General features: G+C 43.2%; 2 long non-coding RNA genes across 2 annotated transcripts; both read right to left on the minus strand.

The window, feature by feature from the left end:
- Nucleotides 1-10,100: 10,100 nt before the first annotated feature.
- LOC149991986 (uncharacterized) lies at nt 10,101-11,303 on the minus strand. The gene is made up of 3 exons (XR_016508519.1): nt 11,217-11,303; nt 10,951-11,045; nt 10,101-10,495 (listed from the first exon to the last, which is right to left on the minus strand). It is a non-coding gene; the product is annotated as an uncharacterized LOC149991986 (long non-coding RNA).
- Nucleotides 11,304-17,375: 6,072 nt separating this feature from the next.
- Nucleotides 17,376-22,473, minus strand: LOC149991987 (uncharacterized). Its single transcript, XR_016508518.1, has 3 exons — nt 22,414-22,473; nt 21,905-22,026; nt 17,376-17,542 (listed from the first exon to the last, which is right to left on the minus strand). It is a non-coding gene; the product is annotated as an uncharacterized LOC149991987 (long non-coding RNA).
- Nucleotides 22,474-72,089: the final 49,616 nt, after the last annotated feature.

The raw sequence follows: 72,089 nt of genomic DNA on the forward strand, positions 1-72,089 counted from the left end.
GGAAAAAGACCTGTAACGCTCTGGTGAGGGACATTAACTAAAGGTGTTATTTATAATCCTTTCACATAAAAACATAAATGCAATCATATGTTTACTCCTAACATGAATACAATGTCACATGTCCATTATATCTCAATTGAAAATAAAAAAGCAAGAAAAACAATTTTTCTCCAGTCCAGCAGTGAGGGGCACCGGGAAGAGCTTCCTTTCTAGCAAATACAGTTTGCAAGAGGTCTGGGACTCAGAATTATGAATGGAAAAATCTCTCCTCTCCGGGCTGCTGCAGACATTTGCCCGGAGCACGGGATCAGGAGCTGGACTCACCACCAGACCCCGAAAGGAGCGGGAATGGATGAGGCGAAGGTCTCGCGTGGGAGAGGTCTGGGCACCGTGCCTGAGTGTCCTTGGTGGCTCTGGTCCAGGTCCCAGCGTGGGGCCAGATCCCTGTCGGAGAGAAAGCCCAACACCAGCTCAAGGGGTCAGGGCGGATGTTCATCAGAAACGGACTATTGCCAGAAGGGGAGAGAGTCCAGCGAGAACTGAACTCAGCCTGGATTTGCTGCGAGGCGACTGAGCCTTTTAAGGGGAGAATGAGCCAACAGGGAGGGGCGCGAGTGGGGACCCCGTCCTCAGGGGCGTGAAAAGTGACAAGAGGCAAAGAGGGTGGCCCACGTGTAACCCGTCTGGGTCCGTTAAGCTGCCTGCAGTCAGGTCAGGCTCCCGCGTTCCCGCAGAGGGGCGGGCAGGCCCTGCCTGCCTTCAGGGAGCTGGCGGGCCCCGGGGTCGCCCCGGGGTGCAGCTTCCGCTGTTAGCCGCTGTTAGTGCCTGTCCCCGTCCTCACAGGCCAGCGTCCAAGCACGCATGTCCACGGGCAGGGTGACAGGCTCAGAAACGCGGGGGCGCGCTGGGAGGCCGGGAGGAAGAGGAAGAAAGGGAGCTGAACACCCCTCGTGTGCGGACAGGAGCGTGCCTCGGGATAAAACACTAAGCAACGAGCGGCCCTAGCTTTGCGAACGGCGCAGCCCGCCGGACGGCGGGTGCAGACAGCGCGGCAGGAAAGCCCGCCGCGTGGCCGCGGGGCAAACAAAGGGCCGCGGGCGCCCGCCAGGCCGCGTTTGAAAGGCCCGCGGGTCGCCGAACCGCAGCCCCGGGGCGCCCCCTGGCGGCCACGCCTGTCGCGGCCCCTCCGTTCGCAGCTGCGCACACGCCCTCCGGCCGCTTCCGGTTCGGGCTGCGCGGGGCCCGCGGGGCCCGGATGGCGCTGTGCGCGGGCCGCTCAGCGCTTTCTGGTCACGGTGTCCATTTCACCTGCACGCGAGACGTGCCTTGAGGGGCCGGAGGCTGCACGGGGTGGCGGGGGCTGTGGGTGAGAGGGATGGCGATGGGGCGCGCGCAGGAGCACTCAGGTCCCTGCCGCTCGCACACCTGGGAGCCGCTCTGCCCCTGCGCCCTCTCCTCCCCACACCCAGAGCCTCTCGGGGTAACGTCCACGGCCCCCTCCGTGCACAGGGACCCAGACGCCCCGAGTGCCTCTACACCACGTGCACCCGCCCGCCCTGCTCACCTGCGCAGCCCCGCCACGTCCGCCCCGCACGCTCCTGCCCCGTTTCCCCCAAGAGCATCGGCCTCCTCACAGGCCCTTCCCTGGGGCCAGGACACGCTTCTCTCCTCTCCCGTCCGCGGCCTTCCTCCCTCCTGCTCCCGGACGACACGTCCTCACGCAGGTCCTCCCGGGGGTCCCCTGTGCGCCTCACTCCACCTCCGATTCCTGCCTGCACCGAGCCCCAGGTGCAGCTCAGGGTCTGGAACCCACTGGACTGCAGCTCAGCGAGCAGGGGACATGGGTTCAGGTGCATCCTCGTGAGCCCCCTCGGTGCAGTGGGCACGGGGTGACAGAGACGACCCTCCTTCTACTTAAGTTCAAAGGCAATTACAGCGGCTTCTGCCGCTCACGTCTCTCGCCTCTAGTCTTGTTGCTTTTCCTAGAGGCCCTCGATGTGGGCAAATATGAACGGGGCTTGAACCTGAAGAAGCCCCTCAGGGGTCAGTACACAGGATGGGGGTCCTGCCTCCTGGCTGCGCCAGCCCCCGCTCATGAACCACCGCCAGGTGCACGTCCTCGCTCACATCCGAGGTAGCCTTCGTGTGATTCTGGTGGGGAGTCTCACCTGGCTTGTTCCGAGTTAACGACGCATTTGCGGAGAATTCGCCAAGCTCAGTAGTTAGTGCTCCTTTTATAAACCGTTCCAAACCTCGGCTTTGAATTTCATCACTTTCAATATGCACATTGTCTTGCATTTTTCATCCTAGGGAGAAAAGGCTTCTTATAAATAAATAATAGCATTTCTGGAAGCACATGATCGTTGCATATACACACATAAATGTAGTCTTAAAGCTTCCTCTTCGCATTTTCTGGCGAGATAAGCAGCATCATGTTTTGCAGAACTAGTGGCAGCATGTTGGAGGAAAGTCTCAGGGGTCAAGGAATGTTTTTTACTAAGAAATGACACATCACCATCTCCAGTAAAGACACATAGAAAGATATAATATGGAACATTATGGACATCAATGAATCTGAGCCTAAACCTGATTCTGAAGAATTGGGTGCAGACTGTGAAGATACGGGAACCTAACATTTTTATGTCTATAGAAGATATTTCTGTACTATTTGCAAAGGGCTCTTTGAATAAGTACGAAGTAAAAATTATGAGTATTATGTTATATACAATTGAGAAATTTTCATTCATTAAGGAGCAACTTAAATAATGAGCCTTTGACCTGATGGCAGATAAGCTCCCCCCCCACCATTTTCAAAGGAAAACTGTGAAAATGCTAACTTTGACGTTCCTATTTGTAACACAATTGCAAGGTGCTTTTTCTTTCAACTAAACACTATTAGTCAAAAGCCTCAGGCCTGGTGTGCAGAAATCTTTCAGTCAAGGTTTGCAGAAGAAGTGAATCAGAAAATTGTTGGGAACTTAATTTTTAGAAGATGGAACATTCTAAGGAGCTTCCTCCTGAAATAATTAGAATACCCTTTATGAATTTTAGAATCTTTGTATGGAAATAGATTATTCCATTAATACTTCAAATAGCAACCAACTCCTTTTGTGCCACTAATTTGAGGATCAAGGTTATCATAAAGCTTGAATTGACCGATTATTCATTCTGAGCTACCACACCAGCTCTCTTCACATTAAAAAAATATTGTTTTATATCTAATCATTCAGTAATATAATTTGATATCAAAACTGTTATAGGTTTTATAGAAAATAGTGCTAAAGCTGTGCTCAAAAAAGAAGAATCACCTGCACTTTATTCCAGTACATGTCCAGTGTCTATATATCCAGGCTCTTGTGTAGGGCTGTGCAGATCCTCTTCTCCTGGTGTTCACGGTCTCTCAGAGAAGGTATCTGTTCAGGGATAAGTCAGACAGAGAATGACAAACACTGTATGATATCACTTGTAGGCAGAATCTTAAAAAAAGCCAAACTTGTAGAAACAGAGAGGAGGAGGGTGGATTCCAGAAGTGGGGGGCAAGGAAATGAGATGTTGGTTAAAGGGGACAGACACGCAGTAAGAAGATGAACCATTTTCGAGCCTGTCATTCACAGCACAAGGGTTGTAGCTAACAAAACTGTGCTATACACTTGAACTTGCTAAGAAACCAGATTCTCAGTGTTCTCACCACCATAAAGGAACGATGATTAAGTGACAGGATGGAGGTGCTAGCTAACTGTGGCTGTCATCATGCTGCAATATATGCATGTACCAAACCAACACCGCCGTGTGCACCTTAAACTTACACAATGTTATATTTCAATTATATTGCAATAAAAATTAGGATTCGTTTTTAAGCCCCCACAAAAAAACAATGTAGACATAACTTGCAAGAGATGCCCTTGTGCCACCTATGGCCACAGTGAGTTGGCACCAGGCTGCTGCAGGTATGTCCCCCTGCCTCCCAATACCTGCCAGGACTCCAAGCAGACCCCAGGGAGTTTCCGTAATTGCTTGTGTTTGCCCTCTTCCAATTTACCCAAGGAGGCACCAGGGGGCTGTGGCCCACGTCACACACCTGGTATATCCCTCCTTACAATGGAATGAGGCATGGACTTTACTTAGTAGTTACAGCTTCTCCATTCAAGGTCGTGGCCAACAACGCTGCCTTCGCAAACATCTTGAAAAGCCCAGGTCTCATATTTTTTCCTAGAAAATTCTGTCCTCCTACTAAGGAATTCCCCTCCATTTAAAAAAAAGATTTTATTTATTTATTTTTAGAGAGAGGGAAAAGAAGGAAGACAGAAAGGGAGAGAAATAGCACACCTCCAACTGGGGGCCTGGCCCGCAGCCCAAGCATGTGCCCTGACTGGGAATCACACTGGTGACATGTTGGTCCACAGATCAGCACTGAATCCACTGAGCCCCACCAGCCAGGGCTCCCCTCCAATTTGAATGCCTACCCAAGAGCATTCTTCCTATGGTTGAATGCCAGCCCAGACAGGACATGGCACCCAGGGTCAGAGCCAGAGTTAGAGTCAACATAAGACCTCAGGGTGTGCCCATGGGATGCACCATTGTAAAACGGGAAGATCACACAGGGGACAAACGACAAGGGAAGACAGAGAGAAGACCTTAAAGGGCCAGGACTCATGCCATGTTCTGAGATGATAATACTTAATGCTGACCAGCAAGTTTGATGCTCTCTGCTGGTGTCCCTTGACATCTCGGTCCTGCCACGTGGGCAGGGTCTTAAACAACAAATGTGGCCCCATTTAGTCTCAATTTACCTCTCACTTTGGAGATCAATGTGCCCTTGAGGTTTTTTGAGGATGAAAACACCCAAAATGCATGTGGGATCTAATTAAAAGCATTGCTAATATTCACTGAGCTCATGGTAGATGCTGAACCCTGTTCAGAGCTGTTCTGGTAACCTGTGAGGCACAGCTAATGTGCGCCATTGCTCTGTTTGAACGTCAGGGGGTAGATAAGTGCCCTACATGACTACAACACATGTGGGCACCTGATGGGGCTCCCAATTTCCTTCGGAATTGGGGGAAGAAGACGAAAGCTACCCACGGAGGATGCAGAAATGCCAGTCAGGTGGATGCTAGTGCATGAGGACATTCTGAAGCTTCCCAAGGGTCCTGACCCACTCACCCTCTGCTTTTTTCATGCATGTAAATATGTGCATTGCCTCCGTATATACCCATGGTGAGGTATTCTTTCATACCTTGCTATGGAAGACACGCCCACATAACACCTGGACAGCAGTCTAAAAGCAACAGTCCACACAATGCAGCCACGGGTCCTTCCCCCTCTCCCCAGCCTCTGCTGCCTCCTCTGGTTAAACGTACCCTGAGGATTGGCTGAAGGGCTGACCCAATGCCGCTGAGAGGGGAGAGGTGTTCAGGTAAGAAAACCAGAGAGTAGTGAAAGAGCTAATAAAGAAAAATGGTTAAATTATTCAAAATTTATATATGAGATGATATAATTACAAGTATGAAAATGAACCTGGGTCTGTCCAGAAAAATGAGTGAAGACAGTCATGCCACCATATGACACTGAGAAGTGGTGAACAGCAGTTGGACAGAATCTAACAATATTTTAAAGGAACAGTTTCTGACCCTGTGAATCTCTCTAACAATAATGTACATGTGACTTTAGTCATATGTCTAGCGATGTCTATCCCAGCACTTTTTCTCAAACGATAACGAAAACCAAACAAAAACTAAATATTGAAATATCAAGGAAAATAGTAGACCGGAAAACCACTGTCGTCATAGATACAGTGAAATACTATGAAAACTTTTAAGAGATCAAAATTTTAAGAAGTCCAAAATACGTCCAAAACAAAGAACCAGGGGCCACAGAACCTCGTGGGGAGTGCATCCCAGTATAATGGTGAGAAATATACATACAGGTCTCTGCAGAGGAAGTACGGGCTCAGTATCATGACCTTAGCACTTCTTGCTTCTGTGACTTGGCAGGAAATTCCTCCTTTCTTCTCTGTACACTTAGCATCCTATACAATGCATACACTCGTCACAAGTATTTATTAAATGACAGAAGATATTTAAAATCAGTACCTGTGATATGAAACATTCTTGGTAAGTGCTAGCAGTCATCAATATGATTCTAATTCTATAACACATAGCTACCGGTGAATGAATACACACACATACAGTGAAATACTGTTTAGCCATGAGAAAGACGGGAACCCTGCCATTTGCAAAAACGACAGCATTATGCTAAGTGAAATGAGTTGGACAGAGAAGGACAAATACTGTAATGGATCTTACTTGTATATGTCATCTAAGAAAAAGTTGAACTCAGGAACACAGAATGAAGTGGTAGTACTAGGGACTAGTGGTTGGGGCTGGAGAAATAGGGAGATAATCAAGGGGTACAAACTTCTACTCGTAAGATGAAAATGTTTTGGGGATCTAATACACAGCATGGTGATTCTAGATAATGATTCTGTACTATATGCTTGAGAGCTGCTAAGTGAGTAGACCTTAAATATTCCCACCACAAAAAGAAATTGGCAATTAGATGACATAATTGAGGTGTTAGCTAACACTAAGGTGGTATTCATTTTGAAATATGTAAGGGCATTAAATCAACATAAGGTACACCTTTAAGTTACATAATGCTATATGTCAATTACATCTCAATAAGATGGAAAAAATTGAATCATTAAAAAACACATTTGCAGATGTGGGATCAACTTGCTGGCTCCCTGGGGGGAGGGTTCAGGAAAGATACCATGGCCTTGCTCCCATTGATGCGAGACACTTCAGTACCTCTTTTTATACCATTGGTGCCTTTCAAACTGCTGCCCTGGTGCTGGAGCTCAGAGGGACTGAGTCTGAGTAGGTGAGTCCCTGTGTGGGTGCTTTAAGAGGAAGAAACTGGTTGGGGCTCTAGCAATTTCTTCCACTAACTTAATCCCCACTTGTTCTGCAGTCAGAAGTCATGGGGACTTATCTTTCTGGTGCTGGAACTTTGGGCTAGGGGGCCTGGTGTGTGGCTGGGACTCCTTGCTTCCCAGATATCCCTCCTGCATTTTTATCTACCACTCGTGGGTGAGGGGCCAGCCTGTTTCCTGTCTGTACCCATCCTGCCAGTCTGTAGGATGTGGTTTCTTTAATTCTGTAGTTGTCAGACTTCCATTCAACTTGATTTCTAATGGTTCTGAGTGATGGTTCTATATATTTTGGTTGTAATTTGGATGTGGTTGTGTGAAGGGGTGAGCCATGTCTGCCTTAGCTGCCATCTTGACCAAAAGTCCAATGTCCCTTTTTTTAATAAAGAAATTTTCACTGAAGCTAAAATGCAAACTACAAATTCACATAAAAATGTTCAGCTCTGTGCTCCATGATCGCTATATTATTTCTATGTTTACTTTGCAACTTTATGCCAAAATAGGAAAAAGAATGGCTGGATCTTTAAAGACTGTCCATGCAACCAAGCAAAGTTGGAGATTAGTCATGTCAGTCACTGTTGGCATAAACAACTTTTCTTTATGCCCTAGGACCAGTGGTAGAATCTGCAACCCTTCGGCTACAGGACAATGGTTCAACCAGCTGAGCCACACTGACCAGGGCCCTTTCTCTTCAGAGGAGAGGTGACCTTGCAAGTTAAACTTCTCTTATCCGGAGTAATGTGCTTCTTCTCCTCACTTCCTCAGGCAGGCAGTGGTGAAAGCTGAGTGATGGAAGGGGAGATGAAGAGGCTCAGGGCTGACCACCGGGGTGAGGGGGCCACAGGGCAGCAGGTGCCATCATCTAACCCTGCATGGGCCCACTGGGGGCTTTCTGGATTGTTCACCCATCTCTTTACCTGGCAAGCTTATTTCTTTCGTTCTGTGATTATTTGGGAGCAGGGGGTTACATTTCTAGAGCATTATTATTGGGTGTACTTGATATAAGAAAAATGTACACAATAAATGTAAGAACTGTCTTAAACAAATCCATAACTGAGTCTATATAAAGATGAGGTTCATCTTCTGAGTCATTAGTCATTGAATAATCTGGGTGTATTTTTTTAAGATTGCATGTTATAACCCACTCTGCCATAACTTGGTATGTAGCAGCTTTTTACTCACTGACTCTACTTTTCTTCGACCATAATGTGGCAGGAATCGTCACTTGAGTCAGGGAGTCAGGCAGAGATAAATAACACTTGGTTCCTGTCTTCACGTACCTCACAGCTAAGACAGGCGTGTAAGAAATAAAGCTCTACACTACAATGTGAGAGGTACTGAGGGTGCAGAAATGAACTATCACGTCAGGTCAGAGGAAGGAGAGAGGATCTCTGGACACGAGGAGTTCACAGGTGGAACGGAAGTGGGGAGACAGAGATACAAGTGACTCAAAACACTGCTGGCCTTGGGGGCTGAGGGTATGACTGAGGGAGGGAGGGCATCCCAGGTGGCCCCACAAGCCTTCCTTTTTCTCACCCACAGCATCTAATTAGATGCTGAGTCCTGTTGTTCTTACTTCGGCGATATCTCTTGTATATGTCATCTTCCCTCTTTATTTATTCCATTTTCTCCCTGTTATAATGACCTAACAGACCTGTTAGCCACCAACAGAATTATCTTCCTTTAAAACAAAACAAAACAGGTCACTGATCACACAATCTCCCTTTCCCACTTTTGGCTCTCCATTGACGAGGCCGCTGTAAGCCCCCACACTCTGGATGGCACCTTGTCTTTCTAACCCATTTCCCAACACTCCCACTGCCACCCCTCAGCCCCCGAACAGGCTGTGGCCCTTCAGAGCACGCTGTACTTGTGATGCATCTGCACACACAGACGCGGCCTGTTTGCTGGCCCCTTGCCCACCAGCCCCTTTCCCTGTTTCTCACCCTGGCCAGTTCGTTTCTGCCTCAGAGCTGTCTCGGTCTGTGTTCTCTCTCCTAAAGACCCGCCCGCTGCACCTCAGTGCCAAGACCTTCCCTGACCACCTTATCTAAACTGTCTCTGCATCACTCGATTTTACTTTGTAAGCTTCAGGGCCGCTGTGAGGGTGTTTGGTGTCCTTTTGGGGACTAGAAGGAGGTGCTCTGCCTAGCTGGCGCAGACCCTGTCCACCCCATGGGCTGCACTTCTGTGCAAGGGACACACTGCTAACTTGTTCACAGCGGCCTGGAGGCTTTTGTCCCTAACTGGAATTATCTTGTTTATTTGCCTGCTTGTTCTTTGCTAACATCCCCAGTTAGCTGTGTAAGAGCAAAAATTGTCTATGCTTTTCAAAACCATGTCTTCAGTACTTGATGTGTGGCTTTAACCCCAGGACTTAGAATATTTATAAGAACTCAATAAATATTGGTTGCATGAAAAAGAAAAAAAAACACATTTGCTAAAATATTACAAGTAGAGAGCCATGCAAATTTCAGGTAGGAATTTTTCTTCCCTTTTAGTCAAATTTTATGTAATATGTTTATCTTTAAAATAAGTTTTAGTTAAAATGTTAATCTAGTGTGAGTTAACTTAAAAAATACTTTTTCAGAAAAATAATTAGAAATGATGGTTCTTAAAGAAATAAACTTCTGTATTTAATACTCAACCATAGAACAACATAAAAATTCAAGTTCAATTACTGAACACCAACAGCTGCAGAAACAAACATGCAAAGGATTCAAAGAGGCGGCTAGAGTGTGAACCTTAAACTACATCCCGGTCTAACTCTGAGGGCTGCCCAGGGATGCTTAAGTGGCCAAGGAGGTTGTCAACTGAAAACCTGCGGCCACGCAGGTGGGAAGGACATCTTGGCTTTGCTCCCAATTATCCTTTGCTTGCACAGAACGTGCCCTGAAAGTCCACGCTTTGCTTCAGCACCTTCTGAGGCCCACAGCTTGACAGTCATACACCCAGCGTGCCTAAGACTGACACCCCCAATAAAGTTGGTGAATAGTTAAGAAACTCAGAACCCATGAAAGTGGCCTACGATTTCTAAACCTAGTATACTTTATGTAATAGTTAATATTTCCACAGTGCTTCAAGTTTTTATGCCAAGACTCAGCTACAGCACTGTGACTTTTGTCATTATTATTATTTTTTTTGCCTCCTACTAGACATGTTTCTTACCAGGTGTGGGTTAATATAACAGAACACACAGACTGAGTGACTTAAAAAACTGGCTGTTTTTTCTCACGGTTTTTGAAGCTGGTAAGTCCAAGGTCAAGGTGCCAGCAGAGCTGGTTGCTGGTGAGGGTCCTCTCCCTGGCGTGTAGACGTCTGCCTTCTTCCCCTGTGCTCACACGGCCTTTCTTCATTGAGCTTTCTTAGCGATCCCCAACCTTTTTGGCAGCAGGGACCATTTTTGTGGAAGACAATTTTTCCAAGGTCCAGGGTTGGGGGACGGTTTCGGGATCACTCAAGTACATTACATTCAAGTTCATCTCCTGCTGTGCAGTCTGGTTCTTAACAGGTCCAGACCAGTGCCGATCCATGGCCCAGAGGCTGGAGATCCCTGCTGGAAGATACCTGGTTTTACAGAGACATAACCTCATCATAAATTCAGAAGCATGTGTGGGTTCAGCAATAAATATTTTTTATGAAGAACAAAGAAAGGATGCTGTCCTCTTTGTGTGTGGCTTTTTTTGTTCTTTCTCAGCCCACTCATCACTCTAGATAGGAAAACACCAGATCAGGGGGAAAAAATCAACAATTAATATTTATGGAGCCTATAGTTCGCTCCAGTCATGATTAATTCTTTAGAGCTTAGCAGGGCCTCCTTGTTATTGGACTTAACATGAAGAAGACATGAAATACCATCTCTCCAACTGCATTTCCCTGTTGACCATCTCATTGCCATGAGATCTGTGAGGTTCAGAAGTTTCGTGTGTTTTGTTTTGTTTTAACTTGAGACTAAAACAAAGCATGACTTGGACTGAGGACAGATTTGTGCAATCTTCAGAGTCCATGTGAAAGATACATACCAGGTCAATACGAGGAAATCCAGCTCTTCCCTGGCAGCAAGTCCTGTGGTTGCAGTTGTGGTTGTGAAGATCCTGTGTCTAAAACTGAATGTAAACTGTAATTGAAAAAAAAGAAATTAATGGGTAGAGAGACTTTAGAAATTTGTTGTGTTTTAATCTATTCAGTTAAAGTACTGGTATTAGCTGTGGCTGGTGCGGCTCAGTAGATTGAGCACCAGTCTGTGAACCAAAGGGTCACTGGTCTGATTCCCAGTCAGGGCACATACCTGGGTTGCAGACCAGGTCCCCAGTTGGGCGCACATGACAGGCAACCATACACTGATGTTTCTCTCCCTCTTTTTCTTCCGCCCTTCTCCTCTCTAAAAATAAATTTTAAAAATCCTTTTAAAAACTGGTATTAATAAATTTTGCTCTGGAAGTGCTAAAAAAGAAGACTCTGTGTCTAAGTCCTGATCTCTGTATCATGTTTGATAATCATGAGGTACACTAGGACAAAACTCTCAAACAAAAGCAAACAAGAGACCTGAAGTCCTTCCCTGTCCCATAGCTCACGGGGCCTCACGTACATGGAGCTGTGTTCAGAATATCGCAGATCTGCTTCCAAGCCATTCCATGAGAAAGAGGAAGTGAGACAGAAGAGGAGCTCTGTGAACCTCAACAAATATCCACACGTCTGCAAAAACTCATGTAAGGAGTTTATCCATCAACATGCTGAAGAGGGTAGTCTCTCTATTTAAAAACATAGGTTTCAGCGTTTGACTGTGTCTGTTAAGGCCTTTACAGACCTGCACCAGTTATTTCAAGGAGTATATACTTAATGTCCTCACCCATTTAATGGGTAACATAATAGTATATTATGCAAATTTTTTGTGATATAAAATCCCCCAAAGTACAGTTCTGGCACATACTGTACCATCAGAGGTCTATGTATAGTCATTGTTCCTACTATTATTATGGTCACATGTGTAGTCACAGAAAACAAACACATATCCATATATACACAGACTCATAAAAACACAGTAAAAAATAATTCTGCTTATTTTATAAGCAGAGAACGTGTTTAGAAAAGAAACACACCAAGATTGTGAGAGTGGTTACCACTGAAAGGTGAAATCAAAAGAGGTTTAGGATATATGCAGATTTTCCTGGTCTGCACTTGAGACTTCTCCATTCATAAAATGAAGTGAAAATCAATGAAGTCAAAGTGTGTTTATGTATTTATGAGGAAGTTCTTAAACTTTTAAGCAATATATAAGCAAATCAGAAAACATTTCTAAATATGATTCCTGTTAGTCTCTACTTCTCTGCTTATATTATCCTGCATGCTCCTTCTACACATTTTCTGCAACTTTCCAAAAATTCAAATAATTACAACTTTCAAAAAATGAAAGCAAACACACATTACATTTTTGTGTGGCCTGGAGAACTGATCAGAGAGAAGAAAAATAGAAAATGTGAAACCATATAGTAATTATAGTCATGATAATAGCCATGTTTACAGGGTATCAACGCAGAGCCTTCAGGAATGCCTTAGTCAGGAGACTATTAGCCTAAAAATGACAACAATGCCGGGATCCTGCAGTAGGGACAACATCAAAGGCACACGGAGAACATAGAGCTGCCACTGTCAATCTGGGGAAGGAGAAGGAATGAACAGCAAGGAGCACACATAAGGGTCTACCATGAGAAGATGTCCCTCTCTGCCAACCGACTGAATAGTGGGGACGCGGCCCATCCTGGCACAAATATATGTTTAGCAAGTCTTGAATTTTAAATTTAGCTCCATGAGAACTTAAGTGCAAAGTGTCTGTTTTGCAGTAGGTATAAATGCATCCATTATATTTATTTCAAAGTTTTGCTAGATAAAACAACACTATTAAAACTAAAGAAAGCCATGCTATGTAAAATTCATGAAAATATATAACATAAGACTCAGAGCAAAGTCTCCTGACTATTTTGATACCCACTAGATTTATTACAGTGGAAAAATATAGAAATGCTAAAGGGGAAAGAAACACTTGTTAAAATTTGTATTTCATATGACAGTGGCATTCTTATCCAAATAATAAAAATGTGGTACTGAACATCATTATAACTCATAAATGTTTGAAAATTTACATGCAAACAGATTAACACTGAATTGAAATTAAGTCCTAAATATTAAATGAAGAACTTGGGCTTCACATGATGTTTTATGAGTATAAATGTGAATTTGTGAACACATGTTAAATATAACTTTGGCCAAAGTTAAAAAGGTGGAACATCCTGCCTTCAGGGTTCCTCTCCCAGGTAAGGTGGGGTAAGCACACCACACCCCCGGCTTTCCCACTGATTGTAGCTAAAGGAAATGAAGGCTCTGAAAGGAAATAGTAAGGAGGGAACGATGAAGAACACTGGATTTTGAAGTACTGCTGAATTAATGGGTACTCAGTTTTCTTTTCTTTTCCCTGGTGTGCCTCGTAGCCTGAACTTGACACATCCAGAAACCCAGAGGAGAATGCTGTGGGGAGAAGACCTCTCGTTCTAGTCCAAGGATTAAAAAGGAAACCGGTAACACTCAAGAGACTGCAGAATTTCCCTCCCCTCCCCCCTTCCCTTTTCTCCAATCTCTCCTTCCCAAATCAGGAGGCCACCCTGTTGTCATGGTGACAGTGGCAGCTCAGGGAGGTCACCAAAACCAAAACTAAGTGTAGGGAAACTTTCTCCTCCACTGGAAGGAGTTGCAGTTTGAAGACGGGGGCCGGGGTGAGGGCAACCATCATTATTTTTATCTTTCTTTCTAGCCTCTGACCACTTCACCCAATACACGGTCAAACTCACGGCCAGAGGACTGAAAAGTGCAGCTGATGGGAAGCAGAAAGTACTGGGAGGCTGTACAGAAAGGAGCCGGAGAATGAAGTAGCTTACGAATTCATCAGACCACCTCCCTCTCTGAGCGCCCTAGTGTCCTACTTACCATACACAGGCTGAGCCGCCCGGACGCCACACTGAAATCTGGGTGGTACAAGTGTCAAACTGTAAATATTTTTGGCTTTATGAAATATATAGTTCCTCTCAATATTACTGAACATTGCAATTGCAGCACTAAAGAAGCCATAGACAATTTAATAAAGGGGCATGCCTTTCCCAGGCAAATTTTAAGTATAAAAACAGTTTGGGGCAGGAATTATCTCTCAGGCCACAAATCAACAGGAATGTGTCATGATGTTCATTCAACACAAGGTGAGTAACATGGTTTCTGCAGAAAAAGAGTGGTTTTGTGTGCCCATCCCACCACTAATTGCTGCTTTACTGATTTAAATATATTTTACCTTTTTTCTCATCTATACAATGGTTAAATTTATAAAACAAACACCACATATGTTTTCTGAGTTTTAATTTCAAAACAATGCCTGGCACAAAAATAAACTTTGAATAAGCAAGTCCTGGGTTAAATTAATATTACCTTTATAGACTATGAATAATATATTCAAACACAATGAAACAAATGTAGTGAAATGCATTAAAGTATTTTATAAATACATGTAATAAAAGAACACCCACATCTTATTAGTGGTAATGCACTTCAATGATTAATTTGGGGAGTCACTGGTATAAGGTGGAATTTCCTCAACTAAAAAAAAATTATAGGGAGCGGGGGAAAAAATTATAACATTTTTCTTTTCCACTTTCTTTTTTTTTTTTCACTGACAAAAAATATTTGCTCCACCAAACTTTAGTCAGGTTCTTGAAATTTCCCCTAGCCCCGTCTGTGCACTTCCTTATAAAATCTAGTTTTAGCAAGAAACCTGCTAAGTCACTTTAATCAGAACCTCTCATCCCAGATAATCAATCATCTTCAATATCTAATCAGATTGCTCATCCTCCACCTCCCCCCAGTTTGTCTGTCTGATTAGCCCTGACTGTCTTCAGCAAGAATCCTCTTAGGTCAATTTAGCCAAAACCTCTCTTACCCCTTGATGTTTCCTTTTGGTAATGTTTTAAAGATTTGTTTATTTATGTATTTATTTTTAGAGAGAGGGGAAGGGAGAGAAAGAGAGGGAGATGTTTGAAACCTCCACGTCTGAAACATCGATCGGTTGCCTCTCGCATGCTCCCAACCAGGGACCTGGCCCACAGCCCAGGCCTGTGCCCCGACCGGACGTTGAGCAGGTGACCTTTCCGTTCGCAGGATGATGCCCAACGCACTGAGCAACACGGTTCAGGGCTCCTCTTAGTAATTTCTTACTACACTGACCTCACCCCTGCTCCTTGGGTATGCATTCTCACTTGCCCTCGCTGTATTTGGGATTGAGCCTCATCTATCGCCCTTACTACAACATCCCACTGCCCTGGTCCCTGTAGGTATTAAGGCTGAATAAAGGCGACCGTACCATCTTTAATAAGTGCCATTACATTTTTTTTTAACATTACCACCGGCATGCATTCCTCTTCTTAAAAAAATCAATTGTATACTCAAAATTAAAAAGTATACGAAATCCGGAACAAGATAATCAACACATCAGTATACCAGACAGTGTCTTTATGTTGGGATTCCCTCCCGTTCCCTTACCTTCTGTAACAGTGCTTAAACATTCTATCATAAGCACAACACGGAGGCAAAATCAAAATCATTAACAAAATAAAAATACACATGACTTTTGAGGTTGCATGAACGTATTTAAGCGGCCCTGGCAGGGCGGCTCCGTTGGTTGGGGCACCCACCCCGGCGCCAAGATTGCAGGTTGGATCCCTGGTCAGGGTACATACAAATGTTTCTCTCTCTCAAATTAGTAAATAAAACTTTTAAAAACTTTAAAATTTTCGGGATGAATGCTATAAACAAACCGAAAGGGATTAATATATGTTTAAAAAGGTCATGAATTCACTGTTTTAGGCAATGTTTGCATTATTATAAAAATGGGAAGAGGGTTGTGGAAACGCCTCAGTACAGATTTTTCTGAAAACAAAACCCCGAAAAACCGAGGTTAATGCAAAGTAAGAATTCCAGAACTAAAACAATGATAAGAAGCCTAGAGGAAAGTTTTTTGTGACAAGAATACTCATATTCGCTCAAGTCTTTCCGGCGCAAACCACCGACAGGAAGTTCCCAGAGCGCGACTGAAAGCGGAAAAACCGGGAGAAGATGGCGGAACCGGAAACTCGGAGGGGAACGAAAAGGCGGTGCACCTCGCTCCGCCCCGCCCCTTCCAGGAGGACTCACGCAGGTCCCGCCCCCGAGGTTGCCGCGGCGCGAGAGCCACGTGACCTTCCCGCCGTGCACTGCGAGCGAGGCGGCCGTCATGGCGCCTTACGCGCGAGCTGCGGTGCTAAACCGGGCGCTCTGACCGCTGTCGCGTAGCGGGCTAAGACCCACGGAGTCTCAGGGCGCGCGGCTTAGCCGGGGAGTGTCGCACAAACGCGCCAGCCCTCCCCTGTTGGACTGCAAGACGTTTCAAACAATAACCCATCGCGGCTTTAGCCCGAAAAATTACACCCAGGCCTACAGGCGCGACCGCAGAGGGAAGCGGTCCGTTTGCGAACAGGACGTGCACAGCGCAGCCAGGATGGACATCCGTGGCAGCGCACAGTCAGCTGAAGGAACTGGCTGTGGAAGCAAACATGTGCGCTGCGTGGCCGTGGTAACACACGCCTGCGCACGCGTGTTCGCGCACCAGACCAGTTCCAACAGTGGGCACCGCAGCCCGTCACCCTTCAGGGACACCCCGACGCTGCCGCGTGGGTCTGGGCGGGGCTCCCCTGCGCCTTTACTGAGAATAACTAGGAACCACATCTCGCGCCGCAGCAGCCACGCCTGCTTTCCCTTTTGAAATACGTGTTTTTAAAAACACTGCTCGAATGAACAGAGGCAGTGCGGGCTCCTGGGTCCCAACTCGTCCCTGAACTTTATTTCTCCAGCCATTCATCCCCCGTTTTTGTTGCTGCGAGATGGCGCTGGGAGTCCAGGGGTCCCTGGTCCCCCAAAACAGCTTAGCAGGGACCTCTGAAATTTGAGAAGGTGAGTTTGCGGCAAGGAAGAAACCTGTGTTTGGTGCTGAATTGCCTCCTAGGAAGAGCATTCATGGTCTGACGCGAGCAAAAGAAGGCGGCCGTACCCTGAAAATACTAAATTTTACTGTGGCCACTCTGATCCTTGGTTTGTCTCTCATTTTCCCCACCACATACTCTTCCTATACAGAGTCTGACTCTAAACACCATATTTTCCCCCTTCAAACTTAATACACGACTCCCAAATCCTCATTTTAGTTACTCCAGCTGTATTCCTATTAACAGACCCTGATGAATCTTTTTTTTTTAAAGCCTGTAAAATCCAAACACATTAACATGGAATAAAGTCCTCCAAAACTATAACCCAGACATGTTTTTCCAGCTTTCCTCGGGTGGACTGAAACTGCTACCTTCAGTGTGATGTCTCAGATCTTTTGACTTCTAGACCTTCAATGGATCTTACCAAAATAGAAGTCCGTCTTCTGCCTTCCCTTGCTCTAATTTACAGGCTTCTGCTACGTATTCTTTATGTGGTCAATCATAAATTGCTTCCTCCAGGAAACCTTCAATGACCATTTATATTCCGGTCGCATGCCAGCACATCCTGTGGATTTGAACAGAATACATATTCCTCGCTACTGCACATTTAGTCTGATTTCTATTGCTGATTTAAATCTCTACTTGACTGGTGTCTCAAATAAAGGAGAAAATTTATCTTTGTTGTTCATTTATCCAATCCTCACATACCATGAAGTTGCCCCTCAATTATTTTTACTTTTCAAAAATGAATGGATCAAACTCAGTTGTCTTTATGCCAATAATGAATAACTGAATATAAAAGTTAAAATATATTTTACAATAGCATACAAAATATATACATAAGGATAAACTACAAAGGGGCACCACAGAAACTTTGGGGGTGATGGAAAATGTTCTGAATCTTAATTATGGTCATGCTTGCATGACTGGATGCATTTGTTTGAATACAGTGAACTATCTACTGGAGAAGGATGAATTTTACCTTAAAATCCCCAACTTAAAAATAAATGGGTTATTGCATCAATTTCCACATTTTCAGTCTTTGGTTCTTTAAATTAGTAGTGCCCCCAAATATTTAAAGTATGATTGTCCCTTTTTCATAGTAGAAATTTTCCATTTACATCTTCTACACAAAATGGTAAAAGTGCTACCTACACATTCAGACTGATCTCTTGCCCCCATGAGCACTCCTGTTTTATGAACAGACCCTTCTTCTTGTCTTGTTATCTATGAACATCTTTACCTCTGGGTAGTAATCCCAGCCTTGAAATCAGTGTTCGTGCTTGTTATGTGCTAAACGTGTCTCCTGAAATTCATATGTTGAAGCCTTAACCCCCCACACCTCAGGATGTAAATACATTTGGAGAGAGGACGTTTAAAGAGGTGATTAAGTTAAAATGAAGCCATTAGGGTGGGCCCTGACCAATCTGACTGGTACCTTTATAAAAAGAGAAAATTTGGTCACTTAAAGTGACATCAGGGAGGATAACACAGAGAGGAAAGACCACACAAGGACACAGTGAGAGTCTGGCCATCTGCAAGCCAGAGGAAAGAGCTCAGAAGTAACCAAGCCTGACAATACCTTGATCTTGGACTTCTGGGCTCTAGAGCTGTGAGAAAATAAGTTTCTGTTTTCTGAGTCACACCAGTCTGTGGTATTTTGTTACGGCAGCCCTAGAAAACTGGTACAGTGTTCCAATAACTCACTCAGTCATTATCTCACTTTAGAAAGTTTCCTCCCCAAAATTCAGGTTTTTCTTAGATATTTTTCCCTTGGATTAATAAAATACACTCAGCTTAGTAGGTTCTTCTTCTCTTTTCCCCATTATAACACAACTTTTTAATAAAGATTTTATTTATTTATTTTTAGAGACAGGAAGGGAGGAAGAAAGAGAGGGAAACCCCAATGTGTGGTTGCCTTTCACACACCCCCAACTGGGGACCTGACGTGCAACGCAGGCATGTGCCCTGACTGGGAATCGAACCAAAGACCCTTTGGTTCACAGGCTGGCACTCAATCCACTAAGCCACACCAGCCAGGGCTAATATAACTTTTTATTTATTTTTTATTTTTTTATTTTTGGTTTTTCAATTACAGTTGTCCCCTTTTCCCCCAATTTCTCTCCCCCACCCAACCTACCCCCTCTCCCGCAATCATATCCCTTCCCATTGTCCATGTCCATGAGTCATTTATAATATAACTTTTTAATTGCACATCTTGCTCAGTGGTTCTGTTCCCATTTAATATTCTTAATTTTAAAAGAGCCAGTGGTTAGCCCTGGCTGGTGTGGCTCAGTTGATTGAGTGCTGGCCTATGAACCAAAAGGTCACCAGTTCGATTTCCAGTCAGGGCACGTGCCTGGGTTGCAGGCCAGGTCCCCGGTTGGGGGGAGCACAAGAAAAAAACCATACACTGACGCTTCTCTCCCTACTTTCGCCCCTCTCTAAAAATAAATAAATAAAATCTTTTAAAAGAGCCAATGGTTAGCAAATAAATAGGAAGTATATAAAATGTCATTATACAGATGACATTATACAAATTTGTGGGAGGACAACAAAGAATAGACAACTCTGATGGGCTTGGATTTGAATCTTTGGAATCCCTAAGCACATCTCAGTGTTACTCCTTGAGGTACCCCAGTGGCGGGCAAGAAGGCCCAGGAAGACCAGACATGACAGTAACAAGGATAAATATCCAACTAAGGAGTAAATAACATTTTTAAAACAATAAGCTCCATTTTTTCTTTTATGAAAATAAGATAATTTAAATTTTTATTACCCATGTGACTTAAAGTTTAAGTGAAATGTGAAAATGCTGGATCTGTTAATGTTATTTTGGAGAGCCTAACTTAATGTATTCACATATAAAAAGATATATATGTATAATATGTGTGTTTGGCAATATTATCTTATTAAAATTAAATTTTAAAAGTTTTTAATTGTGGTAAACTACATGCAGTATAAACTTTACCATCTTAACTATTTTTAAGTATACAGTTTAGTAATAGTAAGTACATTTACACTGTTGTGGAACCAATATCTAAAATTCCTTTTTTAATAAAGATTTTATTTATTTTTAGAGGGAGGGAAAAGGAGGGAGAAAGAGAGAGAGAGAAACATCGATGTGAGAGAGATACACCAATCAGTTATCTCTCTCACACCCCCAACCAGGCCCACAACCCAAGCATGTGCCCTGATTGGGAATCGGACAAGCGGCCTTTTGGTTTACAGGTTGGTGCTCAATTCACCAAGCCACATTTGCCAGGGCAATACCTAAAATTTTTTAAATCTTGTTAGGATAAAACTCTATGCCTATTAACTCCCCATTTCTCCCTTGGCCCTCCAATATCATTAAGCCTTCCCCTATTTTCTAGTCAAGAAGTTTTAGAGTTTTTAGACCCTGTATTTAGGTATTTGATCCATTTTGAGTTGTTCTTTTTTTGTATATGGGATAAGGTAAGGGTCAAAATATAAACTTCCCACGTGAATCTCCAGTTTCTCTCACACCATTTGTTGAAAATGCCCTACCCCTTTGAGTGGTCTTGACACCCTTGACAGAAATCATTTGACAATAAATGCAAGTTTATTCCTGAGCAATCTCATCTATTCCATTGATCTACATGACTGTCTTTATGCTAGCACCACACTGTTTTAATTACTGTAGCTGTGTACTAAGTCTTGAAATTGGGAATTATAAGACCTTTGTGTCTGTCCCTTTTCAAGATAGCTTTGATGATGTAGGGTCTCTGGAAATTTCATATGAATTTCAATATGCAGTGTTGTCTTTGATACTGACAGATTACCTCCAACTTTAACTAAAGGGAACCTTCTTTTAAACTAGGTCTCAATCTTGGCCCAAGAAAAACTACAGACTCTCAGTACCAATACTTTTGTCGACCTTCTCCTCTACATTAAAAGATTTAAACAAATACTATCATAGTTCCTACCAGCTCAATCCCTAGTCTGATTCAATGCTGCCAACATAATTTACTGTCTGTCCTAGCCAACACCTGGTGACGGGCTTTGATCCACTTTTCTTAGAGCACTTACTAAAACGGGATTACATCTTGGAATACTTCTGCTCTCCCTTTGAGATGTGTATGTATTTCTTTCAACTCACGGGTATCTTTCTCAAGGGTCTGAAAGATGTTCCTTTGAAATGAAATTAGGAAGGGTAGGGTCTCTGTCTCGTGGTCTCTGTGGGAAGACAGACTCAACTTCAATAATTGTCAGCTAGCAGACACTGTTGCCCTAGTTAATTCACACTCACCAACCCTTTGTCATATTTTCACTTCCCTAACTCTACTGAGCCCCTCTCATCTCCAAACCTTTTCCTTCATATGTAAAATGCTCAGTCCCTTCTGTGCAAATAGAAGTTGAGTTCATTTCGCACCGACCCCTCCTTCCTATTGCAGTAGTATATTACTGATTAAAAATCTGTCCTTACCTCTTTAAGTGGTGCCCAGCTCTGTCTAGCATTGACAATACCACTACACTTTATGTTTTTGTTTTGTTTTTTGGAGGGGACAGGTGAGGGCACTTGGATCTCCTATTTCACTTTTAAAATTAAAAATCTGACTTTGGTATATACAATATACAGATGATATATCATAGAATTGTACACTTGAAAGCCACAGACACTTTTTAACCACTGTCACCCCAATAGATTAAATTTTTTTTAATTTGGCATTTCAGCAGGCACCATATAATAGCTTCTTGGATTTTGGAGGCTGCCTCTGAATATTATAGGCCACAGCTTGAGGCCATGCCCCATAGAGAGGTTACTAGGAGAGCTGTATTGTCAGCAGGGCAAGGTGAGATACCAAGGCCGTTTTTCAGTGTGGTGTTCAAAGAATGGGCTGCTGAAGAGCCTTAGGGCCAGGCAGGCAGATAAAACATTTAAACTTCCAGATTTGTTGCTACTTACGCATCAGTGGCAGTGGGTTAAGATGTGTAGAGTCTGGCTGCGTGGGCTGACTTCACAGTCCTGTCATTTTCTGTGTGGCTTTGGGCAACTTTCGTAACCTGGCTGGGCTTCAGATATCCAATCTGTAAAATAGGAACAGGAGTCTTGGTATGATATTTTGAAATTGAGAGGGGATGATTCATTTGGATCTTAATACTATGGCTAATGCATACTGGTATCTGTATTGTCAAGCATGGTTCCAGAAACTCTCCATGAATGTCCTTACTGCAGCACCTGGCAGTGTGGGAACTGGGACACAGGTCAGGATCTGTCTCCCGGAGGAACCCACCAACTTCACGTAGGCGGTTGGTGTTCTAGGCGGACAGTCACAAACAATATTTCCCATGCCCATCTTCCAGATGCCAATTCTGACTCTACGCACAGAATCCCTCCTGGAGGATTCCCTCTTGACTCTACAACCTGAATCCAGCAGTAAGCTTTAGCCAATTTGGAGACGAGTAACAAGGTACCTCATTTGTTCTCTGTGGCTTATTCTTTTCTGCACTGCTGCTCACCCACCTAAGAGACATCTCCCTGAAATTAACAATAAAACATATATTGAGCATAAGCATGCCCTAGCTACACATTCAGTTCCCTCCAATCTTTATGAGGTAGCCATTGTTGTTACAATCATAGAGCATATAGCAAAATTAGGTATTTAATAAACGGCTAGCAGTCTTCATTATAACATGTGGTTGAAACAGGAAAGCCCCTCCTAAAGGTCCCCAGGTTTCTGTCCTCAGCTTTTTAGGATCATGTGAAGCCGGACCCAGCACATGGGACATGGCATTGCCTGTAGGAGCCCAGCACATTTTCCAGATGCAGAAGAGGAAAGTGTAACAGACACTAACCTTCGTTCTCTCACGCTCTACCTGAACCGTCCTCTGGTCCAGGGATGAGAACAAAGGGTAACAACGCCAGCTCGCATGGAGACTGGGTTGTTACCAGCATCATTACTCCATAGGGACGTGGGTCACAGTGCAGGAGAAGCAGGCAAAGGCACAAGGAAAAGTCAGCTGAACTTGGCCTTCAACCTTTCATCTTCGCGACTGCAAAAACACAGAGGTCTTTACAGATCAAAGTCATCTTCCAACAGCCCCAAAATGAAAAGTTGCCCATTTGAGATGAGGGAGGAAAAAAGTGTATAAATAAATTCAAACAACTCATAGGGACCCTAAGCTGCCTTTTCAGTGATTTCTTATATGTGGCTGATAAACTTGCAGCGTTATGAAAATAATTCAAGGAGAATTTTCTATTTGTAAGAGCAAAACAAAATTATAGTTAAAAGAAAGAGAAACCAGTAAGGCTCATTACCTCTATTTGTTTAAAACAAAAACAAACAAAAAACCTTCAGTTTCCTTTAAATTTGAGTATGATCTTGCTACATAAATGCTACATTTTATGTAATTTGCATGGAGCATAGGATTGCTCTTTACATGTAGTAAAATTAAGGTTAATGGCTTAATAGAGCAAAGATGAGAAGTATTTGTTTTTACTGAGAGCTGAGCTTTACATTCAATATAGAAAGTATGGCCCCGAGAGCCCCTGACGACAGACATACACTTTGGAGTAAAAATATCCACTAAGGAACAGTGTTTCTGCTCTGTTGGTTGCTCCCATCTCATAAACCTAGAACAAATGGTCTCTGCAGAATAGTTCTCACACCATTAAATCAAAGATTTCATTACCTGCAAGGCAGACACACGCTACTGAGGCTCAGAGATGCACCCTGTGCTGGTGCTTCTTTCATAAGAGATTGTGCGTTTCTTTCAACGCAGCCTTGGAGGTATTTGCGCCCTCCACATTGCAGGCCCTAAACAGATCCTAGTCTGCTCCTTGGAGCCTTGAATTGTTTCCACCCTAATGTTGTGTTTGTGTCTACCGGTTTCATGCGAGGAAATCCCTGTTCGACACAGAATGAGGAATCCCACTCTCCTGGATACTCAGCAGCCTCTTCACCAGTGAATGAACTAAGTCAAAGATGTGGCGAAAGCGCAGCCTGAAACAATGGACAGCAATGAATCAGCTGCAAACCAGAAAGGTGGGTAAAGACAATTTCTGAGAAACACTAAAACAGGGAAAGTGCAATGTCTTCCTTTCAAAAAAAGAAAAAGAACAGAAAAACCATTCCATTTCGTAAAGAGTACTTGAAAAGATTACAACGGAAAAAATTCTTTGAAAAATGATTTTGCACACATGCACTATACAGATGATGTAGCATAGAATTGTACTCTTAAAATCTATATAATCCTGTGAACCAATGTCACCCCAGTAAATTTAATTAAAAAATAAAAACCAGCCCTGGCTGGTGTGGCTCAGTAGATTGAGTGCCAGTCTGCGAACCAAAGGGTTTAATTCCGAGTTGGGGCACATGCCTGAGTTGTGAGCCGGGTCGCCAGTCGGGGGCGCACAAGAGGCAAGCAATCGATGTATCTCTCGCACATTGATGTTCCGCTCCCTTTCTCCCTCCCCCGCTCCTCTCTCTAAAAATAAAGGAATAAAATCTTTAAAAAAAATAAAAATAAAAACCCAAAGAGGAAAATGATTATGGATGCATTTCTAAAAAACAAAAATGAAAGGCATACATAATACAAAACATATGAACCTGGTCGTACATCATTTTCATGTGATTTAAAATGATGAGTTATACACCCCGGTTAAAGGCATTTGCATGCAAAGCGACAAAGCGAGAAGGAAGAGTAAAGGCAAGGCCCGAAGCAGTAACGTACAGCAAGCAGTGCGGCTTCGGACCAGATCTCCCACCGCCCCCAGCGGAAGCCGCCGAGCGCTGACCTCGCCTGCGCCGCGGACCTCGCCGAGGGGCGGGCAGCGGGTCGCCCCGCCCTGGGTGGGCGCAGTCGGGAGGAATGACTGAACGCGGAGGCCCTCTGCGCCTGCGCAGGAGGCGCCCACCACGGTGGTTTTTTGCTGTAGTGAAAAGTGGGAAGAAAAGTCCTGAGGCTCCAGAGAGCTGGGAAAGAAAAAGAGGAGGCGCGTCATTGAATAAAATTCACTGGGAATGTCCTAAAAAATTGAAGCCATAAATGGCGTTGAGGAGATCGCCTAAAATGTACAAGGACTTGACGCACATAAAGTTCAACATCTGTCGCATTCTGGCTGGGGGGAAAAATCAGCTTAAAGGTCCGGAGAGGGGAGGGGAAGAGAGCGGGCAGTTAGAGACAAACAGAACAGGAATCATGGCTTTAGGGAGCCACCCCCTGATTTTTGTTAGGAGTGCTCTAGATGGTACAAAGAACACCCTCATTGCTCTGGCCCGGTCGCTAAGTTGGTTAGAGCCACGTCCCAGACGCCAAAGTTGCAGGTTCGATCCCGGGCAGGGCACATACAAGAATCAACCAACGAATGCACGAATAAGCTGAACAACAAATCAATGTTTGCCTCCCTCTCTCTCTCTCTCTCCCTTCCTTTCTCTCTGAAATTAATAAATAAAAAGCAAATTAAAATCTTTTAAAAAAGAGTACCCGTATTTTGTGAACACGCAGGCAGAGACGTCGCGGTGCTTTATTTACTCTAAAGTGGTCTACTTCACACATATGCATATAGATGACTTTCCTATAACACTGTGTTGAAAGGTTCGAATCTGGGTGTTTCTGCAGAGGATGTTCATTTTACAATTCCTTCTGCTTTTCTAAAAAATCCCATTATACATGAACTTTTTTTAATTCAAGAAAAGTGTTGTGTGCCAAATTACATACTAAAAATGCTAAAGGTAGTAGGGCATAAAATGTTTCGTGATCTATTTCATTCCCTTAAATATTTTCCAACGTTCTATAGGATAATCAAATCGTTTTTAATTAGGTTCCTTTCTCTGCACAGCGCGGACCCGCTCAGTCCTCAGCTTGGCCTCCCACTTTCGGACGCCAGGTGGCGCTGTGAGCCGGCTGCTGATCCGTCCCACCTGCACGTGTCAATGACAGGAACCTGCACTCAGGTGAGATGGAGGGGGCAGTAAGGGATGGCGATGGGGGGCGTGCAGGAGCACTCAGGTCCCTGCCGCTCGCACACCTGGGAGCCGCTCTGCCCCTGCGCCCTCTCCTCCCCACACCCAGAACCTCTCGGGGTAACGTCCACGGCCCCCTCCGTGCACAGGGACCCAGACGCCCCGAGTGCCTCTACACCACGTGCACTCCCGCCTGCCCTGCTCACCTGCGCAGCCCCGCCACGTCCGCCCCGCACGCTCCTGCCCCGTTTCCCCCAAGAGCATCGGCCTCCTCACAGGCCCTTCCCTGGGGCCAAGACACGCTTCTCTCCTCTCCCGTCCGCGGCCTTTCTCCCTCCTGCTCCCGGACGACACGTCCTCACGCAGGTCCTCCCGAGGGTCCCCTGTGCGCCTCACTCCACCTCCGATTCCTGCCTGCACCGAGCCCCAGGTGCAGCTCAGGGTTTGGAACCCACTGGACTGCAGCTCAGCGAGCAGGGGACATGCGTTCAGGTGCATCCTCGTGAGCCCCCTCGGTGCAGTGGGCACGGGGTGACAGAGATGACCCTCCTTCTACTTAAGTTCAAAGGCAATTACAGCGGCTTCTGCCGCTCACGTCTCTCGTCTCTCGCCTGCTTTTCCTAGAGGCCCTTGATGTGGGCAAACATGAACGGGGCTTGAACCTGAAGAAGCCCCTCAGGGGTCAGTACACAGGATGAGGGTCCTGCCTCCTGGCTGCGCCAGCCCCTTCCCAAACTCCGCTCTGCTCATAAGCCACCGCGAGGTGCATGTCTTCACTCATATCCTTTACATTAAATTGCACAAAAGAATGAATGGATCTCTTATTCTTTTCACCTATAATCTTGCCTATTTTCCAATAAACCCCAACTTCTATTCAATATGCAGAGGACTGGAACTTGAAGATTAAAGTGCTTTGTATTTTTCTCTTCTCAAGATATGAACCCTGACTTCCACGTCAGCCTCTTTTCTAGCCTTCTCCTGTTCCAACCACTATTTCCAGTCCCAATGTACCAGGCTGTTTCTCACCCCATCTGAACCTCTTCTTCCCCCTTTTTTTAGAGACAGGGGAAGGGAAGGAGAAAGAAAGGGAGAGAATCATCCATGTGAGAGAGAAACATCGATGGGTTACCTCTTACATGCCCCCAGCTGGGGTTCAAACCCACAACCCAGACATGTGCCCTGATGGGGAATCAAACTGACGACCTTTTTGGGGAATCAAACTGACGACCTTGTGGTTCATAGGTCCACACTCAATCCACTGAGCCACACCAGTCAGAGCTGGTTGTTTCTTTCTTTTTGTCTTTCATTTGGGATGGTTTCTTTTACTAATATTTTCTTGTGAAAATTCTAATCTGTTAATCCTATTCAGTGTATGTTTGAAACATAACTCACATTGATGCTTTCCTCTTTAGAAATGTTATTTTTGTCTTTTAAAAATGTAGGACATCACCCTGGCCAGCGTGGCTCACTTGGTTGGAGCATTGTCCTGCAGAGCAAAAGGTCGCAAGTTCAATTCCTGGCCAGGGCACGCGTCCGAGTTGCAGGTTCAACAACCAATCGATGTTTCTCACATTGAGATTTATCTCCCTCTCTTTCTCCCTCCCTTCCTGTATCTCTAAAAATAAGTAAACAAAATATCTTAGAAAGGAAAGAAGGAAGAAGGAAAGAAAGGAAGGAAAGAAAGGAAGAAAGGAAGGAAAGAAAGAAAGAAAGAAAGAAAGAAAGGAAGGAAGGAAGGAAGGAAGGAAGGAAGGAAGGAAGGAAGGAAGGAAGAAAAAGAAAGAAAGAAAGAAAGAAAGAAAGAAAGAAAAGAACCGGAGTAGAAATGGCACCAGTGATCTGTGGGCAAACTCCCAGCAGCTTAATATAGGAGCAAAGGTGTATAAATATGACACAAATGTATAAACTCACAGAGTCAGAGCCTCACTGAACCCCAAGCACAAAAAGCATGAAGAAAACAATACAAAGTCACATCAAAATCAAGTTGTCCTATATCAATGATAAAGTAGCAAGAGAACTCAAAACATGTTGAAACAGAGACAGAGATAAGGTTCGAAGCATTGTTCTCACTGGAAGCATAACGAGCAAGACAAGAGTGTAGTGATAATGTTAAAGTACTAAAAGGGGAAAAGATCGACTAGAATTATGTAAAAAGTAAAGATATCTTCCAAAAACAAAAGAAAAAGTAGGGACTTTTCCACATATATATATGAGGAAAGAATTAATCAGTAATAGACCCACACTACAAGGATCATTAAATTTCAGGGAGGAGGAATACAATTCCAGGTGGAAATTGTGTGTACAGCAAAGAATGAAGAAACTAGAGATTTGTAACTCCATGGGTAAATATTATATATAATGTTTTCTTATTGTTTAACTTTTATTAGCCCATAATTTACTGTTTAGACAAAAGTCATTATAGTGTACTGTGGGGTTACTCTTGTAAAAATAAAATGTTTTACAACAATTTCACAAAGGTGACATGAAGTCATAGAATGTAAGTTGAAAATAAACTTTGAAAAGTGAAACATGTACACAATAAACCCTAAATCAATCGTAACCAATGAAGGAAACAAAATGAAATAATTACATGTTATATTATTCCAAACAAGGCAGATAAAGAAAAGGAATCAAACAACATGTGACAAATAGAAAAATTATAGATTTAAATTTAACTTGACAATTTTACATGTGAGGGGTCTAAATATACAAACTCAAAGAGATTGGACCTAAAAGAAACAACTAACTATATGTTACCTACAGAATGAAATTTACTTATTTTTTATTAAAAAAAAGTATTGATTGATTTGGGAGAGAGATCCATTTGTTGTTTTACTTATTTATGCTTTCATTGGTTGATTCTTGTATGTGCCCTGACCAGGAATCAAACCTGAAACCTTGGCGTATTGGGATGATGCTCTAACCAAGTGAGCTATCCAGCCAGGGCTATAGAAATGAGTTTCAAATATAAAAGTATAAATAGGGTAAACGTAAAAGAAAAGACTAGTATGTACCATTCTACCCCAAAATAAAAAAGCTCTCACAGCAATATTAATATCATTTCAGGTAAATATTATACTAAAAATAGTATCAAGGACAAAGAAGTTTAGTTTATGGTATTATATGTCAATTTATCAGAAGGACATAAAAACCCTTTATGTACCAAATAACAGATTTTCAAAATGTATGCCAGCTAGAAAAAATGATAAAACCTCAAGGATAAGTAAAAAAAAAAAAATCCAATTTTATAGTTGGAAATCCAATATTCCTCAATATTTAGTAGAACAAGGAGAGAACAATATCAGTAAGGATATAAAATATTCAAACAACATTATCAACAAAATGATCTAATTGGCATTTATGGGTTTGTATGCTTCAACTGATGGGAGCACATTGAACATTTACCCTTATAGACCATATTCTAGGACCAAAAATAAAATAAAATAAAATAAAATTTCAAAGAATCAAAGCATACAAATTCTGGTATCAGGAGGAGTCTAAAGCCCAAAGAAAAACATTTCCTCACCCTTATAAAGAACATTTACAAAACCTACAACTGATATGATACTTACCTGTAAAACACTGATGCTTTTTCTTTAGGACTGAAGTAAAGCAAAGATGCCCATGCTCACCAATTCTTCAACATAGTACTAGATGCATTAGCTAATGTAATCAAGCAAAGAGAAATGAATTAAAAGTCGCACAGGTAGGAAATAGGAAGTAAAAGTATTTTGCAGATGATATGCCATCTATGTAGATGATCACAAGGAATCTACCAAATGAGTCCTAGAACTAATAAGTGAATTTGTGCACAATGTCAATAAAGTGTGTATCTGTGAGTGTATGTGTGGGCACACACGCAGCAAATGAAACAAATAAAAACACAACACCATAAACAATAACAACAACAAGAAGCTAAGGTATAATTCTAACAGGACATAGGATCTTTAGGGTGAAAATTACAGAACACTAATAAAAAAAAAGAAACAAAGCCAAAATCAGTGGGAGGATATACCTTGTGCATATAATAATGACTCAACACAGCAAAGATGTCGATTTCCTGGTCCCTTCTTTCAAATGAACTAAACATATACTTTGAACTGGATACCTTTTCTCACTTTAAGATCCCATTTGGTAACATGGTCTTTCAGAGCAAATTTTGCATCTTTCGTTTGGCAAACCTGAGGTGTCTTGTTTTACTCTTGAGACCTTTGCATCCAGGGACCATGATATTGGCAGGTGATTAGTTTTAAAGGTTGTCACTTCTTATTCATGAACACATTTAAAGACTTTCCCAAACAGAAACAGTTGAGAAGTGTCTTTTACCCACAGCCAGGGCCAAGGTTAAAGGTCATCCTCCAGTATAGTATCCCAGGAAAGCATCACTGTAGTAAGGGATACAAGGCAATAATAAATAGAGAACAGAGGCACAGAAAAAATTTATGCAACGATTCATAAAGTCCCTGTGGAACACTAAAAATTGAGCTGTATTATTTGGGTTAATGTCATAGTCCTATTGCAAAAGTGTGACCTTAAGAAATATGCTCCCACCCATGCCTGGTGTGGCTCAGTGGATTGAATGCTGGCCTGTGAACCAAGAAGTAGCTGGTTCGATTCCCAGTCAGGGCACATGCCTGGGTTGTGGGCCAGGTCCCCAGTTAGGGGTGTGTGAGAGGCAACCACACATTGATGTTTCCCTCCCTCTCTTTATTCCTCCCTTCCTTTCTCTCTAAAAATAAAGAAATAAAAATAAAGAAGTAGCCAACTACTGGAAAGAGCCTAAATGCCCATCAGTAGATGAGTGGATCAAAAAACTGTGGTACATTTATACAATGGAATACTATTCAGAAGAAAGAAAGAAGGAACTTCTACCTTTTGCGACAACATGGATGGAACTGGAGAGCATTATGCTAAGTGAAATAAGCCAGACAGCGAAACACAAATACCATATGATCTCACCTAATACAGGAAAATAATGAACAATACAAACAAACAGGCAAAACAGAACCAGAGGCATGTAAACAAGGAGCAGACTGACAATGTCTAGGAGGGAGAGGGGAGAAGGAAAAAGGGGGAAAGAAGGGGAAGGAAGGATCTAGTCAAGGAACTAGTATGAATGACCCATGGATGTGGACAACAGAATAGGGACTAAATATGAGAAGTGGGGTGTGTAGGGTAGGGTAGGAGGGGGGAGCAATGGGGGAAAATGGGACAATTGTAATAGGAAAACATAAGATAAAGAAATAAAAATAAAGAAATGAAATCTTGCCCTGGCTGCTGTGGCTCAGTGGATTGAGCGACAGCCTGCGAGCCAAGTGTCGCTGGTTCGATTCCCAGTCAGGGCACATGACTCGGTTGCACGTCAGGTCCCCAGTTGGGGGCGCAAGTGAGAGGCAACCACACAGTGATGTTTCTCTCCCTCTCTTTCTAAAAATAAATAAACAAACAAACAAATCAATAATTTTTAAAAAAAATAAAATCTTTTAAAAATTAAAAAAAGAAATATGCTCTCAGTCTTAGTATTGCCCTCTAAAATTGGTTCTCTTGAGTGCTCATATAGTTCCTGTTTTTATCTTTAAGATACATAAATGCATGTAGCTACTAAGATAATGGCTAAATATTTACTAAGTTGGTTCTATGATTCAAAAGCACAGGAAAACCCTTTTCATGAATCATGTCATGCCAAATCTAGCCATTGTTACAGCTCTGATTCAACATGATGTGATCTCTCCACAAGGAAACACCAAGCCCTGTGCTAAATCTGCAACTTGGCAGGCGTGGAAGTGACCCACAGGACAATGACCCACATATGTATTGCCCAGCAAGAGACACACTGGAAATCCCACTGCCTCCCTCATCTTTCTCTCCGGTGTTGGAGGAACATGAAGTCCTATGTATTGAGGATGGTGGAAAAGGAAACCAGAAGGTCAGCACTTTGAGGACTTTTCTGAGCTTTTATAATAGTCCAAATGTGCTTACCATGACCTGAATTTTTAATAAAATTAAAATAAATAGTGCATCTATAAAAACTCAAGTAGGGTTTTTCTTTAATACCAGAATTCTCACAACATGGTCAGTTAGCCTGCATTACTTTTGGGAACCCCAATCCACCTCCCATGAAGCCTCCCAGAGTGATTTGCCCAGTGGTTCTCTCTAAACAGCATCTTTGTATTTTGCTTTCTCTCTACTCTATTTACTGGTTTGTTACCCCTCTGTGACCAGTCCACCAATCAAGTCATGCCTTAAGAAAATTTTCAGTGCAGTGTGAAAGATTTAGCTAAAGGCAACTAACAGTATTGAAATAGCTATTAATGCAAAATGAAAGAATTATGTACTCTAATTTGAAAATGAGATAAACTACTTTTCCAATATAAAAGTGCTTTTCATATTGGTACATATATCATAACTCCATAAGACCATGTATATAGTAGGAGAAAATAATACAACTTAGAGAATGATTTGTAATGATGCTTCAGATTGCAAAGATGCACACACTTTGACCTGAAAGTTAAAATTCTACACACACACACACACACACACATATATATATATATATATCAGATAAATGCATAGAAAATATGCACTATTGGCAAAACAAAAAACAAAAAAACTAAACACTACATACAAGTATACTCATCAAAGAACAAGGGATAATTGGGTAAATAAATTATGAGATTATTTTTCTTTTTACAACAGATTGCTATGGAACTAGTTGAGACACATCAGTAATTACTCATATTTTAACACACCCACAGTACAGAAGAGTAATACAAGAAGATGTTTATGCATGCTCATTGATAAAGAGGATGCTGGTGTAGAGAGCATAAAGGTGATAGCATTCTGATTACATTACTTAATAGCTATGTAATTTGCCGCCAGTTACACTACCTGCCTCATCATATACCCTCACCTGTGCAGTGGTTGTAGTGGGAATACATTCCATGTATTTTTCTCAGAGTAATAATGTTCTAACTAAATGGAGGGAGACTGATAACAATGTGTGGCAATACTGTGGCATGGTGTACATAGCCAAAAATAAAATAATTATCATTGTATGGTTTGCATGGAGAAATAAACATACATGTATGTCACAAGCATAGGTGTGAAAGTATTTTTAAAAAGTCATCGAAGTGTCAAGATAGATGATGGTTTTTCATTAGGTAAGTTTTGTCTAGGCATAATTTGAATTTTTATCAACAAAAAACTCTTCCTTCAAACAATTAAAAAGTTAACACCACAAGATAATTATGCATATAGTGCTATATTCTATGAAGGACGATTATAGAGCTATGGAAACAAGAGCTGAAGACCAATGCTCAACATTATCAGGAATTTCATGTGACTGGGTCCCCCCACCCCGCATTTTTGTTAATGTTCTTCTACAGTGATTTTTACAATACAGATGACCAAAGAGATAAATTCCAAACAACATACAACATGTAGGGAGGAAATGAGACCCAGAGGAATTTTGCGTGATTCCCTAGCGAAGCGGTTCCTGCAACAGACGCAGAAGCCCCGGCCCGAGGAGCCAAGGTCAGGTGACCGGCAGTGGTTCAACGCGGGGGTCGCGATTCAGTTTCAAAAGGGAAGTCCAGTCGCTGTTTTGAGATGAATTAAAAACAGCGTTGTTACGTTTCATTCTAGTAATAAGTACAGGAGTTGAAAAGAAGAATTAGATGCTGGAACAAATGTTTTTGGGATAAAAAAGTCTGAAACAATAAAATAAAACCAGTGTCCGAGTCTAAAATGCTCTTAAGCAGGGTTGGCTTCCCCTTGAACAAAACAAAAAGCCTCGACATCAGTCTAAATGAAAACATTGGAAAAAATGCTAACCGATGGAAGTAAATAAAAATCACTAACATCAAAAATACTCTAAATAACTATGTATGGACTTTCCCATAAATATAAAAAGCGATGGGTATTAAACCACATTCTGCTAGGGGGGAAGAAAAAAAAGGCAAGCGCTCTACACGCTGACGATCCGAGAGCGGATCTGCAGGTTCAGACCGCGCAGGAGGAACCAGCGCGGGGCGCCCCGCCGCTGCCCGGCGCCCCGCGGCCCCCCGGGGCACATCGGGACGCGCCCTGCCCCGCGAGCGCCTCCAAACCTGGCGGCCGGCGGCCGGGAGACAGGGGCCGGGAGGGACCAAAACACTGCGCCCCGATCCGCCCGCCAACGCGGCTCGGAGGCTCCCAGGATGGGTCCCTGCGCCCCGCCGCCCCCCGCCCCGGCCCGGTCACGTGACCCTCGCGCGCTCCCTGTGTGCGCGCGCCGCGGGGCCCGGGGTGGCTGCGCTCCGCGCGCCGACCGAGTAGGTGTCCGCCGCCGGAGTGACTTCGGGCCATTCATAAGGATAAAAACAAAATCCAGAGGGCGCTGTTCTTCCCGCCCTCCAGGAACGGCCGCATCCTCCCGACCTTTCAGCGGAGGATGCAATGAGCGTGAAAGGGACTCTGCTGGTCCTCTGAGGACACAGCCCTTCGGGTCGCTTTGTCAAGAACACGCGCCGGTCTTCGGTTCTGTAGCTGCTTTCTGACAGCTCCGTGCTGAGGTGCTGAGTCTGCGCTATTCAAAGAACAGATTCCACCGGGGCACGCGCCTTATGGCAAATAGTTAATCAAGTACCCCAAACCAGCAAAAGCCCAGTAAAAAGCACATTTCTCCCAAACTGTAAAAACAGCGCTGTCCCACAACGTTCCTGGGTTCCCGTCCCCGTTTTTCACCGAATATACTTTCTGTATAATAGAGAACTTGGCTTAATAAAAGTGTACTTGTAATTAAAATCCACATCTAGAGTGGGTGGGTAATTAAAAGATTTTAGCAATATCAACCATTCATTCATAAAATAACTTAGACTCTTCATCTTTTGCCATACGTATACATAAATCCCAGACGAAATAAAATACTGTATTTTTTAAATTAAACGATAAAATATTTCTCATAGGTGCCCACGTCAAATCCAGAAGTAAAATGAAAGATTTACATGTTTTTTTATAAAGTCGTTAATATTGTTTAGATATGATAGGTTGAGTAAAACTACAAATAAATACTCAAATGTTTTGAAAATATTTGTTATATCTGTAATGTATTTCATGCAATTCTCAATCCAGACTGGCCTCAAATTAACTAAGAAATGAAAGCAACCTAATTTTAAACGTGTATAAGGTCATGTCGACAGGCTGTCTTTAGAAAACAAAATAAATAAAGACAGTAAGCACTATATACTCCCTAAAACTAAAATAAGGTAGTGAGATAAATCATACTAGCCCAACTGAGGAAAAAATGAATTTACTAACATCCACGTTTGAGAACTGCATACTTGCTACTTACATATTTTAAATTGGGCTCTATGTTGCTGTCGATTTTTTTGACCTGCCAATTCTACTTTTACTGAAGGGTGAAACTTACAAGAAAAATCTCCTCAGAAGCGTTTTCTGCAAAAGTGAAAAATAAGAAATAAAGGAAAAGTTTATCAATTGGGCATAGGCAAAGTAGAGAGCACACGTTCAGAATTCAAAATGCTAACAAAAATAACAGCTGTATACCTAGTAAAAAAAAACATTATGGTATACACTACATAAGAATCAGTATGGAAAATAAAATGTGACTATCACATATGTCTCTAGTACTACATATGTAGAAATATATATAATTAACATGTAGAAATATATAAAAATAAATATATTCAGTTGAACATATTTGAAAATTATTTAAAATCTGATACCTATTTTTATACCTAAATCTATGTCCAAATCTCTATCTCTATATAGGTAGATATAGATACAGACATAGATTTTGTCTAATATATTTGTAAGCGTCCTGAAAAATCTGAATGTATACATTAGTTTAAAAGGTAGTAGTATGGAATGAAATGAAAGAAATGTTATATACAGTATATATTTTTTCATGTTAACTTGTAGACTTTTGTAATTAAAAAAATACTTGAAGTAGACTTTTATTCATTCTATAATTTCAAAGGTAAATAAATCGTCTCCTCACTGAAGTCCATCGCCAGTGGTTTCTTGGACGCTGATCTCTTTTCTCACAATAATAACCTCCAAACTCAGCAGCTGCTGGGTGCGTGGATTCTCAGCATTTCAATCCCATTTTTGGACGACAGATGGCGCCGTAGCCTAGCTCTTGGCTGATTGCAAACAGCTCTAACACATGCCTCACATATGAAGGAGGTGCATTTGCACTAGGATTATGGAGTTATTATCAGAGCTCACGTGTCCTTTGAAGGCGGCTACTGACATACATTTTCACAAGCAGATATTAAACAACAGGTGAATATAGGATTCTTGCCCTGTGCTGAGAAAAGGCTGCAAAACAAACTCACTGGAAGGTCTGAGGGTCCTTCCTCTTATAAACCAACATTTTCATTTCCTGTGGCTAAGAGTATCTTTCCAACTTCAAAGCCCGAGGATCATTAATTTAATAAACAGTGATTATGGGAGGGAAAGGTTGTTTTTTTAAATTTTATTGTTACTATTTTTTATGTGCGTCTTGGTTGCAATATGCAGAAAAAACAGCCAGATGAAGTGTGGGAGAGACCAGGGAAAACTGTGAGTTCATAAAACAAAAACAGAACATACATTTAAAGGAAAATATTTGAAATGATAAGATCAGTAACTAACAAAATATGATTGGGGAGCCCAATCAAATTTCCTAAGCCTGGCAATTTTAAATCTATAAACAAAAATCTTGCATAAACCACTTCAATTTAAGGTCTTTCCAAGGGTTTAGGGGCTTACAGAAGTCCCTTCCTCATGATTTTCTTAAGGCATTTGTCTCCTGCATGACCCACACATGCTCGTGAAGAAGGAAAAATGGAAGAACATTGCTAAAATGAATATAAGCCCTGTGTGTATGACAAACTCACATATTATAAATAGGGTATTTCATACCAGGAAAGCAAGGACTAAAGAGTTCATTTTGGAAGAAAATAATGTTGGAGTAAGGACGTGCTTGAGAAAACATGGGAACTCACCCAAAGGTACGGAAGCCAGGCAGAAGGAGGCAGAATTGGCAAAATGTGTGCTTCACAATAAATAGAGGAGTGTTAAATTTTATCCCATGACATAACATAAAAACCCATGCATCCATCCTTACAGGATACATAATTTAATAAATGAACACAATGGAAAATAAGGCCGCTATGCAGAAGAATCCTGAATACTTTGTGCACATACTTCCCCCTGCTCCAAACTGGTAGAACATACCTCCCCAGTCCTTAAGTGTGGGGTGCTCAGAGTGACCTATTTCCAAGGAGAATAGTATGGAAAGCAGGGGGGGAAAGTAACTTTACAGTGGAGAAACCCAGCAAGTGCTACCTTAGCTGTGAAAGGTCCATATCAACAGTCATTTTAAAAAAGATTTTATTTACTTATTTTTAGAGAGAAGGGAAGAAAGGGAGAAAGAGGGAGCGAAACATCCATCGGTTGCCCTCTGCATGCCCCCAACTGGGGACCTGGCTCACAACCCAGGCATGTGCCCTGACTGGGAATCGCTGACCGGGAATCGAACCAGCAACCTTTCAGTTTGCAGGCCAGTGCTCCATCATGAGCCACACCAGCCAGGGCTCAACAGTCCTATTAATAGTACAATATATACCACTGAAATGATGTGATGGAAATGGTATTTTTCCTCTCTGCACCTCCTTCCCCATACCCATTGGCCCAGTATAACCATGAAAAAAAGCATCAAATACATCCCAATTGAGGGACATTCTACAAAATAGTTGCTCAGTAGTCCTCAGAAATGTCTAAGTCATCAAAAACAAGGAAATCCTAAGAAACTGTCATAGTTGAGAGAAGAATAACAAGACACGACCAGTTAATGTATTGTGGTGTCCTGGCTAGAAACCTGGAACAGATAAGGTACATCAGATGAACATTGAGGAAATGAATAAAGTATGAGTTTAGTTAATAATGAATCAATATTAATTTATTAATTATAATATATGCACCACACACCAATAGGGGACCTGAGCTTCCAACTCTCTACACTATCTTCAGTAGGAACTCTGAATGAGAATAGAGAAACTCTGTACAATCTTTATAATTTTTCTGTAAATTTAACACTTTAAAAAAAATAAAGATAGTAAATCGAGAATTATGAGCCTACACTGATATAAACAATGAATGAATGAGTGAGGGTAAAGGAAAAACTCTCCCTGCCATTAGGTTAGTAACAACTAAGGAAGGAATAATGAAGAAGGCATTAGTTATCAATTTGTGCTGAAACCATATGATTAGGAACAGAATATTTACATGGTCCCAAAAGCTCTCCCTACAAATTATCTTTATAATTATTAAGGGAAAGCATTAAACATGGAGAAATTAACTTTTTATCTTAATCACACAATCTAACAGTGTTACCAGTATTGGTACCAACTAATATTGTCTGTCACTGGAAGAGATGCGTTAAGAAGAATCAGCATCGATTCAGTAACACGCTTGCTAACAGTGCACAACACAAATCTAACCTAGAAGTGGCATCAGACAAACACAAATTAAGAGATATTTTACAAAATAACTGATCTATAGGCTTTAAAACATGAAAATCAAGAATCACAAAGAAACTATATAAAAGGAGACTAAACAGACATGAAAATGAAGTGTCTCATGTGATCCAGGGGCCCAGAATAGTAAGTGTAATAAATATAGTTGGTACAATTGGCAAAATTTGAATACAGATTATAGATAAAGTCACAGCATTTAGTCAGTCCTCACTTTCCTGAGTTGCAGTTATGTATGACAATGTCAGTGTTATTGGAAATGCACTCCAAAATATTTTGATTTGAAAGAACTTACTTTATCTAACTTATTTTAAATGGTTTGGAAATAAATCGTGCATGTGCACATGCATGAGCACACATACGTCTATATCTATCCATGTATATATATAGAAAGAATGATGAAAATGATCAACCAAATGACCAAGATGTAAACATCTGATGAATCCAGATAAAGAAAATATAGGAGTCCTCTTTCCTATTCTTGCAACTTTCTTTAAGTTTAAAGTGATATCATAATTAAAAAGTTACAAGAATAATTTTGGCACAGTTTACTGTATCATCAATTTAGAAGAAAAACTAAGCCCTTTGCTCTGGCTGGTGTGTTCAGTGGATTGAGTGCTGGCCTGTGAACCAAAGGGTCACTGGTTTGAATCCCTGTCGGAACACATCCCTGGGTTGCAGGCCAGGTCCCCAGTTAGGGGCGTGCAAGAGGCAATCACACACTGATGTTTCTCTCCCTCTCTTTCTCCCTCCCTTCCCCTCTCTCTAAAAATAAATAGATAAAATATATTTTAAACTAAGCCTTTTAACCACAATATGAACAAAAGTGAGTTAAAGTAACATAGAATGACTTTATAAAAATAGTGAAGAAATCCACCTGCTGGGAAGATATATTTGTAACAGTTGTAACTGAAAAAGCTTTGGCCTTTAGAATATATAAAGGATTTCTAATCCCCCTGACTGATGTGGCTCAGTTTGTTGGGCATTGTTCAGCAAAGCAAAAGGTTGTGGGTTCGAGTCCCAGTCAGGGCACATTCCTGAGTTGTGGATTCCATCCCTGGTCAGGGTACTTTCGAGAGGTGACCGATCGATGTTTCTCTCCCTCTCTTTCTCCCTTCTCCTCTCTCTAAAAATAAATAAATAAAATCTTTTTTAAAAAAAAGAAATCACATGACCAGTGGCGAAAATGAGCAATTCATATCCAATAGGAAATTCACAGACTATAAAATACAAGTTACTGAGGAACATTGAAAAGATGTTAACCTTATGTAGGAATTGGGAAAAATACTATTTTTCACACACTGAAATGTCAATTTATAAGAAGTTAATTTATGTGGTGTGGTCACAGGAGCGGAGAAGCAGGGATCCTTTATATTGGCAAAAAGAGTGCAAGTGTGTTCAGTTTCAATATTGCACACACTGGCTATGGTGAGATTCCAGGGAAGGACTAGCTGAATTTCTGGAATCAAGTAAAGCAAAGTAAACAACATATATGCTAGATAAAAGTAGTACTTTTCCCCCATATTTCTAAGTGTTTTATATACATTTCAAGATTGTTTCTATTTTATAAAATCATAAATGTTTGAGGGGAGCACTCAAGAAATTGGAAATAATGCCAACGGGAGATATGGATTAGGTTACCACTGTCATGAACTAGTATGACTGCATAAGTCCTGTTGCTTCTGATGAAATATGTGTGGTATGAAAGACTATTCCAAATAGTTGGAATATTACAGAGTGTTCTCAGAATATAACAAATCCTCATTTTTCAACTAACAGACAGAAATGAACATTTTTATTTATTATTTTGTCTTTATCTTCAGTATCTCAATCTTGAGCAAAATCTAAAGAAAATGCTTTGAAGGGTCATCGTATCACTCATGGTTTTACCACTCTAAACACAGACATTTGCCGCAGGTGCTTGATATCAGGGCTGCGGCGGGACCTATCCATCTGCCAACTGTTTCGCTAGGATTCTGCCCAGGACAGGGGTAGAGTCTGGTATGTATTTAAAGACATAGAAATGCAATGGAAATTATCACGTGCTCTCTGACTGCCACAAACCATAAACAGGTATGTGATTAGTTTCCATGTGGCTGGTAATGTTTAGAGTGATTTTGACTTAGAATTTTTAAAATGCCATGTTCTACAGAGGAACGTTTGTAACATAATGAACCATCATAAATCATTCGACAGACAATACCTATTTACATCTGAGCCTCCATCCTATTCTGGGTGGGTTTCTCTGCCTCACTTCATTAAAACGAACCTTTCAAACATCTCTGTGGACCTTCATGCTGTTATGTCTGGTGGGAACTTCCCACTGTTCATCTTACTTGACTGGTCATCTGCATTCAATGTCAATGAACTTTTTCCTTTCCAAGTAGCCTCCCCTCTGCCTCCAGGCCTCCATTCTCCTTGCTGCCCACTGAAATTTCTGACTGGTCTAATTCTGTCTCACTCATCAGTTCCCTTTCCTCTGTTCCCAGCCCTAACATACTGGAATCCTCAGCTATGGTGGTAGCCTCACCAAATGATCTATTTCCATGTATGCAAAAATGGCGTATCCAAGCCATTGGGTGGTCCCCACCTGCACCAATTCTGGGCTTGGCCCCAGGTACTGCTTTTGGCAATGGGACAATCACAAATATGGCACAATCAGAGATGAAAAGAAACTCGTACGCTGGGGCTTGCTTTCTCCTGCTACTCTTATGATTGTCATAACTACCCTGGCTGGTGTGGCTCAGTGGATTCAGTGCCAGCCTACAGACCACTGTTCTACATCTCAGTAAATGACATTGTCTTTATTCTTGGTGACTCACTTCCTCTACCCACTCTCCCCTGTCAAATTCCATCTATCTATCTTGAAATATACAACTCAAATCTACATACCTTTTTTGCCCCACTAAGATAATTCAAGCAACATCATGTCTTGCCTGGACTACTCAAACACTTACTATTTTTTATTCCTCCCACTTTTCCTTTGTTTTCTCCATTCAAGGAGATAGTCACGTCTCTATTCATTAAATGAGTGGAGAACTCAGCACGGCTCAAAGCTGTAACACTCTTCAAATCTTCTCAGCTTCCATTTCGGAAAGCCCACACCCTACACGGGAGAGAGAATTAATGGTAAAGCAGAACACCTCAGTTGGAAGCAGGGAGGCAAGTTAAGTGCCCCCATCCACCAGGAAGGCCCATCTTGGTTCACGAGTTAGTTGGCAGCTAGCTCCTCTCCCCTCTCTCCTCCCATTCCCTCCAGGAATGGCAGACACCTGCTAATTCCAGGCCCTCGGGAAGGGGAGACTCTTCCGGCCAGACCCTGGAAACCAGTTTTCCTTGGATGGGTCCTGGTTGTCCTGAGGCTGCTTCCCACCCCAAGCTCTGAGCAACTCCTCCGAGATCCTAGCTCAGGACATGCATCCAAATCACTCTGCGCGACGACGGAAGTTTCAGCTGGCTAGGACTTGGATGGGCTGAGAATCTGCATTTACTTCGTGAAGATTTTATTTATTTACTTATTTATTTTTAGAGAGAGGGGAAGAGAGGGAGAGAAGCATCAGTGTGTGGTTGCCTCTCACACGCCCCCAACGGGGGACCTGGCCCACAACCCAGGCCTGTGCCCTGACCGGGAATCGAACCGGCGACCCTTTGGATCGCAGGCCGGCGCCACACCAGCCAGGGCAGAAACTGCATTTCTAAGAAGTCCGCAGCCAGCCCGCTGCAGCGAGGGGCAGAACTCTGACAGCCGCTGGCAACGGCCATGGCCCCGGGATGTGGCCCCGGGGACACAGTGGGTGGTAGGGAGCGGGGCTCAGGGGCTGTGGTGAGACTTCTTTGGGCCTTTCACTTCCATCCTGTCAATCTGCCCAAACCGCCTTCCTGAAGCGACATTCGAGTGTGTCACCGGACCCCAATCCTATGGTGACCCGACGCCCCAGTAAAATGTCAGGGAACGGGAGGGGGCAATATTGGTGCAGCTGGGTTGCGGTCTGACGACGCGGTGACATGCCAGAAAATAAACACTTGGTGGCTGTGTGGCCCAGCAGAGGGAGGAGCTGCAGGAGAAAATCACGAGCCCAAACCCCTCACCGTCTGCCCCCGCCCTCTAGCTTTCTGGAAGGTGCCAAAGCAGCGCAGCCTCAGAGCAGGATCCGCAATGCTGCAGGGGAAGTGCGCAGGCGCTGTGAAGCCCCCTCCCCAGCAAAGCCGGCCCTGCATTGCCTCAAGAGTGCGCATGCGCCCAGGAACCCCTTCCCGCGAGAAGCAGACCCCTGCAGTGCGGGGGGAGAGTGCGCAGGCGCCGGGAGGCCCCCCTCCTTCGCAGGGCTGCGAGCGGGCCTCCCCCCACCTCCTCCCACCTGCCCTTCCAGGTGATTGACACTCGACGTGGCCTAAGGGACGCAGCGCTGCCGAGTGGTGGTCTCGGGGGCTGGGGTTCCAGAGGCCAATGCGTCACAAACGTTTTGTTACTGCGCCACATCCTAGGCCCTGGCCCTGGCCCTCAGCCGGCAGGGCCGAGACCGGGCTGGGGTCCCATGGGCCCGATCTCTGAAGTTCGGGCTCACGTAGCTCAGCGATTCTGAACTCACTCCCATGTCTTCAAGGCTCCCCACCCTGGCGGCGCTCAGACGGCGTGTCAGGACCTACCCCTGACCCCAGCGCGGCGCCTGCCGCTTCGGTGGCGGCTGTCACCGTTATCAGCTTTTCCTGACCCACCTCCACGAAGGCGGTGAAGCGCTTCTCCCAAACGCTACACCCTCGCAGGCCCAGGGAGCCAGAATGGGGGCAGGCCAGAGGGGAGGCCAGTCTGGGCCCAAGACCCGGGGCAGGAGAAGGAGACGCGGGGGCCGCACGGGGCCTGCCCTCGAGTGCTCAGCCCGCCCTTGTCCGCCCTGCCAAGGTGCTCAGGCGGGAGCCACGGTCCCCGGACAGGCTCACACGGCCATGTTACAGGCCCTCGGCGTCCCGCCCCGGAGCCCAGATGGGCAAGGCCTCACGGGGGCAGCGCTCTGGGACAGCGCTGCACCCTCCCCGGGCTCCAGCGTTTGTTTGCACTCAGACCGCACAGACGCACGCCCTCAGGGACGCGGACCGGCTCGCCGTCCGTCAGACGGAACCTGACGTGGGGGCGAAGCCCGGTGGTCGCTCACTTGGGCGAGGGCAGTACGTGGCCCTGTTCCTTCCCGCGCCCCCTTGCCCAGCCACTCATCAATGGCACACCCTGGAGGCCAGAGCCCTCCTCGTCCCCCTAACGCGACGACGGCTCGGAATGACCCTTCCCACTTCAGCTGCCCTCCCGCCGCGCCGGCCCCTTTGTCACTCCCCTGACAAACGAGCTTTCTGCCTCCTACGACCCCCGCTCTGCTCCAGCTTGATTAACCCTTTCACTTCCTCCAGCTCTGCCTAGCGCTCACCTCAAGGGAGTTCTGCCCCGACCACTCTTCAGTTTTGAAATTCACTCCGCCAGACAGGCGCACACTATTCACCTTACCTTGACCCATTTCTCTTTTTTGCCCCCGGTACTCATCACCTTCTTACCATTATAGAATTTAATATACACACTACATAAATACGTAAACAAATGACCGTTGTAAACTTAGGAGCGCAGGGAGCTCTACTGTGTACACGTATATATCTCAAGCCCCTAGAACAGTGCTCCATGGATAGGAGGTATTCACTAAACATGTGTTAGGTCAATAAATACTTCAATCTCAGGAGAAAGGAAGCGACAGTTTAGAAACCGTGAGTTGAGTGGGAGAAATGGATAGCAAGAATTTAAAAAATGGCACAGCGAAGTGCTTAGGCTTGTAAGCAGTCTTCCCAAACCATCTTTTGAAGCAAAGAGGGTAAGGCGGGCGCAACGTTGGAAGGTGGCAAGAAGCACGCACGGGCGCCGGAAAGGCAGATCAAGAGGAGAGTTCCAGTCCTAGAGCTGCTCCCTCCCTCCTGCCCCGAGAACCCGTCCCCCAGGATGCTCGCTGAAGTTGCTTCTCTGGAATGCAGTTGAGTACACATTTGGGCATAAAACTTGTCTTATTTCCAGGCCTCAGTTTTACAACCAGTGGCTTCAGTCTGAATATTTTGGTCTCTACACGTCGCAGTCACACAGCCCATCCTCGCAGGCACGGAGGGAGGGCTTCGAGGGATTAGCTGCCTGGAATGAGGACTGGCAGGGGTCACTGTACCCTGAGATCAGGACGGGGCTCTCCAGAGCCTCTTCTGGGGCAGATATTTTTAAATATCTCGCAAAATGTGGAATGTGCCTACACTTAGACCTAACTATTCTGTTTTTTTTTTCCATAGATAGGTCTTTAAAAAGGACACACATGCCTGTCCACTGCAGCATTGTTCGTGATGGTAAGGACATTAGAAATGATCTAATGACCTATAAATGGATGGCTGACAATGAACTAAGGTGACTATCATACCGGATGTCACAGATAAAAAGAATGAAAGGTCTTTCTGTGGTAATATGGAAACATCTGATCTTTACAAATAAAAACTATTTAAAAATATGTTCAAAGCAACGCAGGAATTTGTGTGGGTACTTTAGACTCTATTAGCAAAGACACAAACGCCTTCGTGGATTCTGGTCAATTTGCAACGTTGAAGTTAAATGGAACGGGAAAATTGGGCATGTGATTCACTACTACATTTCTACAGCCCTAGATTGCTGTCATGTTTGCGGCAACAGCGCGTTATTTTTATTTTAAAATTCCTGCCGCACTGACCTCCTTCGTCATTACATCCTCAGCCTCTTGGCACCTTTTCGAGTCTGTACCGTTCCCCTCCACTCAGTTCAGAACCCTTTTCTCTGCAGTTCCTGGGGAGTTTGCAAAGCACCTTTGCCTCTTGCCGGGGACTTCCCGTTTTGGATGCTAGATGGCGCTGTAACCTGGCAGGTGAAGACTGTCCCAACACAGACACCTCAGGGGAATGCGGATCACTTTACCGCAACACGTTTGGGTGTGTTAGGGACAAACTCCAGCCTTCGTGGGAGGGGTGCTGGTTCCCTGCTCTAAGGCAGACGTTTGAGGATTTGGGTGAGGGGCACGACTGGGGACCCTCCGGGAGCTGTCAGATCCACAGTCCCAGCCAGCAAACAAACACTTGAGGACCTGTTAGGTTGAATCTACAGAAATAAGCCAACAGGAAAAGCCCAGGAGGGGGTTGTTGACAGATTTTTGCATCCCACTCCCCAAAAGCAAAACAAACAAACAAATGAAAAAAGGCACTTGAAATAATGGACTTTAAGTGATAAAATGGTCAGTTAGAAAAATACCCCCCTAGATTTTAATTATCTTTAAATTAGTTGTTTTAATAGTATGGAAAAAATCTGTCTTAACTGGTTTTTTGGAAGAACTCTTGAGTGCTGGTCCCTGCCAAAACTTAATATAGAGTTTTTGTGTTTTGTTTTTTTTTAAGTTGAGAACTGGATAGATTATAAATATGAATGATGAGTTGAGAAGAAAACTGTTTAGATTTGTGTTTAAATCCAAAGTGTACATAGAAATGTATTCAAACAAATTAGAGGATTCCTAATTGCGTAAAGTGAGGACATTAAAAATGTGTTGTGACATTTGGTTCTCACCCGTTTTTTAAAATTTAGCTAAATCCTTATCTTAAATCACTTATAAAAATAAATCCCAGTGGTCTAAAATCAGCAAAAGGAAGTGAAAAAAATAAAAAGGGAAAAGAAAAGCCATGTGCTTAGGAGGCATATTTGCAACTTTCATGACTACATAATATAAGGGACTTCTATAAGTTAGTTAGAGAAAAAGCTAAGAAGGCAGCGGGGAAACAGTCAAATCACATGAAAATTCAAAGCACAGCAACATGGGATAGAATGAAATGTGTTTATTGCAATTTGGATTCCCATGCCGATGTTCTAAGAAAATGTAAGTGAACACGCAGCTGCCCTGAGGCCACCATTGGACCTCTGCCAGGGGCCAGGCTCGCAAGGAACTCGACATTCTGGAACCGAACGATGTTCACGGAGAATAAACAAATCATTTCATTTTCTCACCATTTCCTTCTTTTGCGTGATCGTGAAGAAGTTTTATGTTGAGAAAATTTATTCGAAAGCCCCCATGGGGAGATTAAGAATGACAGAGAAGTGAGAAATATTTTGTTACCTTGATCTTCAGGAAGTTCAAGTTGGTTACGAGCAAGTTACAGATACTGGGGCATTGATGAAATGAATATTTCTCAGCATTTCAAATGTCACGGAATTTTCAAAACACAGACACGCCTTATCTTCAACGGTGAGGCATTTTTCTAATATAAACCGGTTTTGTGCTCACCCCTACCAATGAACTCTTGGCCAAATATTTTAAAAATAGGAGTTTGAGGGTCATGTTTCTCTCAGGTTTCTGTGTCACCCAAACATAGAGATGTCTACCTTCAGGGATCGCTGCTATTTAGGCTTCCAGCTGGAGCTATCCATCCACAAGCCCACTCTGGGCATTGGGCCAGGGCAAGAATAGAGCGTGGAATGGTATGTCTTTTAAAACCATGAAATATGTCAAGAGGTTACCAATGTGCACCTCAGGGTCGCTGGAGGTTAGCGCTAGAATGTCGACTGGTGGTTACTAGGTTTCTTCCAAGAGTCTGAGTTGGAAACTATGTTCTGGGGACCCACTCCGGAGAGAGAGGGGGAAGGGACAGTAAAAGGGTCTCTCCAGGTGGACGTGAAGTGTTCATTTTCCAGTTTTCTTTCAAGGAGTTACTTATCCTTTCAATCAAAAACTCTTATAGAAGTCTCTGCTGACCTTCACGTTTTTACATCTGAGAGACATGTACCGCCCCTCATGTGACTCAACCTCACAGCAGCTCACCCCCTCAGAAGCTTCCTCCTCTCCTACCCCACCCCTGCACCTGGGCCCACCCTCCTTCAGTCTCTTCGTGCACTTTTCAAGGCTCTGCTTTTTAAAAATGTGTCCTGTATGAAGCCCTGCTCCCCCTGGGCTCATCATTCACCCCTTGTCAAACTCCAGCCACAGCTGGGTTCCCCTTTGAGCTCACAGCATTGAACCCATGTGAAAACCCTAACTCAGTTACATCCAGCCAGCCTTCTCATGAGCATATGGAGACACATGTTGTCTTGGGGGCGGGGGGAGGAAGCAGATGGGAAAAGAGCAGCAAATTTGACATGGCACCTCTGGACCCCCCTGCTCCCCCTGCCTGCCACGGGTGCAGAGGCAGAGGAGACCCCTGCATTGCACCAGGGCAACTGCGCATGCTCCAGCAGGACCGCTGGCTGTACAGAGGGTTGGGGGGGGGGGGTCTGGTATGCTCTGCTACCTTGGCAACCATTTCTAAGGAAGCCTGAGGTGTGAGCTCTGCTGGAGGGGCAGCAGGAAAATGACTCTCAACCCCAGATTTCATCAGACAGAGGCAGCCAGAACCTCTTGGATTGGACCAGACCAAGTTTGACACCTTCCTGCTGTTCCTCCCGCTCCCGTCGCTGTCCCTGTGCCAGCTACCTGGGGCCTCTGGTCAGAGAGGAACAGAGATGAGCAGGTGCAAGCATCAGGTGGTGGTGGTGGTGGTTGTTGTTTTGCTGTTGATCAGTTAGTCCAGCCTTCCAGAAACTTCTTGGCATCCATTTTTAAGCACTCTTATGAAAGAGGCAGCGGCCTTTGCCTCCCATGATCCTCAGGTCCGTGTTTCAGCCTCAGTGACTACACTACCCATTCCAGATCTGCATGCAGGGTGACTACTGAATGAGGAGGGGACAGTCCCTCTCTGGTTACAACAAAGTGCTTTTCTGAGCATCAGAAACGCTGTGGCAGGACAGTGGTGTGATCCAGGAGGGGTGGCTGGGAGGGACCAGGAGGAGCTTCTGAGATGCTGCTGTCGTTTTTCTGGACTAAGTGTTGGATACACAGGTGTTTTCACATTGTGAAAAAGTTTTAAACTTACATGGAGAGTGTGCAATATTTTTTTACTTTTCTGAAAGAAAACAGAAACTGAATGCATCACCACCGCCACCACCAACAAAAGCAAAATAAGAAACAAAAGTTACTTAGGCGCCATGAACTGTTAAGCAGAGGGGTGGGTCACCAAAGCACAGGCCATGAAAGAGACACATATGCATGCACACATGTGCACATGTACTCACGCACGCACGCGCCTGTATGCACAAGCACATATGCACATGCGTGTATGCATGTGCGCACAGAAACACATGCACGCAAGTACGCACACAGGGATGCACGCACAGAGAAATGTGTGCGCCTGTGTGTGCATGCCCACACATGCATGTACACATGCAGACACAGAAATTCATGCGAACCCACAACCTTTTAGCATATAGGCAACCTCCTGCATACAAGGCATGCACCATATCAGCCTGACACTGCCTTGCCCCCAGACCTAAGGAGGGAGCCCAGGCAAGCGTGCAAGTAAGACCCTCAATGCTGCATCAAGAAGAAAACACACTTGGCCGGGAAAGAGCTTTCTTCTGTCTTCCCCTCTGACATACACCCTCTGTCTTCATCATCAGATACAAGACTGGGAACTACTTTTTTTCTCACAGCCTCAGTATAATACATTCTGGTTTCTACCTGGCCCTTGCATGCAGTGCTGTGCCTCTATGTGTCCCCATCAGGGTCCCCCAGCTGGGATGGGAAGTGTGGCTGACAACAGCAAGCTCACACGTCTGCACCCCACACCTTCATTCCTGCTTTGTCTTTGGGAAGTCTGGAGCCAATCCTTAGGCATTTTGCTCCTGACCATCACAAGGGGCCCCCTAGGCAACCCAGGGGCCACGTCCCCCAGAAGGGCTGTTGGGTCCCCGTTTATTGTCTTTGCTCCTGAGCACATATCTCATTTTCTGTTCCTTCACATGCTGAATAATTTTGGATTGTGTCCTAGACATTTTGAAAGATGTTTATAAACAATCTTGATTGTGATGCTTTTTTCTGAATAGTTCATGTGTGTGAGTGTGAGGTTGCATGTGTGTGAGTGTGTGTGTGTGTAAGCCAGGCAGTTACTCTAGTGGGACAAGGACTGTAAATTCTGTCTCCCTGCACCTGCTGCAGGTGGGAACGGAAGTCTTGCCCAGGTAAGCTGGGGGGCGTGCAGTCTGCCCTGTGTCACCTACTGGGGGTCATCCAGAGAGCTGGGCAGAGTGTAAGCAGAATTTCGCCCCCCTCCCTTTGAGTTTCTTCTTGCTGAGACCTCCTCCTCATTTCCAGCTCACGTAACTGTCTCAGTCTCTGTCCTCTGCTTTTTCACGCCAGTAAAACTGCCAATTTGATTTTTTCATGGGAATCTTATTGGCCCTTCATGGACAGGGACTTGAAACTGCCCTTGGGCTGAAAACACCTGCATAACCGTTGGGGGTCAGCCCCTCCTCACTGCCTGCCTGCTTCCCATTGCTCTTTGGTGACTTCAGAGAGTTGGCTTATACTTCATCTTATATTTCAACTTAAAATGATATTATACATTTTATTTATTTAATCTTCACCTGAGGATATGTTTATTGATTTTAAAGAGAGAGAGAAAGGGGGAGGGAAGGGAGACGGGAGGGAGGGAGAGAGACAGAGAAAGAGAGAGAGAGAGAGAGAGAGAGAGAGAGAGAGAGAGAGAGAGAGAGAGAGAGAGAAATAGAGAAACAATGATATATCAATTGCTTGCTTCTCAGACACACCCAGACTGGGGATTGAACCCACAACCTTTTGGCATATAGGATGACACTCCAACCGACTGAGCCACCTGGCCATGGCAAAATTATACTATAAGTTTTAAAGACTATATTTTAACTTATTTCAAGATTTATGACAATGCAATATTGGTACTATAATATTAATGCAACATTTGCATTAATATACTATATTAAAATATAATTAATATAAAATATTTAAGTAAGTTACAGATGTTTATATTTTAATATTTAAAACTAAACCTATTTGTTTAGATTTCATTGTCTGCAGGAGGGTTGGCCCAGGATGGGTACTTGGCCACGACCTGAAGCAGAACCCCAAGGTGACTTACTTGAAACACTAGAAGAAACCTATGGACTGATCGAAAGATACAAACAGAGTTAAATGTCTGAAGGGGCAACAGAACAGGTACATTTCTATGACTAAATGGCAAAGCCTCCTACTACCTCCAAATGCCCGAAAATTGCATTTTTAGACACCACCAATTTTGGCGTGGAGTTTGGCGAAAAGAGACAGAAGCACAAAGGCTTATGAAGCCAAACCAGTGACTCCCCATGCAGCCACCTGAAAGAAGGATGTTGGAGAGATGACTAACCCTGAGAGGACCACGAGAAGGTGCGGGCCCTTGAGACAGTGCCCCTACTGGAGGGCTGCCTGCGGACCCTCCCCTCTCACCCTGCCACCCCTGCAGTCTGAGGAAAGGCACCTCAGGTTCACACGACTGTCCTCCATGGTCAAAAACATCATCCTTTGTTTTAATAAACAAAATGATACAGTTACATCCTCCAAAGGATCATCCCAGCTTTGGGCAGGAGCCCCTTCAGGGAGCTGGAGACCTGGAACGAGCGGAGCAACTGACAGGAAACACAGTTCTGTTTTATTTTTATTTTACTTTTCCTTAGAGATTGCTGTTCTTTCCATGAAAAGCCTCATAAAGCAACTAGACTCTCCAAGCGCTGACCTCACCCCTCAGGAAAACTCAGCATCCATTCCATTCAAGGCTGAAATCATGGAAAATGTTTTTAAAAATGTTTTTTTGCATGAATTTTGTTTCCACAACACCTTGTGCTATTGTGACGTCCTAGTCCCCCTTTTTAAAAAGATGTATTTATTTATTTATCTATCTATTTATTTTTAGAGAGAGGGGAAGGGAAAGAGAGAGGGAGAGAAACATTGACTGGCTGCCTCTCACACGCCCCCATCTGGGGCCCCAACCTGTAACCCAGGCATGTGTCCTGACCGGGAATCAAACCAGCGACACGCCGGCCAGGGCCCATTCTGCTCTTCATTGAATATCTTTCATTGTAAGTGTGACATGTCTTCCATTCGACTGCACCCTGTGGATGCCACCCAGCAGGGTGTCCTGTATGGCCAGTGAGCACAGAAGGATAGGTAAGAGGGGAGGCGCTTGATGTGAAGCCATGTTTAAATGTGACCGAGGAGTGACGCACATGTGGAGACTGAGACTCGGGGAGCCAGGTGAGTTCTGTGTCCAAGAAGGTGCTAGAATAATGGCTGGCCTTGGATGCAGAAACTCCCTGGGGACATACAGGCCCCCTCCTACTCACCATCTCTTTAAGTCACACTATAAGATGTCCCCCAAATTGTAACTCCAAATCTACTCTAATTCCATATATCAAATCACAATTTAAGATTGGAGGCTAAATTGGGGGGGAAAAAGATTTGAGGATCTGGAGCAGGCTCTTTAGGGAGCAATAGTGTCTGGGTCTAGAATCCTGGATGGGAAAACGCAGCTAGCAAAGCACACAATTCATAGAAATGTAATTCTATTTTTCTGCCTGCAAAGTCATCCTCAAAATCATGTGAAACTTGAGGTGTCATGCATTCAACACCTTATATCATGAGCTGATCATTCAATATCCACTTCAGGACCCCCTATATGTCCAACCTTAGCTCCCCAGAGTTTCACGTGGTCCGAGCTGCTGGTTGTTGAACAAGACCACCACCCTGAAGCCCTGTTAACTCATTCCCTACAGAGCCAGAGCATGAACCCAGAGAAAAGCAGCTGACAGGGCGCTCTGGTCGCATTTCTCAGATCTGGGCAAAACTTCCTAAAATTCATCTGTTTTCTTAATTCCGTCTTGATGAAGCCATAACTCACCTTCAAGGCCTGCGTGCACTCTTTGCCGAATTCCTGGCTCTTCCCTGCACAGCCTCCACCCCTATTTTTTAAGGTTGAGTCCAAAACCAAAAAAAGGAACTATGCATCCCCAATAAAACAATAGAATAGTAACCCAGAACTCAGTCAAATAACAATACCACATAATTACATCTATAGGGATAATCGGCGTGCAATATGTACTTTTAGTTAAGAAAAAAAATACAGCAGTCCCACTCTATATCGCGGTTCACTTATCGCGGCCTCACTGTATCGCGGGTTTTTTAAAAATATTATATTTAATTATTTATTGCAGATTTTTCGCTATATCGTGGGGTTTTGCGGTACTGTACAGTCGTCGTCGTCGGCAGCCGTCCGTCTCGAGAGACGATGGTGTAGCTTCTTCAGAGTCTATCTGCACCGCCAAGAATGGCTGTGCAGTCCGACTCGGGAGTGACACGGTATCTGTCTCCTCTCGTGTTGAATCGACATCTTGCGATGACGCTGGAGTGTCCTCTCCAGTGAAGCTGAAGCTACAGAGCCTGGGCAGGGTAATATGGAGGGTCTGCTGTTGCCCATGCAGCAGACCCCCCCTCTCTTCGCAGCTGAAGGGTCCAAGGGAAAGACGGAGTCGATACAGCTTGGCTTCAGGTGCGCCGCAGGAGTTGCCGGTGTTGACTACAACGTCAAACCGCCTTAGGGACTCCGGCTCCGGATTTTCTGTCGGGGTTTACTCCCTTAGCCTTTCCCCTGAAGAGGTATGCCGCAAGGCAGCGGAGGTTTTTTGGAGTCAGAGTTTTCCTTCTCTGATGTACCCTGACTGGAAGATCGAACCAGCGACACTTAGCTCGCAGGCCGACGCTCAATCCACTGAGCTAAACCAGCCAGGGCAAGGTACTGTACAGTAAATACTAAAATAAATGGAAGCTTCCTAATTCGCGGATTTTCACCTGTCGTGGGGGGTCTAGAACGTAATCCCCGCGATAAGGGAGGGATCCTTGTAATCAATCCCAATCATTTTGGATGGAGGGATAGGCAGGCAGAAGGGAATGCGGTAGAACTCCGTACCTATCAAGTTCTCTCTCCCCTAACTGTCGTAGTTCCTTCATACACTCCTGGTGAATTCTCCTTGTTTCACACACCACGCACTGTCTGAGCTCAACATGGAATGTCAGATTTATCTTTTTTTAAAGATGTTATTTTTTTAGAGAGGGGAAGAGGGGGAAAGGAAGGAAGAGAAGCATCAATCAGTTGCCTCTTACACGCCTCCAACTGGGAACCCAACCCACAACCCAGACATGTGCCCTGCCTGGGAATTGAACCGGTGACCTTTTGGTTCACAGGCCAGGTTTATCTTTAATTTACATCCCTAAATCAGAGACTGCCAATGTAGACATGGTAGCAGTATGAGGGAGTTTACTTTTTGTGAAGATATTTCTAAGCCAGTGAATATTAAAATTATATAAACAATTTATACAATTCAACACAACAAAAAATCCCACAAATAACATGATTAAAAAATGGGAAGAGGATCTGAATAAACATTTCTCCAATGAAGATATACATATGGCCAATAGGTACATGAGAAGATGCTCAACATCACTAGTTAAAAGGGAAATGCAAACAAAACCACAATGAAATATCACCTCACACCTGTTAGACTATTAAAAATTACAAGAAATAAAAAGTGTTGGACAGGATGTGAAGAAAAGGGATCCTCGTGCACTGTTGGTGGAATTTAAAATGGGTGCAGCTACTATGGAAAACTGTATGGAGAGTCCTCAAAAATATTAAGAATAAAACTAGCATATGATCCAGCTATTCCACGTTTAGGTATTTATCCAAAGAGCACAGAAGTATTAATTCAAAAATACTAATTTCAAAATATATATGCACTTCAATGTTCATTGCAGCATTATTTACAGTAGCCAAGATATGAAACCAACCTAGTGTTTGGGGGTACATGAGTGGATAAAGACAATGTCACACACACACACACAGAGGAATACTACTCAGTCATAAACAAGTTCAGATCTTGCCTTGGCCAGTGTGGCTCAGTTGGTTGGAGTGTCGTCCTATGCACCAAAAGGTTGTGGGTTTGATTCCTGGTCACAGCATAAGGTTGCAGGCTTAGTCCCAGGTCAGGGCATATATGGGAGGCAACCAATTGATGTTTCTCCCTCACATACATGTTTCTCTCTCTTCTTCCCTTCCCGTCTCTCTAAGATTGATAAGCATCCTCAAGTGAGCATTTAAAAAAAAGTTAAAGTCTTACCATTTGCGACAAACATGCATGGGCCTTGAGGATATTACGCTAAGTGAAATGAGTCAGACAGAGAAATACAGATACCATATGATTTCACTCATGTGGAATATAAAATAAACAAAACAAACAGACCAAACTAAAGACATACTTGTACAATAGATGCAGACGACAGATGGGTGGATACCAGAGGGGTTGGAGCTAGGACAAAATAGGTGAAGGGTTGACTGTGTGGTGAAGGGTGGAAACTAGACCTTGGGTAGTGAGCACATGGTAGACTATAGAGATGTCGAGTTGTACATCTGAACACCTGAAACTTATTCTGTGCCCACCAGGTTCTTGTATGGATATCCATGCCCACAGTTATTTCTGAGAATTTGTCAGCTAGCCACTTCTTTGTGTTCTCATTCCCCTGCCTTTCTCTTCCAACATTTAGGTTGGGGAAAAGGGTACCTTTAATCTATCAAGAATGCTAAGGAGAATATATCTGATGTGTTGGATAATGTTTGCTAACACACTGATGGGTCTTACTGGCCAGTTTCTTTATAAATGATTTAAAATCTCACTCCTATTCCCACCGTTTCTCCTGCTTGCAAACTGGTCTGTTCTTCTCGGAGCCGATCCCTTTCTTGGATGCTTTACTAGCTGTCGGCAACAGCTGCCAACTTCAGAGCCAGGATTCTGTTTCCCAAGTTTTCCCCTGAAGCTGCTGGCTCAGGAAGCATGTGGTTAACCTCACAACTTATTGGAGGCAGCACAGTGACCCTATGTTTTGCCACTGCAGAGGACAGATGACCATGCTTCTAGGCTCAGATATCAGTTTCTGTACTTCCTGCTACTTACTGATAAGCTAAGACCGCATGTTTTGGTTTCAGTGTTATTGTAGCATGTGGTTCTCTAATGATTGATTCTACATTAGATTAAACTAGGTTATATTGTAGTTACAAACCTAGCCAAAAGTATCTGTGGCTTAACATACCATTAGTGTGTTTCTTGCTCATGCTACACATGCCACATGGGTGGGTGCCTGTCCCCCACATGTTCTCTCAAGGATCGTGACCTTGTCGCAGACTTTTTGTTGTTCCATTATGCTCTTACCTCACATATTTTAATATTGTGCCTCTAATGGGAGTAGTTTTCCCCTGTCTACCTTATGGTACTTGAAGTTGTAGTCAACAAATAAGCTATTTTTTTAAACATCTTATGTTATTTTTAGATAGAGGGGAAGGAAGGGAGAGAGAAAAAGAGGGAGAGAAACATGGACTTGAGAGAGAAACATTGGTTGGTTGCCTCTCATATGTACTCTGACTGGGGACTGAACCATCAACCCAGGCATGTGCCCTAACTGGGAATCAAACTGGAGACCTTTCATTTTGTGGGATGATGCCCAACCAACTGAGCCATACCAGTCAGGGCTAGGCTAGTGTTTTAAATAAAATTTAGTCCAAAATTTATTTCAAGCTATGGAGACAGGTGAGCAAAAAAGACGAATGGATGTGTGTTCTAAAGCCATCCTTTGTAGAAACTAAGAGTAATTAGAGTCCTGGCTGGTGTGGTTCAGTGTATTGAGTGCTGGCCTGCAAACTGAAAGGTTGCCGGTTTGATTCCCAGTCAGGGCACATGCCTGGGTTGTGAGCCAGGCCCCCAGTTGGTGGCAAGAGGCAAGTGACTGATGTTTCTCTCCCCCTTTCTCCCTCTCTTCCGTTCTCTCTAAAAATAAATAAAATCTTCTAAAAAATAATTGAAGAAAGCAGCTAATGACCTCAGAAGCCTTCACATCAAGAGCCAGGAAGTTGTCCTGCAAAGTGGACATAGTCACAGATGTCACTCAGGGCCACAAACATGAAGTACAGGCTGCAGGTAAACCCTGCTGAGCGCAGAAGACTAATATGAAGTTGCTCACAGAAAGATAGGCCCAAACTAGTGTATTCTCAAAGCAAATAAAGAAATCCTAAAACTGCAAACATTCTTACACCCTTCAGACCCAAACATGAAGCAGTGACCCTGGCTCTTGTCGCTACGTAACTTCTGCAAGAAATGTCTGGTGAGGATTAGATGATCAACTAAAGGAGTGGAGCTGATACCACCAATGTCAGGGAAATGATACTCATTTCAGCATCCTTGAACCTGCTGCCTCTTCCAAGTACTTACTTAAAGAACATAAGCACCCTTGGCTGGTGTGGCTTAGTGGACTGAGCTCTGGCTTTTGAACCAAAGGGTCCACCAGTTTGATTCCCAGTCAGGGCACATGCCTGGGTTGAGGGCCAGGTTCCCAGCTGGGGGTGTGGGAGCCGCAACCATACATTGTTTCTCTCTCTTTCCTCCTCCCTTCCCCTATCTCCAAAAATAAAAAAACAAAATAAATCTTTTAAAAAAAGCAAAAATCCATGCATAACCAGAGACAATATCTGAAATTGTGAATCATCTGGTTTTTCCTCTTCGCTTAATATTTCCACTCGTAAAGCATGCAGCTCTTCCCAGACTTGTGGTGGTTGTAAAAATTTGCCAAAATTATTTTGACATTCCGCCCATCAAAATGTAAGGGTTAAGCCTCCCCCTCCTCGAAACTGGGAGAACATGTGAGCGATCCAGCTAACAGAGCGTGGGATAGCTGCTGTGTGACTTCTGAGTCGAGGTCACGAAAGGCGTGCTTCTCTGCTCTCCACGTGGAAGCACGTATTATTTAACTCTAAACCACTATGCACAATGCCCAACTAGTTTTTCCTGCTGTGAAAATGGAACCCCAGAGAGAACTCTTGTTGACAGCCCCAGCTGCGCCCAGATTTGGGAGTGTCCCCAGTGAGGCACCACGCAATGGAATTATGGGGCCTCTTGATTATTCCAGCCCCTGATCGTTTGAATCACTCCCCAGACACTTGTGTTTTCTTGTTTGAGGCCCTGGACGGTACAAATCAATGAAAAAGTTTTTTCCAGCTATGTCAGAATCCACGAGCATAATAATACGGGTGTCTTTTTACACTATTAAGTTTGGGATGCTTTGTGACATGACAACAGGCAACTGACACTCATGTCATGTTTGTCATTGGGGCGAGCAGGATATTTGGTATAGAAAAGGTCTCTTTGACTTTGGGTGGTGGGCACACAATGTGGTATACAGATGATGTAGCATAGAATTGTACACTTGAAGCCTATATGATCGTATTCACTGATGTCAACCCAATAAATTCAATAAAAAATTTAAAAAAGTGAAAAAGAAAAATGGCCCAGGAAGATAAAGACACAAGCATTAATGTAATAGGGCACATAGGAAATACTGCTTATTTTTCTCTGGTCACAAAACATGCAACTTTTCCCCCCTCATGGGTTTTCGGATGCTTATAGCCTCTAGGCTTTCAATTTGCTTCTTGAAGATTAAAGCTCCCTATTTATTCTCCTTATTAAATAACAGAACGTGAGATTTTTTCCCTTCCTCATTGAAGTTAAATTAGCCCACAGAAACCCAAGCCCATGCAGTTATTTCTGGACAGGCAGCTGGTGGGAAGTTTGCATTACAGTGTCTTCATTGGTCGTTACACGGAGGAGCAGGTGATGGAGGACAGGGCAGGTGGGAAGGGGTGGTGAGGGGAAATAGCCCCTGACTCCCTAAATCTGGCCACTGAGCCCCTTGTAACCTTAACTCCCTGGGGGTGATCTGGGTCATGGAGAGACACACCCTTGGCCTATTGGCTCAGGGAACACTGTCCAGACTTTGCAAAGGCCTTCCATTCAGAAAGCCTCCTCTCTTCATTTATCTACTGAAATAAATTTGACCCTTACATCTTCTCATCTCCCTGGACCTTTCCCCATTTGAAACGGCAGCTGCACCAGATTACTCACATCGATCCACACATTTTTAAGGCCTTCTCCTTACACCATATCTCATCCATGGACTCCTGCTCATTCCTGCTGGTGTGTCCCATAGTTACAGGTGGAAAGGTTCTGAATAGAGACACTTCTTTGGAGTTTTGTTGAATCATTCTCTGCAATGAGAGCTATTCTAATAACTCTTTAAGAGTCATGAGACCCAGAACACCCGAAAACATTGAACAAGGGCCAAAGGGTTGGATAGACATTTCTTTTGAAAATACGCAGGAATGGCAAATAAGGACACAAAAGATGCTCCACATCACTAATCACTAGGGAAGTGTGAAATAATTGAAAGGAGGGTCTAAAAGAGATATTTGTGTACTCATGTTTGTAGCGGCATTGGTCATAACAGTCCAAAGGTGGGATCTATACAAGTGTCCATAAATGGGTGAATGGATAATCAGAATGCCTTTACATACAATGGAATAGTATTTCATTTTTAGAAAGGAAGGGAGTTCTGGCACATGCCCCAACACAGATGAATCTTCAGGACAGTATGTTAAGTGCAATAAACCAGTCACAAAAAGACAAGTACTGTTGATTCCATTTACGTGAAGGACCTGGAGTAGTGAAATCCATATAGACAGAAAGCAACGTGGAACCAGGAACCAGGGGAGGGGACAGTGTGGGGTTGTTCATGGGTCTAGAGTTTCAGTTTTTCAGAATGCGAAGAATTCTGGAGATGGATGTCGGCGATGATTTCCCAACACTGACTGTACTTAATATCACCCAACTATGCACCTCAACATGGATACTGTGACAGATTTCATGCTAGGTATATTTTTGCCACAATTTACCAAAATGTAAATAAATGAATAAATAAATAATCCATTAAAGCCAGTTAGAACAGCCTGAGAAAAGATATCAAGTTAGGCACCAATGTGACATGTTACATGGGCAATAAAGAGGCCAACCTTTCAAAAGTTGTGAATAGGAAGAGAAACTAAGACAAGAGAGGCTACATTTCATATAGAAAGGGTGGGACCAGAAAATAACAAGAATTGGTGAGAATATGGAGAAATCGGAACCCTCATACGTTGCTGGTGGGAATGCAAAATGATACAGCAACTTTGGAAAACAGTGTGGAAGTCCCTAAAATGTTAAGTGTGGAGTTATCATTTGATCCGGTAATGCTATACTTACATGGATACCCAAGATAAAGGAAAATATACGTTCCTACGGAGGCTTGTGCATAAATGTCCACAGTAGTATTATTCATAATAGCCAAAAGGTAAACAATCTAAATGGCCATCGATTGAATGAAAGAATAAATAAAATGTAGTATATGCATACATTGGAATACTACTTAGCCATGAAAAAGAATAAAGCACTGATAGATTTAATACATGGTTGACCTTGGAAAATATTTTGATGAGTGGAAGAAGCTAGTCACAAAAGCACATATATTTTATGATTCAATTTATGTGAAATGTTTACAGTAGAAAATCCACGGAGACAGAAGGTAGAATAGTGGAATGCTCCAACCAACTGGGCCACCTGGCCAGGGCTCTCTATGTGTTTTAAATTTTCTTCTAAATTGATTGTGGTAATGGTTGCACAACCCTGTGAATATACTAAAAAATATAAAATTTTACACTTTAAGTGGGTAAGCCCTGGACAGCTAGCTTGTCCCCATTACACTACACTTAAAGTGTGTAAATTGTGTGGTATATAGATTATATAAAACCTCCGCTGCCTTGCGGCATACCTCTTCAGGGGAAAGGCTAAGGGAGTAAACCCCAAAAGAAAATCCGGAGCCGGAGTCCCTAAGGCGGTTTGACGTTGTAGTCAACACCGGCAACTCCTGCGGCGCACCTGAAGCCAAGCTGTATTGACTCCGTCTTTCCCTTGGACCCTTCAGCTGCGAAGAGAGGGGGGGTCTGCTGCATGGGCAACAGCAGACCCTCCATATCACCCTGCCCAGGCTCTGTAGCTTCAGCTTCACTGGAGAGGACACTCCAGCGTCATCGCAAGATGTCGATTCAACACGGGAGGAGACAGATACCGTGTCACTCCCGAGTTGGACTGCACGGCCATTCTCGGTGGTGCAGATAGACTCTTAAGAAGCTACACCATCGTCTCTCGAGACGGACGGCTGCCGACGATAGATTATATCTCAATAAAGTTGTTACACGCCCCCCCTCAAAAAGAAAAAAAAAGCACAAGAAAAGGGGCATGAGTGAAGTCGGATGGAGGGGCAGGCAGAAGGGGAAGGGTAGGTCACAGCTCTCTCCCTGCTGGGCCCCCTCTCTGTGGGCACAAGGACCACCTGGTTTTCCCAGAAATACATGCACACCTGTCCCAGGCCAGACAGCGGCTTCATTCTCTGACATGCTATCTCCTACTAACTACTGCCTCTTACCAACTTTTACTCTTAGTGACCACATTATGCACAAACAACCAGGATTCGCCAGACGCACTTATTTCTTTGATGAGGACCCACATCTTGAAATTTCCATCATCTGTCATGACAGACCCTATAGCATGCCTTCAGCAGCCTGCCTTTACCCTCAGGCTCCTAGACCCTGGTAGCTGATCACCGAGTGAGGTCAGGAGGGTACAGGTCAGACCCCCGGGCCCAGAATAGCTCTCTAAGTACACCAGCTGTCCTGCTCAGGCCATCAGGTCCTGTTCCTTCCCTGAGACACGTATCTGTATCAGGGCACAGACAGGTGAGGTCATTTATTATCAGAGTGTGTTTGCTCAAACCACTGTCACTTAGGCATGTCAGAATGCTGACACCAACTGGGAAATGTGCAGAGGGGAAGAAGTGGGACGAGCTCATTCTTTTGTGTTAGGCCAGATTCTGATCTTTCCCATGGTAGCGATGTGACAATTGTAGATGAGGGAGCAAGAGGTTTGTGGGAAGGCGAGCAGGAACGTCAGGGAGACCTGTTCTCTCGCATGAGAAAGTTGAGGGGTGGGAGTGCCAGGAGGGCACACCACGCTCTCAGCCCACCAGGCGGCAGTTTCCAATTTTGTCCTGAGAAAGGAAATCTACAGTTAGACCACATGTGCCCAGGAAGTCCAGACTTAAATGTTGTATGACACAGATGCCCCAATCGCATGTGTGTACTAGCATCTACCTCTCAGGCCCACCCCAACGATATTTCTGGGGGACAGAGGCTGAGCCCATGGGGTTCACCACCAACATGACTGAGAACAGATCCGATGGCCTGAATTCTGCCGATTCCACCCTTGAGACGTGATGGAGTGCGCTCATTCTGCTAACACTTGACTCTTTGCCAAATTCCAATCTGCCTTTAATTTCATGTCTATAAACACAGATGATCAAGTCTGATGTTTCCTATTTCTTTACTCAGAAGCACAGTATTTCAGAAGCACAAGATAAATGGAGACCACTTGAAGTGTCTGTGCACACATAATGTAAAAATAATAATTAAAACTCTGCAGCTCGGAGAACGTTTTGTCATTGTTAGAGAAAGGGGTTATTAATAAGCAAGAGGGAAGGCTAGAACGAATCCCATGCTTCTGGACTAAAGTTGCAGATACCCACATGACCTCAGGGTTATTTGAATTTATCTATACACTAGTCCCTCTGTGTATCACGGTTCACTTATCGCGGCCTCACTGTATTGTGGAATTAAAAAAAATATTATATTTAATTATTTATTGCAGATTTTTCACTATATTGCAGGATTTTGCGATACTGTATATGTATGTTGTTAAAGTTATGTAGGTTTAAGCATGTAGAATATGTTGAAGAACATAAGTAGTGTTTATAAAAGTGTGGAGAAGGTTAATAAGGGAGTGGGAAAGGTTAATAAGGGACTGGGAATGGTTTATAAGTGTGTGGGAAGGGTTTATAAAGCCTTAAAATATATATATCAATACTAAAGTAAATGTAAGGTTCATACTTCACGGATTTTCACCTGTCGTGGGGGGTCTATAATGTAATACCTGTGATAAGTGAGGGAATACTATATATTTAGAAAGATTTAGAAAAGTAGGTACAGAAATATATAGAGATGTATTGGGTGTACATATATGAGTATATACATATGTTTCTAGCTGTTAGCTGAAAGGGCCTCCAAGGAGTGATACACAAGTATTAACAGGCACAACTAATTTTGGAATACTGTTATCCAAGAACAACCACAGCAACAGCAACAATAAAACAGAGATCCTTGGAGAAATGTTTGATTCTATAGATAAAGCAGAAAAAATAGAAGATGAGCATTGTATTGCTGGAAAGTAAGGACTTTCAAAAAATACCCTATTATAGCGTCGGCCTGTGAGCCAAGTGTCGCTGGTTCGATTCCCAATCTGGACACATGACTCGGTTGCAGGTCAGGTCCCCAGTTGGGGGCGCGAGTGAGAGGCAACCACACAGTGATGTTTCTCTCCCTTTCTCCTTTCCCCTCTCTCTAAAAATAAAATAAACAAACAAACAAACAAACAAATAAATTAAGAGAAAAAAATACCATATTATATACTTGAAAGTTGCCGAGAAAGTAGATCTTAAGTATTCTCACCGCAGAAAAGAAATATGGCGGTAATCATTTTCCAATATACAAGACTACGAGAACAACACATTGTACATCTGAAATGTACAATGTTACATGTGAATTATATTTCAGTAAAGCTGGAAAAATTGATGAGTCCATACTTATATAAGTAAGTAATTGAATAAACAAATAAATCTTTTTTTAAGAAAAGATACATCTTTATAAAAGAATTCCAAATAACAAATATAAAAAAGGATAAAGAAGGTGGAAAATCACCCTTCCACTATTATAATTACTACAGACAAAAATCCATTGATGAATGCTGAGATTTGTTGTTGTGACATTAGGGAGACACAGGGTATCTGCAACACTCAAAGTATCTTTCCCCCAGTGTGTTCCTTATTGTGGTGGCTTTAACATCTACCTATTAAATTCTCTTAGAGTTCCCTCCTTCTGTTGGGTATGGGCTAGACCTCACGACTTGCTTCTAATACCCAGAGGATAGGAAAGGAAATCGCAAACTTTACAGAGAAGACGTCTGGCAGACACCACTTTAACCAAGGGGTCGAGTTTAATGTCACTCATGAAACTGATCATGCCATCACGGACCCCGATGTGAGGCAATGAGAAGGGGGCTCTGTCTCCACGTTGTTTCTCCCAAACACCCACACCTGTCACTTCAGCTCAGGCATGTCAACAGCTTAAAGTGTGTCCCCGGCATCTCTGTAACAAGAAAAAGCTGCACAAACTGAGAATGGGTGACTTCCCTTGGCCCCCTCCCACCCCAGCACTGAGGCCATGGGGCAAGCCCGCACTCCAAATTATGGGATGGCAGACACAGTCACGGAGACGGGTCAGCCAATCTTACCAGGAGGAGGAGGTGACAGAAATACACTTGCTTATATTTCTAATGAAAAGATGAAGGCTGAGTGCAGACGGGCATGAGAGGGAGGGAGTCCATGGGGTCACAGTCTTAGAGGCTTGGACCTTACGTGGACTGTCCCTCCAGGATGCCCGCCAACCCCACCAGGTTCTCATGGTTATAGGACTAAGAATGAATTCTGGTGGCCCTGGTGGTGGAAGACTGTAACTATTGTTAAACATGTCTACAAGTCTAGAACCTTCCTTTTAAAAAAATCCTCACACAAGGATATGTTTATTGACTCTTTTTAGAGACAGAGAGAGAGGGAGAGAGGGAAGGAGGGAGAGACAGAGAAAAGAAACATCGATGTAAGACAAACATTGATTAGTTGCCTCTTGTACACACCACAACCAGGGATTGAATCCACCACAATGCTTACAGGACAATGCCCCAACCAAACAAGCCACCTAACTAGGGCTAGAACCTTCTTGAAAAAAAAAAAAAAAGACAAGTCTTTTGGGGGAGCAGATTTTGCCAGAGAACAAATTGGAGACCTTGTCCCAGGTAGTCGGGAGAGATTTTCCTCCAATGCTGCATCCAATGACCTTCCTGTATCACCACACGGGGGTAGGGGGCAGGGAAGCAATAATAAACTGAATACAGGGACCGAAGGACACGGATTTGAAGTGCTAGAGGCATGGAGGGGGTACAAAACCGCCGGAAGAGGGGTATGACCCTTTGTAAAGACCACAGCTCAAAGACACAGGAAACTTAAAGCACTGAGGTTTATTTTGAAGGTTATGTGCCACTGCATGCCTGCCCTTCAGACCTTGTCATCACACCCAGGTGGCTTCAGTGTAACCCAGTAGAGGCCAGCGGTAACCACAGCAAGACACAAGCTGTTTTCAAGTTGGAGTTCATGAAGACTCTCTGAAGCTAGGAGGCATGAAAGGCTGCTGCAGAAATTTGGAACTTTGGTACCTAGAGCTACTATAAATACTAAATATAACCTAGCCCTAGCCAGATTAACAGAAACCCTCATGTGGAAGGTTTATTTACCGCAGTTCCTACTGGTAGACGTCATGTGTCCAGCTTTGAGAAACAGCAGGAGCAACACAGACTGGAGAGACAGCAATTGCCAAAACCAGATTCAGATATCAACTAGAGAATATCAATGAAAAATAAGTATTTTAAAATAAAAATTATAGAGTTGAAAAAGAAACTATCATTGAAGGGCTCAACAACCAGTTTGAAGTGGCAGAAAAAAGAACCAACAAACTTGACTAAAAAGACTAGCAAGATTACCCATTTGGTGCAACAGAAAGGAAAAGCAAATGAAGAAAACTGAACAGTCTTAAATATCTTTGAGATACCATCAGGTGTGCCCACATATGCATAGTACTGTATAATTCCTACGAAGAAAGGAGAGAAAGTGGCAGAAATAATAGTTTAAGAAACAACAGCTGAAAACTCTCCAGATATGATAGAAATCATTACACATTCAAGAAGTAAAATAAAATTCAAATAGAATAAAGTTAGAGAACCACACCAAGATATAGTATCATCAAATTGTCTGGAAATAGGATTTTTTTCCCCTCCAACTCTTGGAAATAGGATATTTAAAGGTAGGAAAAAGTGACTTGTTACATGCAAGGAATTCTTGAATGACTAACAGTTGATTTATCATCAGAAAACATAAATCCAGAAAGCAGTGGATGAAATATTCAAAAACGGTGAAAGAACAAAGAATGTCCAAAAAGAATGTGAATTGACACAAAGAAATAAGAGTACAAGTAAAGATAATTTTATAGGTGAATGTAAGAGAACATTGTTGGATTTCTATACCATTTTCTTTGCCTATCTGATTTAGTACATAACTTCACTAATCCTTCATTTTAAAACTGTTGATGAGCTTTTAATGAATAAAGTTATACTTTGTACAACAATAATAGGACAAAGGAGTGAGGGAAGGAACAGAATCACATTAGAACAATTTTATTTAGAGTGATGAAATTACATTTGTATTAATGTCAATTGGAGTGCGTCAAGTTAAGATGTTAATTGTGGTCACTATGACAACCAATGAGCAAACGATTCCCTGGCCTAGTTAATGAAACAACAGGGGGATTAAGAGGGTACACTGCAAAGTACAAAAGGAGACAATGACGGTTAGGTCTGGAACAAAAATAATTAAGACACATCAAGAACAAATATAAAATGGATAATATAAATTCATCCTTCTTCACCTGTAATTGCATTAATAATAAATAGATTAAGATCCAATTAAAAGGAAAAAATTGTCAGAATTGATAGAGAAGCATGACCTGAATAAATGTTCTCTATAAAGGAGACACTTGAGAAACAAAGACACAATTAGATTAAAATAAAAGGATGATAAATACATACTATGAAACATTATCCAGAGGGGAACTGAAGAGCTATACAAATGTTAGACAAAAAATAGATTTTAAGAAAAAAAAGTTACTTAAAGAGAAAGGGCATTTAATAATGATAAAATGCTCTATGTATCAAGAAAACATACTTTTAAACTCGCATGCACCTAACAAAAGAAATCAAACCACATGAAGCAAAACTCACATAATTTAGAGGAGAAATAAATAATTTAAAAAAATAATGTTTGGAGACTTCAATGACCCCCTTTCAATAATTCAAAGAACAACAAGGAAGACAAACAAGGAAGTAGAAGATTTGAGCAACATAGTAAATCAATTAAATCTCATAAAGAACTTAGAAGACTCCACCTAATAACAGCAGAATATGAGGGGGACCCCAAAAAACACGGAATTATCTTCTGGAGGATGGGCCCCTTGTAGTACAGGCTTCCCCCACTAGGTTAGTGTTCAAGGAACCCATCTGTATCAACGTACTAGCTAGTGTTGTTGTGAGAGGCTGCGTTCGGCTTCAGTGAATTGTTTTGAAGACTCTTTCCACGTGTTTGCCCGTTTCACGACGGGTGATTTACAAGTGCACTGCTCACACTGCACTGAGTGTTCAGCAGTTTTTAACCAAAATAGCATGACCCTTGTGCCCCACCCTCCCTATTCACCTAATCTTTCCCCATAGCAACTTTTTTTTTGTTTCCCTGGATGTGAAAGGTCCTCAAAGGGAAACATTTTGCTGATGTGGAAGAGGGCAAACATAAATGGCAGGAGCACTAAAAGGTGTCAGAATCAATGGGTTCAAAGCCTGTTTTGAGCAGTGAAAAAACATCTCGATAGGTGTATCGCATCTAATGGAGAGGATTTGGAAGGTGACTGAAGTTTAAATGTGTAAGAATAAATAAACAGTTTTTTAATGAATAAATTCCAGTTTTTTGGGCCCCCCTCACACAGATTCTGCTCAATGAATGTGTACATAAAACCTTGTGCAGGACAGAAAATACATATTAGGTTATAGAACACATCTCAATAAATGTAGAAGAATTAAAGTCAAACAAAGGTGCTATCTGACCATAATGGAATGAGATTGTAAATCAGTAACACATGGAAATTAAACAGCACATACTTAGATCATTAATGTGTCACAGAAGAAATGACAAGAAAGTCTGAAGTTAGTGTGGTAATTGTTTCAAAATATATACATGGACCAAATCATCATATTGTATGCCTTCAGCATACACAGTTATATATCAGTTAGATTTCAATAAGTCCAGAAAAAAAGGTTAAAAGAGAAAAAGTAGACAGTAATTGGAGATGAGTGAAAACAAGAACCAAAGTTTAAGAGATACAGTTAAAATGACACTTAGAGGAAAATTAATATCTGTAAATGTCCATGTTAAAATAGAAAAAAAAATATTTTAGAAAGCTAACCTCATGTTTAAAGAAATTAGAATAAAATAGTAATTATACCCCTATCAAGAAAAGGAAGGGGATAATAAATATTAGAGAAGAAATCAGTTAAATAGAAAATAGGAAAACAATAGAGAAAATTAATACAACCAAGAGATAGTTCTTTGAAAATAGCAACTAAGTTATGAAGCCGAGAGAGAGAGAGAGAGAAAGAGAGAGAGAACTGAAATTAGAAAAATCAAACCATGAAAAAGGGGGTATGATTACCAACCTTCCATGAATAAAGCAAGGTTATAATGAAATACTATGAATAATATGCCAACAAATTACATGGCCAAGGACCTCGCTGAAGTGGACAAATACCTCGATGGATTAAAAAACTGGAAAGAGACTCAGAAAGACATACAGATCATGAATGGACCTATGCCATGTGTTAATAATTGATAATTTCATCATAAAGAAAACTCCAAGCTATGACTTCACTGTTGCATTAAACCAAACAACGTTGAATTATATTACCCACTGCCCAGCTCGAAAGCCACCGAATAGACACAGTCATGGTAGCAGGTCGGCTGGGTGCAAAGAAATGTTTTGTAAGTGGGGAGGCTAAGACACGGAGTAAGAAGCACAGCTGACCGGACCACACCCCTCACTTCTGAGATTAGGAGAGCGGGTATAGAGGGGCTGTCAGTTCAGACATTTATCATTTGAGAAGCCACCTCACGCTTCCAAGATCCTTATTTAAATTCCACTTATTAAAACAGAGAGGGTCATTCCATGCATTTCACTCCAACTGGAGATCTTATAACAGACAAGTGAGGTGTCAAATTCCCCTTTCCTTCTCATTCCATGGCATACATTATCATCTTTCATGATGTATAAGGTGAATGCTTTTCCTTACTAAACTCTTTTTTTTTAAGATTCTATTTATTTATTTTTAGGAAGAGGGGAAGGGAGGGAGAAAGGGAGAGAAATAACAGTGTGTGGTTGCCTCTCACACACCCCCATGGTTCACAGCCCGGTTGTGTGTCCTGACTGGGAATCGAACTGGTGACCCTTTAGTTTGCAGGCCATTGCTCAACCCACTGAGCAACACCAGCCAGGGCTCACCAAGCTCTTTACCAAGACCAAAAGCAAAACAAGAATGAAAACATACCATGCAATACAGAGAGGATGCTTTAGAGAATTGTACACTTGAAATCTATGTAATTTTATTTACCAATGTCACCCCCACGAGTTTAATTGTTTAAAAAGACAGAAAAGGTGGAGGGATTGGGAAGTACAGATTGTCAGTTACAGAACAGTCATGGGGATGTGAGCACAGCACAGGGAATATAATCAATAATATTGTAATAACCATGTATGGGGCCAGGTGGGCACTGGAAATATCAGGGGGACACTTTGGAAAGTGTATGACTGTCTAACCACTGTGCTGTGCACCTGAAATGAATACAGAATAATATTGAATGTCAACTGTAATGGAAAACAATAAAAAAGAAAGAAAGGCAAAAATAAAAATAAAAAAAGCCAGAGTGGCAGGGGCGGGCCATAAAGGAGTCCCGATTCGATCTAGATCAGCAGCAACCCCATTCAAAAGAGGCAATGTGAAGACCCAACCAATGAGCCTGGATGGGGTCCAGAGAGAGAGGAGACATCCGCGGACCTGTCCCGATGTGAGGGAGGTCACAGGCTCGGGCGACACAGTGACGAGCACCATGTCCTCCAGCGTTACTCTCAGATGACGAGGACAATTCCATCTTCTACAGCTACCAAACCATCTGTGGCCCGACTTTACAGAGGGTGGCCTGGCCACCAGAGTTCTCAGGAAGATGCCAGCCCCAACACCCCAAAGTCTTGGAGTGCATGACGGGGCAGGAAGCCATCACCCCTCCTTCACGCTCGAGCCTGAACTGAGGATGGTGTCCAGTTGCTCCCTTCCCTCAGCCTCCCTGAAGCTTGAAATCTAGGTAGCATTCTAGTCAACACCCTAAATCATGAACTATGTGACTTTCTTCTTCATGCCGTAGATCCATCAAGGGACACTAAACCCATTTCCACTTGAAAAATATAATAGGGCAGAGGAAACATTTTATGATCGTAACACACCAGCTTGTGCACTAACAATCATGAAGACATTTGCATGCGCCCATCTATATGATTCGAAGGAGGAATGGGAAGGGAAGAGGCACAGAATTGTGGCTTTTTGATACAAGACTTGAACTGAGGAGGCCATGTACAGAGAGCATTGCTCATATTTCTATGATTAGGGCAGAAATTCTCAAGATAAAGCTTCTTCTAAGTCTTCAGAAAGCTCTCACTGCACTGAAAACTTGCAACTAACTCTCCGCCATTTCTGTCTTCCTTCTCAGTGGGTTTCTCAAGCCATAGTTTATAAAATCACTTCTCCCTACCTGAATAATGTAGGAATTCCTGTAGTTCATTAAAAACTTGAACATCTCGCCCTGGCTGGCGTGGCTCAGTGGGTTGAGCACTGGACTGAGAACCAAAAGGTTGCTGGTTTGATTCCCAGTCAGGGCACAAGCCTGGGTTGCAGGCCAGGTCCCCAGTTGGAGGCGTGTGAGAGGCAACCACACATTGATGTTTCTCTCCCTCTCTCCCTCCCTCTCTCTAAAAATAAATAAATAATATCTTTAAAGAAGCCACACTCCTGGCTGCTGTGGCTCAGTGGACTGAGCATTGGCCTGCGAACCAAGTGTCGCTGGTTTGATTCCCAGTCAGGGCACATGACTAGGTTGCACGTCAGGTCCCCAGTCGGGGGCGTGAGTGAGAGGAAACCACACAGTGATGTTTCTCTCCCTCTCTTTCTCCTTTCCCCTCTCTCTAAAAAATAAAACAAACAAACCAACAAATTACTTTTTTAAAAAAAGAAACCACACTAATACCTCTAACAGTCAGAGAGAAGGCAAAGAGAGTTGGTAAACTTACACCAAACTATATTTAGTTACATTTCCTAAATAATAAGCCAGAATACAACAGATGAGCCACTCTGAGCCTCTGAGAAGTGGATACATTGAAAAATAATGTCTCTCACTGATGCTAGAATGCACCTTTCCATATCTTTGTAATAGAGATGTAACTAAGAATTGATGGTCTATGAACACCATTGGCCAGAAGGCAAAAATAATGAGGTTGTCACTGCTTGCACAGACATTAACTTGGTCTAAAACCTTTCTATTGACACCTGCTACTATCATCAGCATCAAAACTTGCAGAGTGGTGTCAGTAGGTTGGAAAATCATCTCACAGAGAGAAGTATAGGATTCTCTCAAGAAACATGGCTTTCCAAAGCTCCTTATTAGCCCAGATGATAATGTGGAGAAAATTGTAGCAACAGGAATTGAAAAGTGATTCAGAGGCGTTTGGCTCTGAATAAGACAAATTTTAGAAATTCATTCGTCAGTGCATTTCACTTCTATTTTCCATCTCTGGTAATCGTAAGCGTGATAGAAAACCAATATCCCCATTTATGTAAGTTTAAAAGAGCCTTTTCAATAATTACAAGATAAAAATTCTAAGTAAGGAGAACTTTATGCGTCATGGTTTGTTGATATTATTCATTTGGCGTGACAGACCCAATAATGATGTGGCCGGTGATTGATGCAAATCAGTTTTGCAATGACTTAGAAAAAGCTGCCAGGGTGAGGAAATACTGATTTACTGGTTAATATTTGGACCTGGTAGGAGTCTACATGCTCCCTGTCTTATTAGTTCACTGAGTCCCCACATCAGCATACACAGGTGCTGCTACCTCTTCCAAGTTCCAGTTCTGAAGATGAACTACATCCCTACAGCAAAGGGATCGAATAAACTTGAGATGACTCACTCTGTCTCCAGTCTTTGCATCAACGCTGTTAGACTCTCGTTTCTCTTTTATGGTAAATACTTCCTACATCTATTTTAAGGAATTTCACCCAGCCCTAATGTCATGAAGTGATTTTCCTAAATTAGGTCCTTGATACTGTATTAAGTTGTTTTCATACCTTAGGTCTGTGGTTCACAGGGAATTCGTTTTCTGTGTGATGTAAGGTCAAGTGTCAGATTTTGTTCCCTCGTGACTATTCAGTCTGTTAGAAAACTTATTGAAACATCTATCTTTCCCCCACAGATCTTTCAGAAATAAATTACTTGATTTTATAGGTATGTGCCTATTTTTGAACTCTCTTTCTTTTTTTTCATTGAGTTACTTCTCTCTCTTTGTGCAAATACCGCCCTGAGAAGTCCAGGCCGTAGCCTATCCTTATCCTTGCCCCTTCATGGAAGGGGCCTAGCATGTGTATGGTACCGAGGCCCCCCATGGAGGGAGGATGGTCTACAGTGTCTCCAGTGGCACCATCCGCCTGCCCCGCTGCCTGGTGCTGAGTTCTGTCCTCAGCAACAACATCTGTGCAGACGGGCTTGGACATCAGGTTCCATGAGAGACACTGATTAACAAAATCCTCATGTGTATTTGAAGCGTCAGGTTTGTACCAGGTTCAATCAGCCTTCTGTCCCCTTTCCATTAGTGGAAAATGATTCTAAGAAGCTGTACCCCAGAACAAAAAATTACATTAACAGAGACCATGACTCATGGTTCTGAAATCAAAAC

Source organism: Furipterus horrens, unplaced genomic scaffold, assembly GCF_987537825.1.
Source record: "Furipterus horrens unplaced genomic scaffold, mFurHor1.1.pri manual_scaffold_16, whole genome shotgun sequence".
Lineage (NCBI taxonomy): Eukaryota > Metazoa > Chordata > Mammalia > Chiroptera > Furipteridae > Furipterus > Furipterus horrens.